Below are 66,718 nucleotides of genomic sequence, written 5' to 3' on the forward strand. Positions count from 1 at the left end.
GGGGGGGGGGGCTGGCTGGCTTCAGGTGTTTTCCTGGCTCTTTTCACCGCAAAACCATAAATTAAGCACCACACAGTGCTTAAGGAGGCATAGAAGGCCTTTTCAAAGTAAACCCCATTTCCCCGTGAGGGAACATCTGCCACCGCCATGACAGGAGCTTTGGGGAGTAAGCGGGCAAGTATTTGCCTTGACTGCCTCCCCCCCTTCAATATCTGCATAAAATACTGAGAAGGTTGATCTGGATACTTAGGGTGAGGTTGCAGCCCTCATCTTAACTGCTGCCTTGGATGAAGAGATGGAGGGGTCGTTAAGTATCTCATTAGAACAAAAATTGTAGAGAAATGAGGCCCTTGAGGACAGATCATAAAACACAACAGGGAGGGAGTGAAGTGGGGCAGCCCATGGAATGAGGCACCCGATTCCCACCTGGGCACCAAAGGTGGCGATGACAGCGCAGCTCAAGGCAGGGGATGCTGGCCGTGATTACATTAAACCAGCAATCGTCTTAAAGAGTGCTCCATGCAAGCTTATCTCATAATCACAAAGTGGGCTATGATCACAAAGCACAATCTTAAGGTTCCTCACTGCCCTGTTAGTTTTGCAGAAGGCCCTTCCCGAATTTGCATTGCGTGGCATTACTTAATTGCTCAGGCTAATTAGAAGGTCAGCCTAACTAAAGTAACAAACAACAATAGTATAAGTGATGAAATGTCTGGATTTTATTTCAATTCACACTGCCGGGAAAAAGTTCTCTGAAGTAATTATTTCTTGCTTTGTTCCAATCAGCCACTTATCTTTGTCCTCTGGATAATTATCCACTTTCCGTGAATGGGCCAGTAAATTTAATCATTAATGCTGCCTCCTCCAAAGCTCATCAGAGGGAGGGTGTGAAGTACCCTGGATTCTTAGCGGCCATTAAGCTTCCCTGGAGGGCGGGTGGAGGGGGGGGCTGCATGCCCAGAGAGGGCTGCTCAAGGCCATGGGGGATTCTGGCTAAAAGTGGCCCTTTCAAGAGCTGAGGGGAAGTTCTGTCCTGGGGGGGAGGAATCAGAAGCCCCCATCCAACAATGGAGGTCATTAACAACTGAATCCCCTTTGACTCAAGCCCTGTGTGGATTCCCAGTCTGGGGAAAATGCACAGCCAGCCCTAGGCAGATTTCCGGAAGGGACCCAACCTTCTCCAGCCTCCATGGGGGGGGGGGGGTAGGAGGGCGGCTCCCTGGTTGCCCAAAGAGCCCCACCCCGGACCCAGCAGGTAGCAATTCTCCAGGAAAGGCTGGAACTTTCACCCAGTAAAAAAGCTGCTGGATCACCAAGTGAAAACTGCCAGTTTAAAGCCCAAGGTGAGGGTGGGGGTCTCTCTTCCCCAAGAGAGACAACACCAAGCCCCTCAGAGCTCCTTCAGATGCTCAGGAACATTTGGCTCCCGAGATGGGGCTGATGGAAATGGGTTTTATTGGCTTATTTTATAAGGTATTTATTATGTTGTAATTTATTTTATATTTTATTTTATTAAGACTGTCGAAGCCAAGTCTGAGATGTGTTTTCATTTGAGGCACAGCGGTGGGAAATGTACATCCAAAACAGAAACATGTTAAATATAAATGAAATAGTAAATTCCCACAATCAATAATAACCCAACCATACGTGGCCTGAAATAAACCCCCCATCCCTCCATCAATAACATTAATAAAAATAATCATTATCTTGCTAATAGCTCATTGGTCTGAGATGCTCCCTGGCCCTGTATCCCCCCCCCCCNGCGGGGGGCGGGGAGGGGGCTCCTCTGGCGGCGGCCCCTTGCGACCCTCCGGCTCGTTGCAGGCGGAGCGGGCCTTCCCGGTGACGCTGCTGCCGGGGGACGGCGTGGGACCGGAGCTGATGCACTCCGTCAAGGAGGTCTTCAAGGTGAGGCTGGGGGGAGCTGCGGGGGCGCCCTTGGGAGGGGCTGTGTGTGTGTGTGTTTGCGTGTGTGTGTGTGTGTTTGCGTGTGTGTGTGTGTGTTTGCGTGTGTGTGTGTGTGTTTGCGCGTGTGTGTGTGCGCGGAGGCCTCCAGCCCTGCCTCCCCCGTCCCAGCTTTGCTCTCGCCCCCCCCCCGGGGCCGTGCAGGTGGCGGGCGTGCCGGTGCAGTTCGACGAGCACCACCTGAGCGAGGTGCAGAACATGGCCTCGGAGGAGATCCTGGAGCAGGTGCTGGAGTCCATGGAGAAGAGCAAGGTGGCCCTCATCGGTGAGTCTTCTGCCGGGGTGGGGGGCACAGGGGGCGGGGGGGGGCAGGAGAAGGAGGCTGGGCGACCCTTTCTCCCACCCACCCCCCCTCACCGCCTGGCCTCTCTTGGCCTTCCTTGCAGGGAAGATCCACACCCCCATGGAGTACAAAGGGGAGCTGGCCTCCTACGACATGAGGCTCAGGTAGGTCGCTGGGGGGGGGAAGGAACTGCAGCTTCCTTTCCCCCCCTTGCGTCCACTCTGCAGCCCTTTGGGTCCGGAGGGTGGGGGGGTGGCAGCAGGGAGCTCCAGGCCTGGATGCTGGACGTAACCCACCCCCGGCTCCTCCTTGCAGGCGCAAGCTTGACCTCTTTGCCAACGTGGTTCACGTCAGCAGCCTGCCTGGCTATAAAACTCGGCACAACAACTTGGACCTGGTCATCATCCGTGAGCAGACGGAGGGCGAGTATAGCTCCCTGGAGCACGAGGTGGGCCCTGCGTCCCTCTGACTTGCAGCTGCGCTGGCCGGGCTGCCAAAGTGGTCTGGGGGAGGGGCAGCACTGCCCACATCTCCAGTGAGTCTGGAGTGGGGCTGCACCAGCACAAAGCGGCCACTGAGGACCTATAGACTGGTTGGGGTGTGTGTGTGTGTGTGTGTCAGGTTAGTTTCCCAGCAGGACAAAAGGCAACCAGCTTAGCAACAGGCGCAGTAGGCTGAAGAGAAATCTGGGAGTGACCAGCAGGGCTTTGTTCCCGTGCTTTACTTAGTTTAAGTGGCTTCCCAATAGGCCACCAAGATCAGCCTACAGCAGCGGTCCCCAAAGTTTTTGGCACTGGGGACCACTTTTGTGGAAGACAATTTTTCCACGGACCGAGGAGGGGTCAGAACGTGCATCCCTCACGTGAGCAGTTTACAGCAGGGTTTGCACCCCTAAGAGAATCTGATGCCCGATGAGCTGAGGAGAAGCGGAGGTGGTGACGCTGGCACCGGGGAGGGGCTGAAAATGCAGATGAAGCTTCACTTGCTTGCCTGCCGCTCATCTACAGCTGTGCGGCCCAGTCCCTAACAGGCCACGGACCTGTAACAGTCCGCAGCCCGGGGGTTGGGGACCCCAGATCTAGAGGATGTAATTGGAAGAGATAAACATAAAAAGGAAAAAGCCCCCCCCTTATGCAGTACTTAGCAAAGTGGGTGGGTGAGACTCGCTTGTGTTTTGCCTCTGGGCCATGCTACAGCCGGGGAGAGAACAGAGCCCTGATGTGGGCTCCCTGGAGCGGTGGCTTCGCATACAGCTGCTGGGCTACCTGCTCTGCTTAGTGGCCAGCCCGACAGAGACAGTGCAGGGAGAGGAGGGCCCAGGGGAGCTGGGGGCCAGTGAGGGGCTCAGGAACGGCTTCTGCCTCTCTCCGTGCTCAGAGCGCAAAGGGGGTCATTGAATGCCTGAAGATCATCACGCGGGCCAAATCCCAGCGCATCGCCAAGTTTGCCTTTGATTTTGCCACCAAGAAGGGGAGGAACAAAGTCACTGCGGTACACAAGGCCAACATCATGTAAGTGAGCCTGCCTGCCTGCCTCAGCGGATCCGGGGAGGGTGGGAGGCGAAGACCTTCAGATGACCCCCCCCCTCCTCCCAGATCTCTGGCAGCTTTGGGTGGCCCACAGAGGCGCCTGCTTTGCAGCAAAATTGACTCAAGCCAAAGTACGTGCTATGTAGACCCCTATATGTCAAAAGAATATGGATGTTGTGATTGGGGAAGTTGTGGCACACCGGAACACACCTCCTTCCCCGTCCTCTTCCTCTGCCCTTTGTGGCCTCGTCCCACCTGCTTAATTTGGGGCCTGGGAAGAAGGATCACCCATGGGCATGAGGCGGTCAGAGGCTGCCCTTCGTGGGCCTGTCTCTGCCCAGGAGAGCCACCTCAGCAACTTCCAAGGCCGGATTCCTCCTAGTTCTGCTCCCTCTGGGCCTCCTGGCTCCCCCAGCTGACCCGTTCGGCCCCTTTCGTTCAGGCCGAGCCTTCTCGGCTGTGTCAGGGTCATTCTTGGCAAGGGGGGGGAGTCCTTGGGGGTCATATAGCACCTGACACTGTGGGCCATCTGGGGTGGTGTGAGGACGTGTCTCTGCCCTCCTTCCAGGAAGCTGGGGGACGGACTCTTCCTTCGCTGCTGTGAGGAGGTGGCTGAGCTGTACCCCAGGATCACCTTCGAGACCATGATCATAGACAACTGCTGCATGCAGGTAGGACGGCCTGCTTCGTGCCTGATGGGACGCGGGGAGGGGAGGGGGCCTGGGTGGGTGGGGGCTGCCTGCACACCCGCGAGGCCAGGGGCACCTCGGCTTTTCTGCAGCCTCCAGCAGTTTGGCGGCCCCTTGGTTTTGCTACTTGAAGAGGAGAGGAGAGAAAAAAATGCAAGGTAGTTGGTGGTTTGGAACCCCAAAATTTCTGCTTCGGGTGCCAGCCATGGATCCTGGAGTTGGATCCTGGAGTCAGAGCGGGGCCCCTGCAGACCCCGTGGGCCCAGCAATGGTGGCTTATTCGCCTTGCCACCAATGTGAGTGGGTGGTCCAGAGTGGTTCTGGCTCCTTTTTGCTGAGGGGCTTCGAGCGGAGGCAGGAGAGCCCCCTGCCCCCCCCCCCCCGGGAGGCTTTTGCCGAGGTTGGATTCCACGGCCCCTCCCAACTCTAGGATTCCGGTTTTATGTGAAGGCAGCACAGCTAATTTCTCAGAAAGCAGAAAAGTGATTTTTGGTTCTTGCAGGGGAAAAAAACCCAAATCTGGCCCCCAGCTGCTCAGTGCCCCCATTCCCCACTTTCTCAGGCCTGTGATTTCCACGTGGAAAAGTCTTGCGTGGCACCTTCTCAGGTCTCTTACGTGGCCACTGAAGTTCCATCCTTTAGCCCGGCTGGGCTGCTCGGGGGGGGGGGCTGGAGGCCCCGGAGCCCGTTCTCCCGGATTGGGACCCCTTCCTTGGGGGGAGGGGACCTTTCTCCGCTTCCCGGCACTCCGTGGCTGTGGGACCTGGGCTGATGATGTGGGCATCGCAGCTTCCTCGGGGCTGCTCTTTGGAGGCCACGTGGGCAGCGTGGAGGCCCAGACTGGATCCTCCCCGTTCCCTGCCAACATGAGGTCGGAAACGGACAAAGCCGTTGCTTTGAGTTGCTTTGACATGCAGGGTCTTGGAGGGTCCCGTCCGACAAGTGGTCTTCAGGGTTAAGAGGCCCCCGGGGGGAGGGGGGAGGGGACGGCTTCAGAGCTGAGCCCCCACCTCCTCCTCCTCCTCCTCCTCCTCCCCCTCCACGGGTCCCTCGGAGTTCTGTCCCAGGAGGGCAGCTGAGCTCTGCCCAGAATTCCTTGCAGGTCGGAGCGCAGGGCGGCTGCCCAGCAGGGCTCCGGGGCCTGATCCGGCTCAGGCAGGCTCTGCAGCCGGACCTTCCACGGAGGGCTGAGCACGCCTGTTTTTCAGCTGGTGCAGAACCCTTACCAGTTTGACGTCCTGGTCATGCCCAACTTGTACGGCAACATCATCGACAACCTGGCAGCCGGCCTGGTGGGCGGGGCCGGTGTGGTCCCGGGGGAGAGCTACAGCGCGGACTTTGCCGTGTTCGAGATGGTGAGGACGAGGCTGGGCCTGGGTGCGCCCCCTGCCCCCCCTCCCTCGGGGCGGTCGGGGCCAGCAGGCGTGCTGGGGGCCCTGCAGGGATCCTTCTGCTCCTCTTGCAGGGTGCCCGCCACCCCTTTGCCCAGGCGGTCGGGAGGAACATCGCCAACCCCACGGCTATGCTGCTCTCCTCGGCCAACATGCTGCGGCATCTGAAGTAGGTTCCCGAGCTGGGGGCGCTGGGCCGAGCGGGGCTCAGCTGGGCGGGATATCCCGGAGGCTGCTCCCTGCCCATTGGCCTGGCCTACCTTGCAGGGCAATGGTGAAGGGCAAGCCACCCTGCCCCTGCCCCCCATTGCTGAGATGCATCCTTCCTCTCTCCTGCCCAGCTTGGAGCACCACTCCACCATGATTTCCGATGCGGTGAAGAAGGTGATCAAAGTGGGCAAGGTCAGTGCGACGGCTGCCCTGGAGGGCTTGGCGCTGGGCAGCCTCTGTGCGGCTTTCACTTTCTTTCCAGCTGGCAGGCCTGGCAGAAAAGGAGGCGGAGTTGGGGGTCCTGGGGGAGGGGGCAGCCACAGGCAGGCGAGCGGGCTGGACCGGTTTCTCCTGCCAGTTACGGCTGTGGGCTCAGTTCTGTGGGTGGGCAGGCTGAGGAGCTGCGGGCCTCGCTGGGCTTTCTGGGCGCTTCTGGTGCTGTCTGTCTGTCTGTCTGTCTGTCGCCTCTGAGCTCTCCTGTCCCATTTCCTTTCGGTGCCTCTGCACACACACACACACCCTGCCTGATGACCACTTTTCTCCCTCCCTCTCCCTGTGTTGGAATGTAGGTGCGGACACAGGACATGGGCGGTTATTCCACCACCTCGGATTTCATCAAGTCTGTGATTGACCACCTCCACCCCCACTACGGGGTCTAGGCTCAGGCTGCCCCCTGGCCCTCCCCTGCCCCCGGCAGCCCTGGCCCTCCCCCGGCAGCCTCTCCCAGCCCCAGATTGCTGGGGAATGCCTTCCTCCTCCTCCTCCTCCTCCTCCTCCTCCTCCTCCTCCTCCTCCTCTAGTGACTCCAGGACCTCCGGAGGTCTGGTCTGCTCCAGCTGGAAGGGACGGGGGAGCCCTGCCTGGAGCCTTCTGCAGTGGGGTGTCCCCTTGGAAAGTGACCTCTGGGGCAGAAAGCGGGTGTGTCAAGGTGCCTCCCGGAGGGCTCTTGGAGGAGAGCTGGCTGGGGAGCATGGGCCTTGTGGTATCCATTGGGCCCCTTGCACTCCTGCGGAAGACCACCAGGACTTCAGGGAAGAACCTGCCAGGGCTCATGGGGCGATGGGGAGAGAGAGATTGCCAGGTGGGCCCTCCTGGTACAGGCGGTGAGTGGGCTTCAGGAGCCCCCCACGGGTGTGACGTGTAACCTATGGCCGCACTCTCTGTCCGGTGTCTGAATAAAAGGGATTTTTTAGCCAGCTCTGCTCCTTCCGGCTCTCAGCTGATTCCTGGCAGCTGAGGGGGTCCTGGTGGGCCAAAAGGGTCCTGGCAGGAGGAAGATCTCCCTGGTAATCCACGATGAAGAAAACAAACGGGTGACTCCTGGGCCAGGAGAAGCCCCCCCCTCACTCCCCCCTCCCAGCGACTGCTCAGTCTTCTCCGTCCCCGATGCTCCTGGAGCTGCTGTCAGTCTCCCTCGAAACACTCGGCACCATTTATCCCCTAAAAGGGGCCAGTCCCGGGATGTGGTTGATGCACGAGGGAAGCCAGCGGAGATCTCGTGTTCTGGGAAGGAGTTGAGGCCACTCAGCGGTCAGAGAGGAGCTGGCCACCCTCGCAGGGCACAGGGCTGGAAGGACAGGCTGACTGCACGGAGGCCCAGCTCGGGGAGGGGGGGGAGGGAAGGGCCACCCTGGTTCGTGCGAGGGAGGGTGAAGCGATGTGCTTGCGCCAGAGACGGGGCTTCCCTGCCAAGACCTCCTGCTGTTGGGGGGGTCCTCTGGGAGAGCACAGCAGGGAGGGTCCCGTGGGGAGCAGAGCGACTGATTGCACCGAGGGGGGGGCTGGAACGCCAGCCGAACGGCGAGCAAGGCTGCTTTTCCTCTCCTCAAAAGGAAGGCAGTTTGGGGTGCAGGAGGAATGCAGCCCAAATGGGTCTGAGCGCCCCCACAACCCCCCCTCCACACGCCCCCCGCCTGTTGGCTGTGCTGAGGGAAGGAGCAGCTCCTTTAAGGCACCGGGCGGAGGATCCCACCCACTGTGGGCCTGGCACCCCCCCGTGCTCCGTTGGGCGTGACGGGGTGGTTTGCTTGCAGTCTTGGGGCTGCCCCGGGGGCCACGGTGGGAGGCAGGCTGAGAACCCCCCACCAGCTTTTTTTTTTATCCCAGGGCAAGAATGGCTGCCAGAAGTGATGGCTGCCCACTTGGAGGGGGGGAAGGAGGGTCTGGGTGCCCCCTGCAGGGCTCCTCTTGGGCTAGACGGGCCACTACAGACAGTCCTTGAGTTACGACTGTCACGGAGCCTCCCCATGGCAGGTGCAAGCCATGACAGTCCTCGTGTGACCGGTCCAATTTTAGAAGCTTATTTGTGGCAGTCATTAAGCAACCACTGCAGTTAAGTGAAACCCTGGTTTGCTGTGGATCGGCTGCTCTGCTCCCTGGGAGTAAACGGGGCAAAACGGTTGCAAAATGCAGCCAGGCAGCGGCCTCTGGACGCGGCAACGGCCGTCATTGCAGCTAGGCTGCCGAGCACCCGGAGCGTGGCCCTCCGACTCTGGTGGGGGCAACCATCAGAACTTCAGGTCTGGGGTGTAAATACCCCCCCTCCCCAGGTGGGCTGCCATTGGAAACGTGACTGATCTCTTAAGTTGAGGACTTCCTGTAATGGGAAGTTGGTTTGACAGGCGCCCGGTTCCCCCGAACCTCTTCCTCCGTCCGTGCTGGGACAACAGACAGCTTCTTCCTACGGTTGCCAGACACTCTGGGATTCCTCCAGGGCTCTGGAGCATTTGGTGCGCTGCTTCGCCCCCCCCCCCCCCCCAGTTCATGCTGCCTTCAAAAATGGGCTTTTTTTTGGCAAAGACACAGAGGCAGCGGGGCAATTCAGCTCTGCCTCCGGCTTTGGCGTTCCCTTTGAAAATGCCAGGTATTTTTCTCAGCGGAGATTTTGGCAGTTTCCCTTGCCTTCAGCCCCTGCCCTGCCCTGCTGGGAGATGGGGGGGGGTGTCCCTAGCCAGGCAGGCATGGCCAGGCTCCCAGGGGGCAGAGGCTGAAGGCGACGGGACTGCCACGATTGGGGCCTGGGAGGCCGGCCAAGGCTGCCCCTCTGCTGCTCTTCTCTTGGCAGGTGCGAACGGCGGACATGGGAGGCTACGCCACCTCCAATGACTTCACCCGCGCCGTGATCACCGCTCTGGCTGACTAGGAGGCAGCTCCAGGCCGCTCGGTTTTTCTTCCTTTACTCCTAGTTTGTTGTAACTTCCCAGATGCATGTAATAAAAGAGGCCGCTGGCTCCGTTACAAGAGAAGGCTGGTGTGACTGGGTCAATGGCAGAGGAATAATGCTGGCTTTCCACAAGGTTGTTACCCCTGGGGCTCAGGGGGTCCCGGGTGACTGCAAGCAGGCCCACCTCGAGAAAAAAAAGGCTGACTCTTGGGTGCAGGAGGGGCAGTTTTCTGGGCTGGCAGGACAGGACACCCCATGGCCAAGGCTGGGCAGGCTGCAGCAACCCACACACCTGAGGCCCAAGGTGAAGCAATTGAGTCCAACTGTCTTGAGTTTAGCTTAGAAAAAGATGGAGTGTCTGACTCCCCCCCCAAAGCAGCTGCCTGCAGTGCCCCCGCTCCTCCCAGGGCCCCCCCAAAACCAGAAGGCCAAGGAGTGGTAGCACCCAAGGGGCAGCACCCGTCCATTTGCTCTGCCAACTTTTGACCCGGGGATGCGCCCTCATGGGCAGTCAAGATGGGTGGCTTTAGGGTAGGGGCAACACTGGAAAGAGCCCAGTGCTGGGCCTTTGTGGTCGGGGGGCCCCAAACAGCACCTTAGCTTGGGGTTTGATTTGGCAGGGGGGGGGGGGATATTTTCCCTAAAGACTGCCTGAGTGAGCCACCCTCTTTGCTCAATGGAGCAGCACTCTGATCCTTGCAACAGCTGTTTGGGGGGGGGCAAAAGCTGCCAGTTCAGCCCCCCCCATTTCAAGCCCGACTGAAGCCTCCGGATAGGGCAACCTGACAAGAGCTGACCCCCCCCTCCCCAAAGAGGCTGAATATGAGGAACTGCTGTATAAAAAAGTAGTACATTTTATTATGTCAAGTGGGTTAAAGAGCGTTTAGGTTTATAGTCCTGCTTCTGCCGTGGGCATTTCTGCTGGCCCCATCCCCACTGGGGGGGCAGCATGGGACCCTCTTGGGGGCCACAGCCTGACCTGCTTCTCTGCCTTTCGGAAGAAGCCCGGCCATTCATGGCTGCCCCCCCCCCCCTCAGAGCCCAGGCAGGGCCTCTTGCGGCAGTTCTGCCCGCTGGGCCTGCAGCCTTGTCGCCTTGAGAGTTCTGGGTTGTGCGAAAATAGAGCCCAAACTTCGTTCAAACAAGCAAAACTGGACGGACTTCGCATCATCGGCTGGACTCCTCCACGCTAGTCGTCGTCCTCTTCTTCCGCCTTGGCCTTCCTCTTTTTCGTCTTCTTCCCCTGGGGGGCCGGGGGCGCCTCTGCCACCAGCAGCCGGTGCTTCTTCTTCTTCTTGGGCGACGGCGCTTCTTCGTCTGCCAGGCCGTTGTTGGCCGGCTCTGCCTCCACCTCTTGGGGCTTCCTTTTCTTCTTCTTGGGCTTCACCTCGTTCTCCTGTGAAGAAGGAACACACACCTCATCAGTGCCTCTTCTACACACAGCCCTCCCGCCACAAAAGGCAAACGGATATTTTGGGGGCAGCCTTCCCGGCTCTGGGGCTTTTCAAGGCTGGTGGCCTTGGCCATTCCCAGCCCTCCATGAAGGGGGAGGAGGACTCCACCTGTCCGGGAGACTCCGGGACCGAGTTCTGCATCGCCTCTGCTGCTTCTGCAGCTGCTGCTGCCAAAGCCTCCAGGCGCTTCTTCTCCTGCTTCTGCTTCTTCCGTTGCTTCTTCTCCATCTTTCTTTTGATTTCAGCTGCTGCTTCTGAAGCCTGTGGAGGGGGAGGACGGTCACCGTGGCTCAACTCCCCCCACCCACCCCCCGCCAGGCTCTGGGCGTCCAAAGGGCGCTTGTGGGATCAGGCTCATTAAATCAGCTTTGGCCTCCACCGAAAGGTTGGTCAGGCTCGGAGCTCTCATCACGCCCAACAACGCGGCCTGCGCAGCCCCCCTCGGCACTCGCCTCCACCACGGCCTCTTTCATGACCTCCAGGTTCTTGCGAGGGACCTCCCCGGTTTCATAGAAGGCCAGGCGCTCTTCCACCTGCTCTCGCAGCTTGTCCCCAAAGACAGAAGTTGGGACTTCTGCAAAGGGAGAGAGAGGGCAGGGCGGGGCTGAAGGCGCCAACGCTGGCACCACCACGCCCAGAAGTGCTGCCACTGTAAAAGCTCCTCCCTCCCACTGCTGGCTTTGCTCAGATATTTTGATGTCAACATTCACTGTGTGTGAAATGCTGCTGACGAAAAATGTACCCATCATGGCAAAGCCAGAAAGGCCCCCTGGCTGAGGGGAGGTGGTGGTGGGGGCGCTCTGGAAGCTTCCGCAGCCCACCTGAGAAGCAGTCGATGCGGGATGCGATGGTGCATTTGTTGGCCAGGTAGCGAGAGATGCGCCCCTTGTTCTTTGCTGCTGCTCGCCCGATGAAGGTGGAGTGAAATATCAGGCCGTACTTGGGGGTGTTTCCCCGGGTCTTCAGGGCCCTGCGGGGCAGGAGACAACCATAAAGACGACCTCCTTGGCAGCAGTTCAGCCATCCCCACGGGAGGGGGGGGGAAAGCCTGGCTGCATGCCAGGAGAGTCATGACCAGCAGTGCCTGGTCCACGTCCACCTCCTCTGCCAGGAGCTGCGTGCCAGCGCTCCAGCAGCCAGCCTGGAGGGTTACCTGAAGAGGGCCTTCTCTGCCCCCAGGATCTGAACTGTTGAGGCTGGGTACTTGGCCAGATTGGTCAAGCTGCCTGCGTGGGAAATGAGCCGAGCCCCCACCTGCGGGGAGAGAACAGATTTATTTCTTTAATGCGATTAAAAAAATTAAATTCTGATCAAAACAATATGACCGCAGAGGCAAAAAGACAACAAGAACTCCAGTGCTCAGCCCCCCCAAGCCTTCTCTGTCCTAAACCCCAAATTAACCCCCTCTGCTCCTGGCCGGCCAGCCTGCCTGGGTCGGGAGCAAAAGTGAGGCTTGTTCCTTCTGCCTGCCTATCTTCATCCAGCCCCAAGGAGCAGCCCACGGGCCGAACGCTGCTTAAGCCCTTTCTCTGGCCCAGATCAGCATTCGTAGGTTTCAGCACTGAGATTCAGTGGATTGACAGATTCTAAATGCACATCATGTCTGTGGCCAGAGAGCCCTCGCCGCACAAGGCAGGTACGCAAAAGTAAGTGAAGGCCCCAAACCACTCACCACTTCTCCAATTAAGGCCGAGAGGCTGGGAGCCACCTGGTTCATTTTGGAGCGGAGATACTCCTGCAAACCTTTGCGATATTCGGAGAGGGAGATGACCCGCCTGGAAAAGCTCTCGATGTTGATGAGGTCAATGGGCGAGATGTCCATTCCTGTACGCGGCCAGAGTTAAGGGAAAAAATAAGAACCCCGACGGAGGGCCAGCAACTCCCCTTTGGCTTTAGTCAGGATGCAGCACACGGCCTACAAAGGACCCACAACTGTGGTTTGTATTACAGCTGAAGTTGGAACACAGGGAACTCTGGCTCTTGGTCTGTCTGTGTTTGTGCACGCACGCACAAATAGGCCAACAGTTGAGCCCCCTCGCCTACGTTTCTCTGTTACAGGACAAGCTGCACACTTTCCTATAGGCCCTATAGGGTTAGGGTTAGGTCACCATGAACTCGGAGAGCAAAATGGACACCACCAACAAATTCGGAATGCTTGGGTATGGTTAGGAGGGCACTGACTTTTCTAGGCTGCCCTATCTATGTTTCCTGGGAAAATCCCATTGGAGGAAAATTCCACTTAGCAAAAAGCACTCTCTTTAAAATCCATAGTGTGATGCGCAGACTGACCACATTTCAGGGGTCATGTAAATTAGTGACCGCTCCTGGAAGGCTTATGCCGAAACGGCCACGTTCTGACACAACCCCAGTGAGATGCCGCTAGCCTTCCCCCTTGGGCACTGACCCATGGAAGAGCGGGAGGCGTCCAGAATGGCTTGGGCCTTGGCGCTGTCCATGACGACCTCCTCCAAGGCCTCCAGGCTCTCCTCACTCAGTTCCTTGCGGTTCCCGATTAGCTTGGCCAAGCGGCAGTAGGTGTAGTTGTCGCTCACGATCTTGATCAGCTCTGGAAAGTGATAGCCGTACCACTCTCTACGCCGCAAAGAGACAAGCGTGTGACACACAAGGGAGCCGCGCCTTATGTGCCTTTCCTCCCCCATTGTGCCAGGGGAGCCTGTGCCCGCACAAACCAAACAGCTCAGGCACGGGGCAGCCCGGCTGGGGTGTACGGAGGGCCCTTTGCTGTGCCTCCCCTTCCTATACAGCCAGCGGTGGTGGCCCGGCTGCCTGTGGTAAGCTGAAGGAGGCAGGAAAGTGGCAGCGCTCGGCCTGGCCTGGCCTTCCCCCCCCCCCCGGCAGCCCCCCAGCACAGGGACTAAGGTGCCAGGAAGGTCTGGGGGGGGGGAGGCAGGTGCAGGTCCAGCCAGACCAGCTGCAGAGCCCCTCCCCCCAAAGGAAGGAAGGAAGGGCGGCCGGCTCACCTGACCCGCATGGAGAAAGTGTTGGTGTCCTTGTCCAGCTGGTCCAGGAGGCTGATGGACTGGATGATCATGTTGTCCACCCGGTTGACGTTGAACTTCACCTTGGCCCGCGAGTAGCTGTGCCCGAGCCCCAGCTGGGCCTTGGAGGCGGCCTGGGCGCTCAGGCCCTTGACCAGGCTGTGGAAGTGCAGCCGGATCCCTGCGGGGGAGGGGGGCAAGGGGCGTCAGGGCTCCGGCCACGCTGCCCCCCCCGTCCCAACGGGAGCCCCCCACTCTCCGCCCCCCCCGCCCGCCCGCTCACCTCGCGAGAGCTCGGCCACGACGCCGCCCGCCTGGCACGGGCAGCCCAGCTCCTCCTGGATGGCCGCGCCGATCTTGGGGTCGCTGACGCCCAGCAGGAGCTTCTTCCGCTTGGCCGGCAGGCTCGTCTCCAGCAGCAGCCGCAGGTCCTCGTGCAGCAGCCCTGCGCGGTGGGCGGAGAGGAGGGGCCGGTCAGCCCGGAGAGCCCCCAACCCCCCCGCCGCCCCCCCTCCCCCCCCCCTCCCCCCTCCGCGCTCACCCTCCGAGACGGCGTTTATGTTCTCCAGCGCGGCCTGGGCCGAGCGGAAGGGCGAGAAGGCCTCGAGGCGCACCAGGGCCAGGAAGCGGCCCAGGCTCAGCGCGTCCTCCGCCACCGTCGGCTGCAGCAGCGACACCTCCTCCGTCGGCCGCACCGCGAAGAGCGCGTAGCCCGCCGCGTGCTCGAACAGCACGTGCAGCTGCACCTGCGGGGCGCGGACCAGAAGGGCGTCAGCCTTGGGGGGAGGGGAAAGGGGGGGAGACAAAGAGGGGACCCCAAAGGCCGGACGCGCAGACCCGCCCGCCTCCCTCAACCCGCCCGCTCACCATGGCGGCTCCCGACGAAAAGGCTCCACGCGCCCGCCCCACGCAGCCGGAAACGCTCCTGCGGGCAGCCCGCCCCTTCCGGCCTCTCGGCCGCGCCCAGCGCTGGAGCCAGCCGAGGGAGCGTCCCTCCCGCCGGCCAATGGGCGCCGGCCTTCCGGGCGCGGCGCCTGCCGGGAAACCCCGCGCCTGGGGCCGGCCGAGGGCCTTCCTTCCCGCCCCCCCGCGGCCTTTCGCGCATCCGCCGAGATCCGCCTCTCCTCTGCTCGGCGGCGGGGAGGCGAGGGACCGCGGGCCGCCTGGAGGAATCCCGTGGCGCCGCAGCCCCCGGCGGACCCGGAGCGAGAGAGGGGGGGAGACCTGGCGGAAGGGCTGGGGGCACCCCCCGTTGCCATGGCGCCCAGGCGGTTCCCCCTTGGGGGAGGGAGAGCCAAGCTCAGAGATGGCGCAAGGCCGGCGGGGGGGGGGGGTTGGTTAACGGGGGGGGCCAGTCCGGCTTCTGATGCCGGAAAATAAAAGAGCCGGGAGGGACCTCGGAGGTCTTCTAGTCCAACCCGCTGCTCCAGCAAGAAGCCCTGTTGTGCCATTTCGGACAAAGGGCCGCCCGGTCTCTTCTTCCCAAGTCCGGGATGGATGGCCGCAAGCAGCGGGATGGAGCTGCCCGAAAGGCCAGTTGGGTCTCTGGCGCAGGATTCGCGTCCAGATCGGGGGAAGGCCCCACTTGGGAGTCCTGCACCCGGTTCTGGGCACTGCCGTCCATTGGTGGTTTACTCCACGTGTAGCCCTCGGGCTGATGAAAGAAGCCCTGACAAAAAGCCGTCCAGGCAGAACACGGCTGGGCCACAACTTCCCCCAAAGAGAGCTGAGAAATGGGAGCAGCAGCCCTCAAAAGCCCAGCGCTGCGTCCGACGAAGCTGCCACATGAGTCTTATTTGAAGATGAAATGTCTTCTGCAGATCAGAGGCTATCCGGATAAGGGAACAATTTGCCCCAACATCTTTCCAAAAAGGGAAATAATGAAATATAGTCCCAATAGGGAGGGAAAAGGCAATTTTAACTCTTTAACTAATTCCAAATTCAGCCTTCTTTCCAATGATACACGCCAGCTGCTTGCTGCATTTCCCCAGCCATCCTACATGACCATTTGGGGGACTTTTAAAGGGTAAATTATAACTTCCACTGTATTGTTGTGTCTTGGTAGCCGTAAGCCAGACATGTCAAACACAAGGCCTCCCTGTGCGGCCCACGAAGTGGTTTCATGTGGCCCATGAAGCCATCCTGGAAACAGTGAAGGAACGGCCCCCGCTGCCTTGGCCCTGGCCCAAGCCGGCCGGAGGGAGCCAATGTACAATTTTGTGGCCATCTATGCTGAAACGCATTCAGTCTTAGCTCCACAAGGCCGTCCAGAAACAGTGAGGAACCGGCCCCTGCCGCGTCAGCCCCACCCCCTGGGTGCCTGCTGGGGAGGGGTCACCCTTTGTGAGGAATGAAGAAATGGGTCATGCCTTGGTGCTTGCCCTGGTCCCCCCCCCCTTCTGCCAGAGACCCTCACCTCTGTCCCACTCCTGCCCAGGCACCCTGGACGCGAATGATGTAGAGCTGGCCATGTCCACCCAGTAGGCCACACCCACTCCATGCCCACCCAGGCCACACCCACCTTGCCCCCCCGCCCTCCCCCGCAGGCAACCACAATGCTGATGGGGCCCTGAATGAAATTGAGTTTGACACCCCTGCTGTAAGCAATGCAGAGAAGCCTGCACAGAGGTGAATGAAATGACCCTTGAGACGCTGGCGCTGGGGGATGGGATCGGGCAAAGTGAAATGCGCTGGGTGGGTCTGGGGTCCAGGAGCTACAGCCCCCCTCAGATCCTGGGAGGGTCCAGCCTGTCCCTGCTGCACACTTAGTGACCCAGGAACAAGGGTCCCCTCCCCTCCAAGGCCAATCACACTCAGCCAAGCACCACAAGTGTTTATACGCTCAATGGTGCCTAAAGCAGCTGAAAAGAGCCGATCTGTTGTCTCGGCCCTGGTACCCTTGGGGGGGCTTGAGGGCCCGGCCTCTGTGGAACAGGGCGGCCACGGAGCCCTTTCCAGCAGCCTCAGTTAGGGCCCTGCTGCCTCTGTCTATCCCAAGGGTAGGCGACCTGGGATCTTTTATGACTTGTGGACTTCAACTCCCAGAATTCCTGAGCCAGCCTGGCTCAGTTTGGAAACGTCTCCCTTTCCCCTCAGCACGGCTGGCTCAGGAATTCTGGGAGTTGAAGTCCACCAGTCATAAAAGAGCCAAGGTTGCCTACCCCTGGTCTATCCTGAGAATTCAAAATAAGTAGGCATCTCGTGGGCAGCTCTGGCTGGAAGTGAGGTGGGCTTAGGAATGCTGAATGCTGCCTTTGGCTGCCTTCTGTGGTTGGCATAAAGAAGCCATCTGAAAGTGGCCTAAGGTCCGTTCGACACAACACACACACCCCCTCCCAACCGGCTCCCGTGTATAAAAAAGCCCATGGGAGCCCCAGGCCCTTGCAGCAAAGACATCAACCGGGCTAGGCCACCGTTTGTCACTGTAATGGCAACTAGGTGCTTTCAGGGGCACGAACAGGCTCCACTTGAGTCACACTTGAGTGTGGGGAGACCAGACGTAAAAGGCCCTTTGCTGCATCCCCAGCCGAGGAGACCTGCTTGGGCCAGGAAAGGGGGAAGAGCAGCCGAAGGAGAGCGGGAGGCCTCCAGGGGCTGAATGATGCCCCAGCTCAGGTTGGGTTCCAGACAGCTTTATTTGTGTATAGATTTTATCTCCAGTCCTCCAAGGACGTCAACATGCAAGGAAGGGCCTGCTCTGTAGGGCCTGGAGATTCCTGGGCTCTTCCCACCAGGAAGCCTGTTTGGGATCCTTTTCCAGAACGGCAGAGCAACAGAAACGTGGCCAGCAGCTGCTGGGGCTGTGAAGAGAGCGCAAAACAAAGCATCTCCTCTGAAGGAAAGCGACCCTCCCCTTGACTGAGCATCCTCCTCTGTGTCGCCACAAAGACTCTCTCTCACACACACACACACACACCCCTGGCCTCTGGGAAGGGGAGCAGTGGTGCCAGTTGGGGTGTGTGTGGCAGGCGGCGCAGAGTCCCCGGCAGAGCCAAGGGCCGCTCTGCCACCTGCACCCAAGAGGCAGCCGAGGAAGACGGGCCCTCCTAAGAGATCAGGCGGCTGTGGAGCCTGTGCAGCTGCTCCGGCGTCAGCACCAGCTTGTGCAGCTGCCCGTGGCCCGGCTGGCAGGGGAAGGTCACGCGGCCGATGTAGACGGCGCTGTCTTTCTCCTCCTCTTTGGCCTGTGGGGGGAGAGAAGGGCAGGCGGAGGAATGCCAGAAGGGTGGGCAGCAGCTCACCCGCTGCCTCCCTCCCCGGCCCCAGCCAGAGCCCCCACCTTCAGGAAGGGCACGGAGGGGAAGGTGCCGAAGTCGGTGGGAATGCTGGCCCCGGGGTGCTGCAGGATCGTCTCCTTCCTGACTTCATCCTGGAGCAGAAGAGAAGCACAGCGGTCACTCCAGAACAGCTCCAAGGTCTAAAAGGGGGGACTCCAAACCTGGCAACTTTTAAGACTTGTGGACGTCAGCCCCCAGACTTCAGCCGGGAGCCCCACAGATCCCGCTAGGCCGGCTGAGGAATTCTGGGAGTTGAAGTCCACAAGTCTTAAATAAGTTGCCAAGCTTGGAGACCCCTGATCTAAAACTTTGGGGGGCTTCCCACAGAGAGGCCAGAGGAACCCTTGGCCATGAGAGAGAGCGAGGAGCTGCCCCCCACCCTGCCCACCTTTCAGCCCCCCCTCTGGCAGGAGCTGCACCCTCAGAGACACCCCCCCTCCCAGGGACTACCTTCAGCTTCTCCAGGGCTTCGCTCAGGGACGCCAGGCGGGTCGTCTGCTCCAGGAGCTGAGCTGCTGGACTGCCCACTGCAGGAGGAAGGGGAGAGCGGTGAAGGGGAGGAGGGAGGGGAGGGGCCCTCCTGCCGCTGCTCCCAGACCCCCCGGCGCACCTGCTTTCCGCCGCGTGATGTCCACCACCTGGGCGTTGGCACTCATCTGGTGGAGGGTCTCCAGCAGCCGGCTGGTCTTGCGGTACAACGAGCTGGAAACCACCTCGTCCCCTTGCCTGTCCTTGGCCAGAGAGAGCTTGGGGACGTGCAGGGGGGGCAGCGAGGCCAGCTCCCTCCTCATCTGGGCACCCTGGGGAAGAAGGTGGGGGCAGGAACCGCTGGGAGCAGCTCAAGAGACTCGGCAGCTCCCCGATTCCCCCGTTTCTGGGAGGGCGAGGGACGGCACAGGAAGGAGAGTCCCAGGTAGGGTGGGGGGAGAGGGAAGGCCACCCCCTCCCCCCGGTGGGAAAGCTTTTGCTCCAGGCCTCTCAGGGCCCCCGGCAGCCACCCGGGCCTCTCACCTTCAGCCGGTTATTCTCGTTTTTGAGGTGCTTGATGGAGAGCTGCATGGCCTCGATCTGCTGCAGCAGCAGAGGGGAGTCCTTCACCTGCACGGGGCCAGAACCCCCGGCCACCACCTGGCTGGCCCCCACCCCTGCAGGAGAGACGGAGGTGGCCATCAGCAGAGGCGGCCTCCCTGCAGAGGCCGCCCTGGGCAGGGCTGGCTGGAAGAGCCTCGGCCAACGACCGTCGGAGACCAGGGAATGGCCTGGGCAGCCGTTTCGACCAAGGATTGCAGCATCCCCCCTCCCCCAGGCATTGGGGGGACCAAACGTCGGCCTCGGCTCTTACTGGGCACCTGCTTCCCGGGCAATGTCCCAGGGAGGGGGCTGCCCCCCCAGCCCAGATTTCTCCCATCCCAAGAACAGGTTGCAGGGCTGGGGAAAGCGTTGGCAAAGAGGAGAGAGGCAGCTCATAATTTTAAAGCCCTTCGCTGGGGCAGGGGGAGGTTGCCCCCCCCTCGTTTCACAGGGCTCCCGAGCCCAGAAAGTGCCCCCTGCTCTGCTCTACCCGGCCCAGCTACCCCCCCCCCGGGAGCCCCCTGTACCTCTCTGCTGTTCCTCTGCAGCCACAGCATGAAAGAGACAAGAAGGAGCACCGTTAGAGAAGAGCCCGGAATGGCAGCCCCTCTCGGCCCCCCTCAGCCCCGCAAGCAGGAAGGTGGGACAACAGCACTTGGGGGGGGGACGACGCGGCAGCTCCTTTCCCAGGCATCAGCGAGTTTTGTGTGCATGGGGTGTTTGTTGTGCATGGGGGGGTGGGAAAGGGAAATCTGTGGCGGCATTAAGCATGGATGAAGCCGGGATTGATCACAAGCAGTGCAGCGGGTGGAGCTGCGCCCACAAAGGTTCAGCGCCCTGAAGCCCGACCCAGGCGCTGGTCGAAACCGGCGTCCCTCTGATGCTCCGCGCCCGGCAGCGCCTCCGACCCTCTGCTGATGCTGGAGTCCTTTCTCCAGGGCCTCCCGGCTCATGCCAGGGCCGGATGCTCCCCCACCCCACCCCTCCCCTCCCCCTGCCCCAGACCCACCTCCTGCAATGCTGGAGATGACGGAGGCGATGCCCGAGGGGGAGGCCGCTCCGCGCAGGCCCTGGATGGTGTGCTTGGACTGGTTGCTGAGCCGCTGCTTCAGTTCCAGCTTCTCCGACTCCAGCTGGTCAATGTCGGCTTGCAGGGCGTCCATCGTCTCCTCAAACTCCCTGGGCGAGAAGGAGACACCGGCTGACCCCTGACCCCCCCCCAGCCTTCTCAGGCCCTGAGGAGGGGAGCCCGACAGAGTTTCGCACTCAAAACCAGCCGCCCTTTGGCTCTAAGCCTCAGAACAAGCCTGCTTGGGCCAGGGTTCTCGGCCGTCTTGGGGATGACCGGGCCCCAGAGGAGCACGCAATCCGCCGAGCGTCCCGGGCGCTGTGCTGCCCCCTCCCTGGACTGTCCCCACCCCCCAGCTGAAGTGGGGAGAAAGGGGAAAAGGATTCCAGGTTGGTTTCCTGAGGTTTTGATCTGAACCTCCTCTACGGGCCTCCAGTTCCAACGCTCAGGATGCTTGAGAACTACTCCAGAGCAGCAAATGTTCATTTACTTCAATGCTGACACTCTTGGGGGAGCCAACAGCGGCTGCTGTGAGGTCAGTGGCTGTTGCTCCTGCACCCAGGAGGCCCCCGTCCTGTTTTGGGAGGCCCCTTGAACGGGACGGTCCCAGTGGGGAGGTGCTGACCGGCTCCTGGCCGAAGGACGCAGCGTTTAGCTCTGGGCTGGAGGGGGGTCAGCGGGGGCCTTCTCCTCCTCTCAGCCAGCCCTGCCTGAGATTTGGGGGGGGGGGGCTATGACTTCAGATTTTTTCTTTTGTTAGAATCACCCCTTTCACTGATCTTTCTGCAGTTTGACTAGTCCAGGGGTAGGCCACCTGGGCTCTTTTATGACTCCTGGACTTCAACTCCCAGAATTCCTGAGCCAGCACAGCTGGCTCAGGAATTCTGTGAGTTGAAGTCCACAAATCATAAAAGAGCTGAGGTTGCCTACCTTAGGCCTAGGCCGCTTTATGACTGGTGGACTTCAACTCCCAGAATTCCTGAGCCAGCCATGCTGAGGGGAAAGGGAGAGGTTTCCAAGCTGAGCCATGCCGGCTCAGGAATTCTGGGAGTTGAAGTCCACGAGTCATAAAGCGGCCTAGGCCTAGGCCAGAGGTAGGCAACCTCGGCTCTTTTATGACTGGTGGACTTCAACTCCCAGAATTCCTGAGCCAGCATGGCTCAGCTTGGAAACCTCTCCCTTTCCCCTCAGCATGGCTGGCTCAGGAATTCTGGGAGTTGAAGTCCACAGGTCATAAAAGAGCCAAGGTTGCCTACCCCTGGCCTAGTTGGTAGCTCGCTCTTCCAACTGCAACCGATTCCAGAACTTTCCTTCCCTCCCTCCCCAAGTGGAGAGTCTGTGCCTGCGCTGTGTTGGGCTTTTGCCTTTGGGTTTGAGGATTTCCTGGTGGGGCTTATTGGGGGAGAGGGGGAGTCGTCTTCTAGGGTACCCCTACCGCTTCCTCCTGGGTGACGGACAGGGGCGGCAGGGACAGACACCCCCCCCCAATCTCTCCTCTGTGTGGCTCTCTCCCTGCCCCTCAGGCGAACGGGTGGGGGTCAGGTGGGGTGTGTGGGAAGGGGAGAATTGGTGGAAGCGTGCTTGAGGGAAGGCTGGGGATGCAGCCGAGGGACCCAGAGTGGGGGGCTTGGGGGGAGGTGGATCTGCTGGCATTACAAGACTGGGTTGCTCTTTCAGGTCACGGCGAGACCCGCAGGTAGACCTGGGCTTCCGACTCTCCGGGTTTCCCTTCTCCCTTCGGTCTTCTTAGGCAGTTAAGCCTGAGACCTGGGGGGGGGGGCACTCGGGTTCTGCGATGGATCGGGCCCCCGAGAGCCTTTTCCCCGGGGAGCAGGCGGAAGGCTTCCGGGGAGCCCCTGCTGGATCCCCTCGCTTACTTCTCTTTCTTCTTCAGCAACGCCTGGGTGTCGCTGAGCTTGCTCTGGATCTTCTCCACCCGCTCGTCGGCATCCTTGGAGGCGCTGTCCAGCTTCTTCTCCAGGAGGCTCAGGCGCACGTTGGCCTCGCTGAGCTCCTCGCCCTGGATGGCGGGGAGGAAAGAGGAGCGTTCGGCCAGGGTCCGCAGCCCCTGCAGGCCAAGGCGGCGGCAGCAGCAGCCTCTGCGGGGCTCCCTCCCCCAAGCCCGAGCGGCAGAGGGGCGGCCAAACGTACCTTGATTTTAAGAGACTTCTTCAGCTCTTTGATGACGGTCTCTCGGTCCTCCAGCTTGAGTCCCAGACCCTCGGCGTCCGTGATCTCAGCCCGCAGAGCGGCTGCCCGCAGCTCAACCGGAGGAGGGGGCTGCAAAAAGAGCATTGACCATTGTTGGCTCAGGGCTGGAGATAAACTCTCAAACCCGGAACGGCCGACGACTTCCCTGTCCGAGCTCCAGGGCAGCTCTGAAGCGGGGAGGCAAATGCAGGGAGGCTCTCCGACACTCAGGCGCCTCCCTTCAGGCCTGCCCGTGCCAGCATCCGGCGTGGGGCTCACCTTGGTCTGGGGCTTGTCTGCATCGTACTCCCCCTCCTGCATGGCGGTGGCCATCTTGTTCATGGTGGCGATGAGGATGGAGCAGGACTGGCGCAGGCACTCGTGAGGGCTGATGCCCTGCACCCCGTAGATCTGGGGAGGAATCTCCGAGTCAGTCCTTGCCTGAAGCGACGCCCCCCGGAGNAGAATCCCTGAGCCAGCCATGCTGAGGGGAAAGGGAGAGGTTTCCAAGCTGAGCCATGCCGGCTCAGGAATTCTGGGAGTTGAAGTCCACGAGTCATAAAGCGGCCTAGGCCTAGGCCAGAGGTAGGCAACCTTGGCTCTTTTATGACTGGTGGACTTCAACTCCCAGAATTCCTGAGCCAGCATGGCTCAGCTTGGAAACCTCTCCCTTTCCCCTCAGCATGGCTGGCTCAGGAATTCTGGGAGTTGAAGTCCACGGGTCATAAAAGAGCCAAGGTTGCCTACCTCTGGTCTAGGCCTAGGCCCCTTCATGACTGGTGGACTTCAACTCCCAGAATTCCTCAGCCAGCCTGGCTCAGCTTGGAAACCTCTCCCTTTCCCCTCAGCATGGCTGGCTCAGGAATTCTGGGAGTTGAAGTCCACGGGTCATAAAAGAGCCAAGGTTGCCTACCCCTGGCCTAGTTGGTAGCTCGCTCTTCCAACTGCAACCGATTCCAGAACTTTCCTTCCCTCCCTCCCCACGTGGAGAGTCTGTGCCTGCGCTGTGTTGGGCTTTTGCCTTTGGGTTTGAGGATTTCCTGGTGGGGCTTATTGGGGGAGAGGGGGAGTCGTCTTCTAGGGTACCCCTACCGCTTCCTCCTGGGTGACGGACAGGGGCGGCAGGGACAGACACCCCCCCCCAATCTCTCCTGCTCTGTGTGGCTCTCTCCCTGCCCCTCAGGCGAACGGGTGGGGGTCAGGTGGGGTGTGTGGGGAGGGGAGAATTGGTGGAAGCGTGCTTGAGGGAAGGCTGGGGATGCAGCCGAGGGACCCAGAGTGGGGGGCTTGGGGGGAGGTGGATCTGCTGGCATTACAAGACTGGGTTGCTCTTTCAGGTCACGGCGAGACCCGCAGGTAGACCTGGGCTTCCGACTCTCCGGGTTTCCCTTCTCCCTTCGGTCTTCTTAGGCAGTTAAGCCTGAGACCTGGGGGGGGGCCACTCGGGTTCTGCGATGGATCGGGCCCCCGAGAGCCTTTTCCCCGGGGAGCAGGCGGAAGGCTTCCGGGGAGCCCCTGCTGGATCCCCTCGCTTACTTCTCTTTCTTCTTCAGCAACGCCTGGGTGTCGCTGAGCTTGCTCTGGATCTTCTCCACCCGCTCGTCGGCATCCTTGGAGGCGCTGTCCAGCTTCTTCTCCAGGAGGCTCAGGCGCACGTTGGCCTCGCTGAGCTCCTCGCCCTGGATGGCGGGGAGGAAAGAGGAGCGTTCGGCCAGGGTCCGCAGCCCCTGCAGGCCAAGGCGGTGGCAGCAGCAGCAGCAGCCTCTGCGGGGCTCCCTCGCCCAAGCCCGAGCGGCAGAGGGGCGGCCAAACGTACCTTGATTTTAAGAGACTTCTTCAGCTCTTTGATGACGGTCTCTCGGTCCTCCAGCTTGAGTCCCAGACCCTCGGCGTCCGTGATCTCGGCCCGCAGAGCGGCTGCCCGCAGCTCAACCGGAGGAGGGGGCTGCAAAAAGAGCATTGACCATTGTTGGCTCAGGGCTGGAGATAAACTCTCAAACGCGGAACGGCCGACGACTTCCCTCTCCGAGCTCCAGGGTAGCTTTGAAGCAGGGAGGCAAATGCAGGGAGGCTCTCCGACACTCAGGCGCCTCCCTTCAGGCCTGCCCGTGCCAGCAGCCGGCGTGGGGCTCACCTTGGTCTGGGGCTTGTCTGCATCGTACTCCCCCTCCTGCATGGCGGTGGCCATCTTGTTCATGGTGGCGATGAGGATGGAGCAGGACTGGCGCAGGCACTCGTGAGGGCTGATGCCCTGCACCCCGTAGATCTGGGGAGGAATCTCCGAGTCAGTCCTTGCCTGAAGCGACGCCCCCCGGAGGGTCTGCCACCACGAGAGAGGAAGGCGCCCCTTTCTTTTATATAACAAGTTTTATTAATTTTCCATTTTTACAAACCTTCAGGTATTTAAGGACACAACATGGTGGTTGGGTAATACATAATCCAATGACACGCTTATCCATACATCTATCAGTTTACATCATCAAAAATTTCCTCTGTTTCCCTTAATCATTATAGCAAATTCAAATTGGTAGATTGCTAATTATAACTCAATAATTTAAAACATTTATAAACAGCTTTTAAATTGTATATCTCCAAATCCTGTTTTTAACTTTTGTCTGGTTTCAATTAGAGTATTTAAGTTGGCTTACTGTCCAATAATATTTAGATTTTGAATAGCCCCTTTCAAGGCAGCTCCAGAAGACTGTGGACAACGTGGCCTTCCTTAGGAGGGCCCCCTCCCCCCCTGCCTGACCAGGGCAGCGGCAGAAGAGGCACGAACTGAAGCAGCAGCCCCGGCCAGTCCAAACTGCTGGCACTGCTGGCAGCCTCTCCCCTCGCCCCCTTTTCCCAGGGGCTGAAGAAGGCCAGGGATCCCCTCTCTGCCAGACGCTCCGATCAGGATCCCGGACACAAGGGTGGGCAACCAAGGCCTGCACCAGCATCTCTGCAAACTGATCTGTCCTAGCCCTGCCCGGGGATCCCTTTGCTTCCGGCCCCTGCTGGCCTCGAGAAAAGCCCCTTCACCGGAACGAACCTGCTGATCTCCAGGCGCGAGGGAGGAAGAGGGAGCGGAGGAAGAGGAAGGGAGGGCCAATCCCAGGTCAGCTTCCCCTTACCTGCTCGCTGGCCTTGAAGGCCAAGTCCTCCAATTTCAGGGCCTGCAGGCCCTCGTGCTCGGTCAAGGGCGCAATCATCTGAGCCCCTGCGGCCGCCACCTCCTGCAGCACGGCCACCACCCACGTCAGGTGTTTGCGGCAGTCCAGCAGGGTATCCGAGACCTGGGAGACCAAAGAAAACGGCGCAGCGCCAAGTCTCTGCCGGGGGGCTCTTTGCCAGCAGGAGAGGAAAGAGCACCTTGGGGACACCGTGACCCAAAGAGAACCCCCACTGGCCAGGAGAGGCTTGCTCCCGCGGCTGGGGCAGGGGGCGGGGTGGGGCTGTGCAGGCCACCCACCTGTGGTCCAAAGCCCAGGGCTGCAGGGATGCCAGGGGCATCGGTGCCTGGCATGCGCCGCCTGATCTTCTTGCAGAACTGGCGGATGTCGCTGCATGAGGTCTCCAGGTCCTTCAGGAGGATGGCGAAGTCGGAGGCCTCCTGTCCGGTCTGCAGGAGGGGAGAGGTCAGGGGGTCAGCCAGATTCGGCCCTCCAGGGCCTGGCCGGTCGGGTGGGGCAGGCTCTTACCTGGAGGAAGGAGCGCAGCCGGCAGACCTCCACACTCATGCAGTCCAAGGCGCTCTGCGTGAACTGCGGGGGAAGATGGGCACGCTCAGGGCAGGGCAGAGACAGCACCACCATGCGGCCCTGGTCTATCCCAAGGGGGGGGCAGCAGGAACAGAGAGGCCTGACAGCCCCCCCCAAGCAGCCTTTCCTGCAGGGCCCAGGCAGGAACCCGGGTCCCCTCACCTTGATGTGGTCGGCCAGCTGCACCGTGCAGTCCTCGGCCTGGTCAGCCAGGTGGATGCTGTACAGGTGCTGAGAGGGGAAGGAAAGGTTTCACCCAGGGCTGCCAGCCCAGGCCGGACGGGCCTCGCCCTCCCCTCCCCCCACCCACACGTGGGCTGCACCTGGTAGTACTTGATGGCCTTGGTCAAGGGCTCCACGTTGACCGTCTCGTCCAGCTGGTCCTTGTGCAGCAGCTCAATCAGGAAGTCCAGGGACCTCTCGTGCACGCTCATCTCCGGATAAAGCATCCCCACTTTTTTGTAGATTTCCACGCTGCACTTGCTCAAGGCCCTGGGAGGGCAGGGCAGGGCGTCAGCGCAGGCTGTTGGGCCAAGCCCGTGGCCTCTCACACACCCTCCCCCCCTGGACTCCCCAGGCCCAGCCACACGCCCACTCACTGCTCGTATTTGTGGAGTGTTGCTTGCAGAAGGAGCAGAGAGTAGACCAGCCCGGCAGCGAAGCTCAGCTGCTCCCCCGGAGCCCCCCGGAGACCGGCTCGCTCGGCACAATTCTCGCTCAGCTCGAACTTCTCTTGCGCTTGTCTGCTGATCAGCTCGGCCTGTTTCGGAGAGGCAGGAGCTGTTGGGCCTCAGCAGGCAGGCCCCCCTTTCCGCCCCCTACCTGGGGGAAGGAGGCGAGAGGGGGGCGCCCTCCAGAAGGAGCCCCGTCTAGACCTGGCTGCTCCAGGGAGACCTGACCCCGCTCTCCCTGGCAGAAGGGCTGCCGCCTCCCAAGAACCGGGGGTCAGCCCTGGATCACAGCTAAAAGAAGCTACTCGGCGTAGTCTAGTACCAGACTATTCACGATATTCTTCTGCTTTAGGACATGTCCATTTTTGCTGAAAAGTATGAAAATATTCATTTGCCTAGTCCAGGGGTAGGCCACCTTTTCTCTTTTGTGACTCGTGGACTTCAACTCCCAGAATTCCTGAGCCAGTACCTTGCCCACCAGCCGGGGAAGCAGCAGCAGCACCAGCACGCAGTCGTGGTCCCCGCCGTGCCGCAGGAAGCTGTCGGGCAGGAAGGCCGTGAGCAGGGAGACCTGCCGGTTGGCCTGCTGCACCTCCATCTGGCGCAGCTCCATTTCGATGGCCTGCAAGGCAAGGGGGCTCCGATGGGGGGAGGGATCCTGGCCGGGGGGGAGGGTCCTCGGCAGCCCCCCAGCTCAGGGGCAGCCCCGGAGAGGGCCAGGCACCCCTGGCCGACCTTCTCTGCTTGGGCTTACCCCTCCAGCTGCGGGGGTCCCTGGAAAGGGCCTCGTCCCCAACTGTGCCCCCCGCCCGCTTTCGCCCTCAACCCCAGCAGATCCAGGGGAAAGGAAACACCCCCCCAGGGGACTTGAGGGGAGGGGGGCCCGAGGCAGGAGGGGACAGGCGAAGGGAGCGGTGGCCCCCCAGCGATCAAGGCAAGGAGCAGAACGGGGAGATTCCGCAAAGGAAGAGAAAGAAAGCGGCACCAGCTGCCGACTGAGGCCTTGGGAGAAAAGGACCCCGGAGGAAAGGAGAAGAATCTGGAGGTTCAGGGCCCCTATTAAGAGGCTCTGGGGGGAGACTGAGGGGCCCTCTGTGCCAGAGGGGGGGGAGTTTTCTGCTTGCAGACGCTTCATGAGCCAACTGCGCCCGACCATCAGGGCAGGTTAAGGGGGAGCCTTGCAGGGCAGCCCCTCCCACTGGAGACCAGCGGCTCAGAGGGTGCCGGGAGCCCTCACTCCAGCCCTGCTGGACAGACGGACGGGGAGAAAGGAAGGAGCGGCTTGGACCAAAGCCAAAGGGAGAGTGCGGCCCAGCAGGGTGACAGGCTGAGGCCCGGAGCCCCTACGGGGGAAGGCGGCTCCCAGGGAGGCGGGGGCCCTCCTACCTTGGCGTGAGCTTTTGTCTCGGCAAACTTAATCTTGAAATCAAACATTTCGGGTGGCGGCTGCTGCTGCCTCTCCACAGAGGCCTCTTGCTGGCTCATCAGCTCTCGGTTGGCGTCCTGCAGGGCGGAAAGGCAGCCTCAGCACAGCGGGCCTCCTGGCCAGGCCTCCGCCCAGGGCAGCAGCCATCCTCAGGCCGCCTGGGGCTTCCCCCCCCTTGGGCTGGGCGCTAAGCGGGCCTTCTGCAGAAACGCCCGTTACTCTGCGTCCTGCCTTCCCAGCCTCCTTGTCTCTGTGAGCCACTCCAGACGGCTAAAGGGCGGGAACCAAGCCTGGACCCTGGCCCGGCCCTCTCCCCCTCCAGCCCGCCCTGGCCCACCCCTCTCCACCTGCAGGTGGGCCGTCAGCTCTCGGTACTTCTTGATGGTCTGCTGGTAGTCGGCCACCGTCTCCTGCGCCGCCTCCACCCGCTTCTCCGACTCGCGGACTCGAGCCGTGGCCATGTCCAGCTGCTCCCGCAGCTCCAGCTCCGTCTCGCGGGCGTTCTCCTGCAGCTCATCGTTCATCTCGTTCATGGCTTCCTGGGGGGGCGAGACGCAGTGGATAGCTAGGGTGCTCCAAGCAAGCCCCCCCCTTTCGCCAGGGAGAGGAAACGCAGCAGGGTCTCCCCGGCATCCCTCCGGGCCAGCTGGGCCAGGGGAGCCCACCGGCCCCTCCCTCACCAGCCCCTCCCTCACCAGCCCCTCCCTCACCAGCCGCCCTCTGTCCTGCTCGCTCTCACCAGGTCGCCCACCGTCTCGCGGAGCTCGCGGACCTTCTCCTCCAGGTCGAGGTTCCTCTCGGTCAGCATCTCCACCATCTCCTCGGCCCCCAGGGCAGCATCCACCTGGGACGGGAGGGCGGATTAGGGGGCGTGGGAGAACCGCCGCTGGCCCCAGAGCACAAAGGGGGGAGGCTGGGCCTGGCCTGAAGCCCCCGGCCAACTTGCCTGCTCCTTCAGCTCATCGACGGTCCTCTCGGCCTGCTTCAGCTCCTCCTGCAGCTTGTCCTTCTGCTGACGCAGAGCCTCCAGCTCCCCGTTCTTCTTCTCCATGTGCTTCTGAAGCTTCACGTGCTCCTGCTTCTCCGAGGCAGACAGGTCCCGCATCCTTTCGGGGTGAAAAGGGGCCGGGGTCACCCCAAGTCTGAGAGGGAAGCGGCCTCTGCCTCCCCCGAAGCCAAAGGAGGGGAGAGCTTTTGCCCTGGCTGAGAAAGGCAGCTGGGCAGAAGGCCCCTCGCCCTGTCCCCCCCCCAGCCTCCTCCAGCTTCTCTGTGACCCTCCCCGTTCTTCCTGCAACATCCAGCAGGGAGGAGGAGCAGGAGGAGCAGGAGGAGGCGGCGGCCTGTCTAGGGTCTGCTGATCTCTGCAACAGCCGGTGGGCCTACCTCACAAGGGCCTCCTTCAGGCGGCCGTTCTGCTCTTCAAGCTGCTTGACGTGGTAACTGGAGGCAGCTCCTTCCGAACCTACAGAATTGACAACCGCACACAAACACCAGGTTCACAGAGCATCTAAAATGTGGCTGATAAAACAAAAATGTTGTCTGCCTATTTAAATTTCAGGGTCTTGATCATTTTGGTGTCTGTCGTTCCCCCGTCTCCAGCTCCAGAATATTCCTTTTCGAGGATCAAGCGAGGTGGAATCCATAGATTTGTGAAAAGCGTTTATGATTTTGGCGTTTTGTTTTGAACCCTTTGGTGTTTTTATCAAGCCGTCTCCCTTCAACCCCTTCCTAGCTGGGCCGGTCAGGAGTCCAGAGCCCCCAGGCCTTGGCTGCTGCCTTAGATGCTTCCGGGGGGCTCCCAACAGAGCGGGGGGGAGAAGCCCCCCGAAGGCCCCTTTGGGGGAAAGGAGGCCAAGTGGAGATGGGCGACCATTCCTGAGGCTGCAGCCGAGAGGAGCCCGCGGCCCTCTGGGGCGGTGCAGGGGCCAGGCGGGGCCTCCGTCTCCCAGGCCCTCCAGCCCCCTCCTCCTCCTCCCCAGCCGCTCCCCAGCCCGGCCAGTCGGAGGCCCCGCCGAGCTCACCCTTCTCTTCGATCTCGTGTTTCAGGATCTCCAGGTCCATGGAGAGATCCTCCGCCTTCTCCTTCAAGGAGTCCACCTCTTGCTGCAGGGACTCGGCCCGCTCCTCGGCCATCTCCTTGTCCAAGGTCGCCATCTCAATGGCGTCGGCGGTGTCGGCCATCTCCTCCACGTAGCGGTCTTTGGCCTCCAGGGCCTCTCTGGCTTCCTGCAAGGGCAGGGAGGAAGCGGCCCCTGAATCGCAGGCACGGCCGGCCTTGCCATCGGCTGGATGCCCTGGGGCCTGAGCCCCGGCCGGCAGCTGTCAGTCGGGTCAACGCAGCTTTGGGAAACCCTTTCTCTGAGGGGGGGAGAGAGATGCGCCCCTCGGGGGCAGGTCCCAAGGCAGGTCCATCTACAAAAAGTCCGGTCTCTCCCTGCCCACTTTCCCCCCCCCCCGGGGCTTCTCCCGAAAGCTGAGCAGCCCCACCTTCTTGGCCTCCTTCAGGCGCTTCTGCAGCTCCGCCTGCTGCTCCTGCATTTTGCTCTTCCACTCCTGGACCTGCTCCAGCTGGATCTTGTACTTCTCCAGCTCCTTCAGCTTGGCCTTGTCTTCGTTCCGCTTCATCTTGAGGGTCTCCAGCTTCTCCTCCAAGTCCCGCACCTGCCCACGCAGAGACTCCTCCTCCTGCCAGGCGCGGGAGGGGGGAAAGAGAGAGAGAGACCCTCTCAGGCAGGGCCCCCCCCTCGGGAGGGAGGGCTCCCCCCACCCCCTCTCTACAGTCACCCGGCTCCCCACGGCAGCACCAGATGACGCAGTCCTGTCAAATTCCAGGGAACTGGTTTTAGGGAGGAGTGGGACCTTTTCTCAAACAAACGTCCCCTGCCTGTAATAAAAACACTTTCATTTCTGCAAGGCCTCCCCGAGTATAAGGATAGTTCCTTTTGGGGGAGAATGTCATTCTGCATCCCAAGTTGCCGTACTGGCCACTCAATCCATCAGTGGATGCCCCAAATTTACACAGCCATCTTTGGTAGACAAAGAGACACATTGATTCTTTTTCATCAGCAAGCCCCTCAAGTCTCCTGGGTGTTGACCTGGGTCAGGGGTAGGCCACCTTGGCCCTTTCATGACTCCTGGACTTCAACTCCCAGAATTCCTGAGCCAGCCATGCTGAGGGGAAAGGGAGAGGTTTCCATGCTGAGCCATGCTGGCTGAGGAATTCTGGGAGTTGAAGTCCACGAGTTATAAAAGAGCCAAGACTGCCCACCTAGGTTGCATTTAAGGCCTGCTTTGGCATGGACTCTACCTGGGGGAGGCCGAGAGCTGAACTGAGGAGGAGGAATCTGAGCTGGACGCCGAGCTGAGGGCAAAATGTCCCATCGGAGAAGCCAGAGGCCACCTCTGAGGAAGGGAGCCTGAGCAGGGCCTGCCAGCCGTCCTGCTTCCAGGACACCCCTCCCCCAGAGGTGCCAATGCGGGATTGAGGGATTTTGTGGGAAGGCTCCATCCTGACTGGTGGATCCTTGGATTTCACAGCAAGGAAGTCTGCCTGCGAGACTCTGCAACTCAGTGGGGGGAGACCCTCTGCCTTCCTTCCGCCCCTCAGCCACATGCCAGAGGTGGGTTCCTGGGGCTGCTAGCTGGGCCTGGCTTGGCTTGACCTCAGGCAAGAGGGCTGCTCCCAGTAGAGCTGAGCCCTGATTCAGGCCCTTGGCCCTGGCTGCCCGCCTGCAGGTGCCCGACGCCAGAGGAAGGGCGGGGCAGGGAACGGCCCTTCCACATCCAGGGCTTGGCCAACGTCTTGGTTGCCCTTGCCTCACCGGCAATGCCCGAATCCTGCAGCCGGGGGGCATCTGGAGGTTGCAGCCGGTCCCAACGTCCCAAGAAGCCTGTTGCAAATGTGCACCCGGACCCTCCTGCCCCCTCCCTCCTGCCAAGAAGCAGACTGGGGTCCCCTCACCTTTGTGGGAGACAGGATTGCCGGAGGAGCCACCGGGGATGCCAGAGCCGGGACGGGCACCATGGGGGCAGCCAAGGGGGTCTGTGCAGGGGTGCTTGGCTCACTGCTGCTCATTTCACCGGCTGAGGCCGAGGCCGAGCCAGAGAGCCCCGCGGTGCTGCTGGATGTGGCCGAACTGCCAGTCCGGGTGGGCTGCAAGGAAGAGGGGGAGTGAGAAGGGCCTTCTCTCTGGAAGAGATCGGCCAGGCTGGCCCTCAGCCTCGGCCTTTATAAGTGGCACTGCGCAGGCGCAGAACCACTCGGGGCCTCTGGAAAAAATGCCAAGGAACTGAGGAGTCCGGCGATCTGCAAAAGCCAAAACTTTTAAATGTTACAGTTGGCTGCTCTAAAGGAGGCAGCAGAATAGCTGCAGACAGGCCCGTGTGGCCCCTGGGGGGGGAGGGGGCTGGCAAAATGCCTGTGATTTCCCTTCCTCTGCTGGGAAACGCCGCCTGGCCCGGACTTACAGGGATGCCCTGGGGAGCAAAGGGGGTCCAGGGTCCTGCTTCGTGCTTTGGGGCGTCTCCCTCTTCTCTAGTTCTCCGTGTGGCAGGGGCAAAATCCCCCCAGGTGGGATTCAACTGAGCCTTCAGGTTGGTCTTTCCGCTGAAGCGGCTCAGAGCTCTCGTCCCCTAAGACCCCGCTGTCTGTCCACCCCAACCCCCCAAGCCCCAGAGTGGCCACTCTATCAAATCGAGCGTAGCAGGAGAAAATTATAAAATACGGGGAGATTGATTTTATCAGGTAAGTCCATAAACACTAAATCAAAAGTCAGTGTTCCCTTCTGCGTCTCTACTAATGACTTGGAGGAAAAGATGGAAGGAACACTTGTCAAATTTGCAGATGACAAACTGGGTGGGACAGTTAACACCCCAAAAAAGAATAACATTAAAATGGGTCTTCGAGGTTATAAAAATACAACGGAATGCAATGGAAAGCAGCAGAGGCCAAGGAGAGTCATTTCTCCCAGGGGAAAGAATCCGAAGCCCAGGAGAACGAAAACAGTCCGGGGGGGGGGGGGGGGGAGAAAAGCAGAGCAAGGATCGTTGCCTGCAAATTGGACGATGAGGCCGCGGTAGGACAGGGTGGAAGAAAAAAGGAAACACGATTTTAGGGTGTGTTCTTCCAAACTGGGGGAGTTAAATTGCCCTAGCTTTATTTATTTTGCTCAGACCCCACCTCGAGGGCCATCTCCAGGTCAGGGAGAGGACAGTCCCCAAGGAGGGGGGGATCTTCTTCCCTAAGAGCCCCCCCCTGGGCAACTGGGACAGAGCCCGGGCCCTGGTGCCCGAAGGGGGGGGGAGCGCAGCAGAGACAGACGGAAAAGCTTGTGCAGGCGCTGGACTCTGCTCTGGCCAACTGCCCGATTCAGAGGCAATGTTTTCCTCCTTTCCCCCAAATCACATCCCATTTCCTCTGCAATCAGAGGAGAGAGGCAGGAGCCCCCCCCCAGCTCAGAGAAGGAAAGGGAGAAAGCCCCCCCCCCCCACGGATCGGGCAGGGGAAAGGGGAGGTGGGAGGGTGGCACTTTTTTGAGACTTGAAGGGGTTTCTTAAGGGAGGCCTGAAGTTGAACTACTTTATCAAGTTATGTTTCCTGGTTTACCTGGGGGAGCTGGCAAAACCAGAAGGAACTAAAGATTACAAATTGAAAGAGGAAAAGAAACTTCAGTTAGACTTACTGATACAGGAGGGAGCAAAATAGTTTAACACTGGAAATATGTTTGAACAACGGACCCAGCAGTTCATTTTAACAGGGTCTGCGCCTCTACCGTAGAGACAGACGGTGTATAAAAGAGAAGGAAAAGGATTTTCCAGGCAAGACCGAGACTGATCTGAAGGCAGATTTAAAAATCAAGAGGCTACAAGAATGACATGAAAAAAGTTGCCAGGTTGGGACACACAAACCACCTCCACTGATGCCTGGACAATTAAGAGAGAGATATGAACAACCAACCGAGAGAGAGAGAGAGAGAGAGAGGGAGAGAGAGAGAGGGAGAGCGAGAGAGGGAGAGAGAGAGAGAGAGAGAGAGAGAGAGAGAGGGAGAGAGAGAGGGAGAGAGAGAGAGAGAGAGAGAGAGGGAGAGAGAGAGAGAGAGAGAGAGAGAGGGAGAGAGAGAGAGAGAGAGAGACCTGTACAACATTCCTACATTGGACTTGCAAAAGAGGCTTGTTAAAGCTTTGAAGAACTTTCTGAGGAGGGAGGAGGAAGAAACGAAATCAAGTTCTAGGACTTCATTTGAAGTAAAAAGGAAGGACTATAAAGTTGGCTTATTTGATCAGGGATAGTGATAAAATAAACCAACCGAACCAATAATAATCCGAGGGAGATGGGCAGTTAAGAATGATGAAACATGAATAAATAAAAATAGATACATTGTTATCTCTCTGGCAACCCCAAAAGGACCTTTGCTGGTTAAGACTGAAAGAGGGTTTTATGGATTTGTTCACAGGTAAGAGACGAGACATGGGAAGACCACCACCCGTATTTTAAGAGGCGGCAGTAAATTACTTTACACTTGTGATGGGGGGGGGGAAGTAATTTGTTTTCTTTTTCTTTACCATATTCTTATTTTTTGTTTTCTTTCTAGTTTTCCTGCACGTTCAGTTTGTCTTTTTATCCCTTTATTTCTTTTTAGCTTGTATAAAATCACTATTAAAAAACAGAAAGTAGCAAAGGCGGCCCACCCCACCCCGCCCTTCTCACCTTGGGCCTCCTAGCTGTGGTCTGGAGGCCGGAGCAGAAAGCAGAGGAGGAGGAGGAGGAGGAGAGAGAGTCACACGGGGGAGACGGGAACAGAGAGAGACAGACGGCGACGGCAGCAGCAGCCGAAGGGAGAGGATAAAGTGGGGGGACGACAAGAGAGACAGGAGCGTGATTAGTGCGAGAAGCGTCAGCCCACAAACCCCGCTGGCCACTAGCCGGCCACCCACCCAGGACCCCTGGTCCCCCCAAGCCCCAGCAGCAGCAGCAGTAGTGCCCGAGACTGGCATGAAACGCTCAGACTCAGGAAACCGGCATCCTGTCCGCCGATCTCGGTGTGTTTGTTGAAGCCAGCCTGCCCCGCAAGGCACCTAAGGTGTTTCCCTAGAGGGGTGGCTGCCAACGAGGCCCCAAAAGGGGGCTGGTCTGTCTTCTGCCTGGCTCTGGCTCTGGCTCTGGGCCGGCCGGGCTCTGGAGAGCCTGGGCACCAAGGACCGGCTGGACCTCTGCTGACCACCAGAGGACCAGCGCCCGAGCGCACTCTTCCAGTGGGAGGGGGCTCTGAAGACCCGCTCCACCTGGAGGGAGGTGGCATTTCTCTCCGGGTGCAGGTAGAAGGCTCCCTCAACTTTCCCCATCCTCCTCCCCCTGACCCCTTGGTAGGCCATCCGGAAGGGTGGATCAGCCCTCCCAAGCTGAGTCCGGCATTTATGCCGAGAGGCCAATCCAGAGCGAAGATTCAGGAAGGCCCTCCTTTTGCAAAAGCTGCAGAGATCGGCTTATGAGCCTGGGTCAGCTCATGGGTTCCCAGACTAAGCCGAGCTGGGCCTGGGCGTGTTTATCTGGGTCTGGCTTATGAAATGGGCTGCCCAGTGCTAGGCTCTCCTCGCCCAGCACCCGATCGAAAGCAGCAGAGCCTGCAGGAATGGAAGAGGGCCGGGAAGATGAGTGGAGTCGGAGGGCTGCTGCCTGCGTGACAGGCCCAGGGGGCAGCTGCTGGGCTCTGACCCCCTGATGGTCCCCCTCCTCGGGGAAAGCTCTGCTCTCACTTGCCCAACCTGTCAGGCGTGCCCCGAGGCTCTGCTCCCCCCCCCCACCTGCAGAAGGAAGGCCCTGTGTGTCCTTGGAGGTGACAACTGTGGCTGGCATTGGCTAGCCACTCCAGAATTCAGCCCACAGATATTCTAAGCTTTACCTTCTTCCAAAAACAACAACTTCTAGTTGTTGATGATCCTGAGAAACACCTGATCAGGTTCCACTAAACCTCAGAAGGGATGCGATGGGAGAAGGGGAGGGGGCCTTGGCGCCCTGCTGAACCCCTGCCCAGCACCGGGTCATCTCCGCAGGTGCAATCGAAGCTCTGCCTGGCTTCTCATGGGCACTGCAGCACTGTGGCCGATCTTGGCCCCCGCCCTGCAGCTAGAAGGGGCTCCCCAGTGAATCCGAGTCACTCAAGGTAGCCTCCAGCTCTGAAAACGTCAGCCGGCACAGAAGAGGGAGAGGCTAAGCAGAGGCAACTGCGCTAAGGGAGGTCTCCTGGCCAGGCAACCTATTGGAAGGAGAACATTCAGACGGCTGGCCAGAGCAGAGAGGAAGGGCCAGGAGAGCGGACCTCATCCACTCCCGCGTGGTACCAGACGGCCCTTTCCTCTCTCCAGCCGATCGAGCAGATGATCTTCTCACCAGAGAAAAACCATCCGGGAGGTCTCAGGCAGGCCCGCCCGGGTCTACATCTAGAACCTGCCACCATCATGGCTGGAATATTTCACCCTCTCCNGGGGGCTGGCAAAATGCCTGTGATTTCCCCTCCCCCGCTGGGAAACGCCGCCTGGCCCGGACTTACAGGGATGCCCTGGGGAGCAAAGAGGGTCCAGGGTCCTGCTTCGTGCTTCGGGGCGTCTCCCTCTTCTCTAGTTCTCCGTGTGGCAGGGGCAAAATCCCCCCAGGTGGGCTTCAACTGAGCCTTCAGGTTGGTCCTTCTGCTGAAGCGGCTCAGAGCTCTCGTCCCCTAAGACCCCGCTGTCTGTCCACCCAAACCCCCACAGTGGCCACTCTATCAAATCGAGCGTAGCAGGAGAAAGTGATAAAATACGGGGAGACTGATTTTATCAGGTAAGTCCATAAACACTAAATCAAAAGTCAGTGTTCCCTTCTGCGTCTCTACTAATGACTTGGAGGAAAAGATGGAAGGAACACTTATCAAATTTGCAGATGACAAACTGGGTGGGACAGTTAACACCCAAAGAAAGAATAACATTAAAATGGGTCTTCGAGGTTATAAAAATACAACGGAATACAATGGAAAGCACCAGAGGCCAAGGAGAGTCATTTCACCCAGGGAAAAGAATCCGAAGCCCAGGAGAACGAAAACAGTCCGGGGGGGGGGGGGGGGAGAGAAAAGCAGAGCAAGGATCGTTGCCTGCAAATTGGACGATGAGGCCGCGGTAGGACAGGGTGGAACAAAAAAGGAAAGCAAACACGATTTTAGGGTGTCTTTTTCCAAACTGGGGGAGTTAAATTGTCCTAGCTTTATTTATTTTGCTCAGACCCCACCTCGAGGGCCATCTCCAGGTCAGGGAGAGGACAGTCCCCAAGGAGGGGGGGATCTTCTTCCCTAACAGCCCCCCCCCCTGGACAACTGAGACAGAGCCCGGGCCCTGGTGCCCGAAGGGGGGGGGAGCGCAGCAGAGACAGACGGAAAAGCTTGTGCGGGCGCTGGACTCTGCTCTGGCCAACTGCCCGATTCAGAGGCAATGTTTTCCTCCTTTCCCCCAAATCACATCCCATTTCCTCTGCAATCAGAGGAGAGAGGCAGGAGCCCCCAGGAGCTCAGAGAAGGAAAGGGAGAAAGCCCCCCCCTCACGGATCGGGCAGGGAAAAGGGGAGGTGGGAGGGTGGCACTTTTTTGAGACTTGAAGGGGTTTCTTAAGGGAGGCCTGAGATTGAACTACTTTATCAAGTTATGTTTCCGGGTTTACCTGGGGGAGCTGGCAAAACCAGAAGGAACTAAAGATTACAAATTGAAGGAGGAAAAGAAACTTCAGTTAGACTTACTGATACAGAAGGGAGCAAAATAGTTTAACACTGGAAATAGTCAAGGATATGTTTGAACAATGGACCCAGCAGTTCATTTTAACAGGGTCTGCCTCTACCGTAGAGACAGACGGTGTATAAAAGAGAAGGAAAAGGATTTCCCAGACAAGACCGAGACTGATCTGAAGGCAGATTTAAAAATCAGAGGCTACAAGAATGACATGAAAAAAGTTGCCAGGTTGGGACACGCAAACTACCTCGACTGATGCCTGGATAATTAAGAGAGAGATATGAACAACCAACCGAGAGAGAGAGAGACCTGGACAATGTAGATTCCTACATTGGACTTGCAAAAGAGGCTTGTTAAAGCTTTGAAGAACTTTCTGAGCAGGGAGGAGGAAGAAACAAAATCAAGTTCTAGGACTTCATTTGAAGTAAAAAGGAAGGACTATAAAGTTGGCTTATTTGATCAGGGATAATGATAAAATAAACCAACCGAACCAATAATAATCCGAGGGAGATGAGCAGTTAAGAATGATGAAACATGAATAAATAAAAATAGATACATTGTTATCTCTCTGGCAACCCTAAAAGGACCTTTGCTGGTTAAGACTGAAAGAGGGTTTTATGGATTTGTTCACAGGTAAGAGACGAGACATGGGAAGAAGACCACCTGTATTTTAAGAGGCGGCAGTAAATTACTTTACACTTGTGATGAGGGGGGGGGAAGTAATTTGTTTTCTTTTTCTTTACCATATTCTGATTTTTTGTTTTCTTTCTAGTTTTCCTGCATGTTCAGTTTGTCTTTTTATCCCTTTATTTCTTTTTAGCTTGTATAAAATCACTATTAAAAAACAGAAAGTAGCAAAGGCGGCCCACCCCACCCCGCCCTTCTCACCTTGGGCCTCCTAGCTGTGGTCTGGAGGCCGGAGCAGAAAGCAGAGGAGGAGGAGGAGGAGGAGAGAGAGTCACACGGGGGAGACGGGAACAGAGAGACACAGACGGCGACGGCAGCAGCAGCCGAAGGGAGAGGATAAAGTGGGAGGACGACAAGAGAGACAGGAGCGTGATTAGTGCGAGAAGCGTCAGCCCACAAACCCCGCTGGACACTAGCCGGCCACCCACCCAGGACCCCTGGTCCCCCCAAGCCCCAGCAGCAGCAGCAGCAGCAGCAGTAGTGCCCGAGACTGGCATGAAACGCTCAGACTCAGGAAACCGGCATCCTGTCCGCTGATCTCGGTGTGTTTGTTGAAGCCAGCCTGCCCCGCAAGGCATCTAAGGAGTTTCTCTACAGGGGTAGCTGCCAACGAGGCCCCAAAAGGGGGCTGGTCTGTCTTCTGCCTGGCTCTGGCTCTGGGCCGGCCGGGCTCTTGAGAGCCTGGGCACCAAGGACCGGCTGGACCTCTGCTGACCACCAGAGGACCAGCGCCCGAGCGCACTCTTCCAGTGGGAGGGGGCTCTGAAGACCCGCTCCACCTGGAGGGAGGTGGCATTTCTCTCCGGGTGCAGGTAGAAGGCTCCCTCAACTTTCCCCATCCTCCTCCCCCCCCGACCCCTTGGGTAGGCCATCCGGAAGGGTGGATCAGCCCTCCCAAGCTGAGTCCGGCATTTATGCCGAGAGGCCAATCCAGAGCGAAGATTCGGGAAGGCCCTCCTTTTGCAAAAGCTGCAGAGATCGGCTTATGGGCCTGGGTCAGCTCATGGGTTCCCAGACTAAGCCGAGCTGGGCCTGGCCGTGTTTATCTGGGTCTGGCTTATGAAATGGGCTGCCCAGTGCTAGGCTCTCCTCGCCCAGCACCCGATCGAAAGCAGCAGAGCCTGCAGGAATGGAAGAGGGCCGGGAAGATGAGTGGAGTCGGAGGGCTGCTGCCTACGTGACAGGCCCAGGGGGCAGCTGCTGGGCTCTGACCCCCTGATGGTCCCCCTCCTCGGGGAAAGCTCTGCTCTCACTTGCCCAACCTGCCAAGCGTGCCCCGAGGCTCTGCTCCCCCCCCCCCACCTGCAGAAGGAAGGCCCTGTGTGTCCTTGGAGGCGACAACTGTGGCTGGCATTTGCTAGCCACTCCAGAATTCAGCCCACAGATATTCTAAGCTTTACCTTCTTCCAAAAACAACTTCTGGTTGTTGATGATGCTGAGAAACACCTGATCAGGTTCCACTAAACCTCAGAAGGGATGCGATGGGAGAAGGGGAGGGGGCCTTGGCGCCCTGCTGAACCCCTGCCCAGCACCGGGTCATCTCCGCAGGTGCAATCGAAGCTCTGCCTGGCTTCTCATGGGCACTGCAGCACTGTGGCCGATCTTGGCCCCCGCCCTGCAGCTAGAAGGGGCTCCCCAGTGAATCCGAGTCACTCAAGGTAGCCTCCAGCTCTGAAAACGTCAGCCGGCACAGAAGAGGGAGAGGCTAAGCAGAGGCAACTGCGCTAAGGGAGGTCTCCTGGCCAGGCAACCTATTGGAAGGAGAACATTCAGACGGCCGGCCAGAGCAGAGAGGAAGGGCCAGGAGAGCGGACCTCATCCACTCCCGCGTGGTACCAGACGGCCCTTTCCTCTCTCCAGCCGATCGAGCAGATGATCTTCTCACCAGAGAAAAACCATCCGGGAGGTCTCAGGCAGGCCCGCCCGGGTCTACATCTAGAACCTGCCACCATCATGGCTGGAATATTTCACCCTCTCCNGGCCAGAGCAGAGAGGAAGGGCCAGGAGAGCGGACCTCATCCACTCCCGCGTGGTACCAGACGGCCCTTTCCTCTCTCCAGCCGATCGAGCAGATGATCTTCTCACCAGAGAAAAACCATCCGGGAGGTCTCAGGCAGGCCCGCCCGGGTCTACATCTAGAACCTGCCACCATCATGGCTGGAATATTTCACCCTCTCCCCAAAAACCGTCCGACAAGCGATGTCACAAGCTGTCAAATCCAATTCTCCCTGGAGTGGTCTTCCATCTCATGATATCAATGGCTCCCCTGACGGGATAAATAAGGGCAGCTGTCTGCTCTCCGATGGAGGCGAGAATGTGCTCCAACTCTGGACGTTCTCCCAGGCGCTCCAGAGGCTCCTAAGATGGCAGGAAAAGCAGAGCTCAACTGCGGGGAAAGGACACGAGGCGGAAAACGGATCCGGCGTCCTTGGTACAGTTCGCACCATAGGCTCCTTCCAAGGATGAAATTCAGCTTGGTCCAAAACTCAACCGGAATCTTGACGGGCCCGGATGATCTGCTGCGGCCAGAATCCCCCAAAGCTGGAAAAACAGCAGGATCTATTGATCCCTGGGCCAGAAGTGACTCAGCGCCAGGAAGGAGCTTCGGCCAAGTCCCCGAAAGGCACACCTGACTTTGGGGGACAAGGAGGGATGCTCTGTGCACTGACCGGCTCCTTCCACACTGAGCCCAGCCTCCTCGGGCACTTTCGGACCACGCCTGCAGACCTTGCTTCCATCTTTGAACCATCTACTCTGAAACACACCTTCATTGTAGGACAAGGGTTGCTGAAAGCAAGACAGCTAAGTTGACGTAAGCAGAGGAATGAGACGGACTTCCCCAGAATTTGCCAACAGTCTGTAGATCTACTCAGAGCAACTCTGTAGGATCATTCCACGTGAGGGCAACATGGGCAAAAAAGGCCCCTTTAAAACAGCTTCTCTGAGTCATCTGGAATCCAGAGAGAGGATCACCAACACTCCACCTTCCCCCAGATTCCAGCTATCCCAGCTCAGGGAGGATCGGTCTGTGGGCCTTGGATCCAAAGGGAACGCAGAGGGATGCTTAGGGCTGCCACACTCCTTGCGATGCCCAAAGGGAGGGAGGGAAGGCAGCTGGGGCCTCAACGTGCTCGTCCTCAGGTGGATCCATCCTAACCTCGCACTCAGCACACGTTCCAAGTCTTGAATCTGATCCAGCGCATACAGCAGGGAGAGGCACAGGTGCACAAAAGATGCCACAGCCACCCACAAAACATCCTAAGTCACCAGGCATAACTCAAGATACTCGTCTTAGTGTTTGAGGAAAAGCAATTCAATAATCCAGATGTTTCTGTTTTGGTGCCACAAGCAGACTATCCTGCCTCAGCACACGGCTTCAAGACAACCATCCAAAATGTAGAGCTTTGCGTTCATCACAGGCCGTTGCAATCTAGGGTGCCGCGAAGAGGCCGAATTCTGGACTTCCTTCTGAATCCTGTTGCTTCCCTTTTCAAGGCTCTTGGGCCTCTCCCATCATTTCAGCAGGGCTTGAGAGGAGGAGGAGGAGGAGGAGGAGGAGGAGGAGGAGAGAAGGAAATGCTTCAAACGGAGGAGCGAGCGTGTGGACAGGCAGCTCAGGGCAAACTCTGGGCTGTGGTAAGGATGATCACAAGACCAGAAAAGCTATCAGATCTGAGAAGGGGCCAGAGGCGGCTGCAGGATTCGTAGCCCCTGGCAGCAGCTGTGAAATCTTCACAGGACACAAGGCAGCTGGGGGAGCTCAAAGGAGCGCAGAGCGTGGACTTCAGCCTCCTCATGGAGGGTCAAGCAGACTCTCCGGCTCTGCACGCCAGGGAGCGCCTGCGTCGGTCGTCTGCGGACGGCTGCATAGGGGTTCCATTTAAATGTCTGCAAATGGAGTATCCTGGCTGGGGGCCCCCAAGCAGCAAAGCACAGGACAGGTGGTGGTGGGATCAACCAGTCGGAACGCAGGACGCGTACCTCTGCACCAGGCGCAGCTGGGATTCGGGAGGTGTGCACGAGCCTGGGTGCTTGTGCAGCCCCCATCAAGCCCTCGGCTGGGTAGGGATGTGGCAAGGCCTCTGCGGGGGGGGTGTGTGTGTGCGAGCACCTCCACATCAGCCTTAGTTCAGCCGTTCTTCAAAAGAGGATCATGATCTCAAAATGGAGCCAATATCTGTTGCCGCCTCTTGAACAGCCGATTTCGTCGGCCTCCTCTGCTGCAGAATGGCGCTCCCTAGATGGACGTTTGCCCAGAGAAGCAATTCCAGGGATGCCCAGGGCCTTCCTCCTTGGGCAGGGGGAGCAGCGCAACGGTGGAGGAGGTGAACCTCCTTCCCCTCCTGGAGACAACAGCGGCCGTGCTTCGTCCACGGAGATTCTCCGTCATCCGGGTCATACAGTTATCCCAAAGGTGCTTTTCCACGCGGGAACCGGACTTCCTCCAAGAGGCCCCTTCGGGACAGCCGTGGTTTGCTTTAAAATTATAACCAGAAATTTGGGGCAGCACTGGAAGAATAATTGTCTCGTTGTTTTTCTTTCTCTTTATTGAGGCTCCTTTGTTCATTGAAATTCACCCAGGGTGCATCTCTCTCCTGTCCACGATGCGTTTCTGAGCCCAGAAGGCCGGTCCCCCAGGGCAGCTGGCCAGAGAGGGGCCCTTCGCCTTTTTCACTGCAGGGAGACGCTGAAGGGAAAAGACTGGATCCCTCCCGTCTCTCTCTCTCTCTCTGACCTCGTCCTGTCTTCCTGCCAATCCCACCCCATCCCATCTGCCCTGAAATCGCAGCTGTTCCCAACCGGGAAACCAACAGCGGTTGTCCTGCCTTGCTGGAAAATAGTAAATCGGGAGCAAGTCACAGCAAGGGACTGGTGGGCATCAAAGCCTTGGATGAAAACTCTGGGGGAAAATAAGGTTCCTGCTAAGGGACAAATAAGCTGCAGCTGGGAGTAAACACAATTTACTTAAACTGAGTAAGTGCAAATGTAAATGAGGCACAAGACCCCTCTGTGGCTAGGCTAACGTTTGGACCTGATGAACTGTATTCCAATTTTCTTTAAATTTCTTTTATTCCAAAGAGGCATGGGAAGCCCCCACTACCAAATTCCTTCCAGAGTTTCAACATTTCTAAGGTTGGCTGTGTCCTTTAGGTGTCCCTCTAAACAATAAAAGTACAGAGAGGACATCTCCAGACAAAGATTTGTTATCATTTTTGATTTCAAAAAATGTAGAGCTGACCTGCATTTTATTCCTTAACAGATGCTGGGGGAAAGGAAGGAAGGAAGGAAGGAAGCAGGCCTTGCAGTGAGAAGATTTTAAGCGGAAGAGTTTCTGGACCTCTGTAAAATCCTGCGAAGGAGGCCGAGGGGCTGCCCCAGACAGACCCTCTCTGGAAGCCCCTCAAGGGGCTTCGTCTTCCCGAGGTTTCCTGAGATGAGGGCAGACTCCCTTCTGGGGGCTCATCCTAAGCTCTCCCTCCGCACCTAATTCTCAGAGCCAGCTCCCAGGCAACAATCTTAGCTTGTTTTTAAAAGGTTCCCATGAGAGCAAGGTGCAGGTAGCGGAATAACAGAGTTGGAAGGGACCTTGGAGGTCATCAACCCCCTGCTCAGGCAGGAAACCCTATACCATTTCAGACAAATGGTTGTCCAATCTCTTCTTAAAAACTTCCAATGCTGGAGCACCCACAACTTCTGGAGGCAAAGCTGTTCCACTGATGAACTGTTTAGATGTGGGCAACCTGCATTTGCTCACTTTCTAGCCAGCAACTGTTCACCGAAAGCCTAATGTCGAGGGATGACTTTGAGCGTGCAGATGTTTCTCCACCACAAAAGCTAAGTTTCCTAAACCCTCAGAGACGTTCCCAGACATAAACTTTCCTTAACTGAAGGACACACAGAATCAGTTCCCAGACCAAGAGTTTTTTGTCCCTAGCCAGGCACTCTCTCAGCACCAGCCTTTTGGGACGAAAAAGCAAGCTAACAGCAGCCATAATATCAATAAGATCTGAGGTTAAAAACCTTCAAAGAGAGAGTGAAGGGCATCCATCCAAAATGCACTAGCTGAGCAAGGGAGTGGATTAGATGAATTTTAAGTCCCTTCCAACGCTCTGATTTTAAGGTTCCTGTGAAACCTGCAAGATGCGCATACTGGAAACAAACGTGATCCTCCTCGAGATCCCTTTCAAACGTTACGGCTAAGCTAAGCTAAGCCCAGCATCTGTGCTCCCTTCCTCTGGCTGAACCGATCTCTGCCTCTTAAGGTTGCTGCCATCCGACCCGACCCAACCATTCGGGGCCCTGTTTGTAACTTTTCCTCCCCAGTGGAAGTCCATCCCTCGTGGTCCACCTCCTGGGAGAGCAGAAAAGGCACTTCCGAAGCTCTGAGCAGGGCAGGGTCAGGCAGGAGCAGCCACAGGCACCACCCCGGGTATTTAGCCGAGGTCCTGCAAGGAAGAGCTTGCCCCTTCTCGCCCCTGGACCTCAAGCCCACCCGCTGGATCTGCAACTGGGGCTGGACCTGGAGGCCCAACGGGCCGGTCGTAAAGCCAGCGGCCTCTTGGAAGAAAGAAAGCGCCCCCCAGCAGAGACCGGCAACTGGCTGAAGAAATAGGAAGGAAAATGGCTGATGGGGAAGCCTGAGAAGAGAGAGAGAGAGAGGGCAATTCGCAGGCAGCTTTCCCGGGATGGGCCCACTCGTGCCCACCCTGGCCTTGGCAGCCGCACCACTGCCCTGCCCGCTGCTGCGGGCAACAACAGGAGCAGGAGGAGGAGGAGGGCACCAACTCCTACGCGAAGGAGGACAGGCAACGAAATGCGACCGGGAGCCTCGGAGTGAAGCATTCCCCCCTCCACACCGCCTCCGTTCCCGCTTCCTCCCCCCTGCCCCCCCCAGCCCCAGCCATGCCAGGCAGAAGGCGCAGCAGCAGCAGCAGCCGCCCGCCTTAGACTGTACCTTCCGTGTGGTGGCAGCCTGTTTCATGGTTGCAGAAGGGAAGGAAGGAGCAGACAGAGGAGAGGAGAGGAGAGAAGAAGGGAGAAGAGAAGCAGACAGAAGATTAAACCATTCAGTCAGTCACAACACCAGAGCCCCTCCCGGAGAGCCTGCTGCAAATGGCTGCAGCCCCGTCTCGCTTCCGGAGCCTCCTGGATCCCAGACTGGTTCCTGGGGCTGGACAGCCGGGCAGCATCCGAGCAGCAGCCAGAGCCACGGGCGGGGTGGGGGGGGAGGGGAGGGGGGCGGGCGGCACATCCCCTCCACTGGCAGCCTCCAACCACCGCCCTGGATGCTGATTACATCACCACACCAGAGCCCTCCCCTCCCCTCCCCTCCCCGGCCTTGCAGGCGGCTCCTGGCTCCAGAGCTGCGGTGGTGGTGGTGGCAGCAGCGGCCGCTGCACCAGAGATGGGCCAGGCGCCTTTCCCCAGAGAGGAGGAGGAGGAGGAGGACGGGGGGGGGAGGGGGATGTGCACCTGGAGCTTGGCTGTCTCCCTCCCCCCCTCCCCCTCCCCACAGGACTCCCTCCAGAGGCTCAAAGGAGCCTCCTTCCTTGCAGGGTGGGGGCAAAAATGCCCCCAGGGTTATCCTTCTTCCCCATCACACGTGTGACATCTCCGTCCGAGGCTGCAGTGGGGCTGTGGGGGGGGGGTTTCTAGTGGGGTCCCCCCCCAGGCGAGAGCCTGGCATTCTGGGAAGGAGAAGGATTGCCAGGCTTGCAACGATGCCCCTCAGGAGCCCCCCTATTAGCTGTTGGGGGGCCAATGTCTTTGTTTCTACCTGGAGTAGTAACTAGCTCTTGGTAGAATATCAAGGGCCAGTGGAAAACTCCAAAGATCGTGGCATGTGGCCACTTTGCCCCCCTCCCACTCTTCCTTCCTCTGGGAAGCCCACCTTTCACGGGGGGGGGCACAGCTTTCAGATGCAGGCTCACGCTGCCCCACGCGTCACCCAGGCCAGAGGGGGTAACCTGTTCCGGCTCTTTGCACGGCGGGAAACAGGCTGAGGAGGGGGCTGCTTTGGGGGAGGGCCAGGGAACCCACGGAGCACATCAACAAGGCCAAGCAGACTGACAGGGATTGAGAGGCGCCACAAGCGCCAGGCCCAGGAGCCTCAGGGGCTGCTCCGTGCCGAACCTCTGGCGTGTTCGCCCCAAAAGAAGAGACACCCCCCCGTCCAACAAACTGAAGTCCCAGCTGCCCAAGGTCTTGGCCTGGCAGCTCCTGCCGCCTTCAGGGCCCCTGCAGAGTCCTCCAACAGGAAACAAGCTGGCAGGGGCCGCAGAGAGGGCACCCTCCGGGTTTCACCCCCGAGGCCCCCTCCCCGAGACCAGCAGCTTTCGGTACGGGTGCCAAACTGGGCGTCTCCGAAGGGGACCCACTGCAGGGCTGGACCAGGAGAAACGGGGGGGGGGACTTTCCCATAAGCCCCTTCCCCAAACACCCCTTGGCGCTTTCAGGCGTATCTCCTCAGCCCCAAGATACGAAAGACTGGCCATTGGGCTGAAACTAAAAAGGGAACGTCCTCTCCAATTTTGCTGCCCAAATAAAAATGCTTGCAGAGAACAGGCAGTCCTTGACCCACAGCCACAATTCAGCCCCAAATTTATGTTGCTAAGCAAGACATTTGTTACTGTAACTGGGCTTTGGCCCATTTTATGACCTTTCTTGCCACAAGTGAATGACTCCAGTTGTTAAGTTAGAGACCTGGTTGTTAAGTGGATCTGGCTCCCCCCGCTGACTTGGCTTGTTAGAAGGTCTGAAAGGGGATCACGTGACACCCCTCCCCCGGACGCTGCGACCGTCATAAATATGAGTCAGTTGCCAAGTGTCTGAATTTTGATCACGTGACCCTGGGGGTGAGGCGAGGGCCGTGAGTGTGAAAAACGTTCACAAGTCACTTTTTCCGGTGATGTTGTAACTTGGAACGGTCACTAAATGAGCTGTTGTAAGTCGGGGACTGCCTGCGCCCCCAGAGATCTTTCAGGAGCCACAATTAAAGCCGTGGGTGGTGCTTGGTCTGACTGGCAGCAGCCTCCCCTCCTTCCTTCCCCCGGGAGGAAACGTGGCCCTGGACTGGGCACTCCTGCGCACAGCTTCCGCGCTCTGGGTGGCCTAAACTTTAGTTTAGTTTAGTTTAGTTTAGTCCTCCCAGCCCACATTTCTACAGAAGAAAGAAAACTCAGATGAACTGGGGTCTACCTTAGGAACAATAAAACGGGAAAGAGAGTGGGATTCCCCTGGGAATCGGCCCAGGCGGGCGCAGCCAGGACTGACCCGCAGGGCGGCCGTTGGAGCAGCAGCCGCAGCCGCCACCGAGGCTGAGCTGGCAAGCCAGGCCCCACGGAGGCCCCTCCCCAGAGAGGCCGGCTGCTTGGAAACAAGGCCCATTATATGCAGCGGGGGGGGGGATGACACATTATTCCACACTAGAGGGGGGGGAAGCTGGGGGAGGAGACACCCAACAGACAGGGCAAGCCATTGTCCAGGCCCTCTGCCTGTCTACTCCAAAGCAGTTCCTTCTTAGAGAGCCCCCCCGCCCTCCCCCCTCCTGGCGAATGGCTCTGGTCTGCCGGGAAGGGCCAGGAGGAAAAAACAGCCCTCTTTCCCTGCCCAGGCTTGCCCGCCTCTTCCCCAGGGACCCGATCAGTGCAAATTACGGGGCAGAGCGAGGAGTCCGGCGGGAACCACCTGAGCGCCCGACGGAGGCCCCTTCCCGGCCCCCCAAGGTCGATCGGGGCACCCCAAAAGGGGAGATCGGGGTTCCTGCTTGGAAACAGGCCTTCCTGCGGCCTCAGGTCTGGTTGTGACTCCTCTCATGATGGCAACTGCGGGAGCGAAGGAGGACGAAAGCCCTTTGCGTAATTAAATGGCTGAAGTTTTGTAAGACCACCCAACGCCCAAGAGGTCGGTTTTCTCACCAAAGTTGTGACCTTGTGAAATCACCTGTCTTCATTTTGACACTCCTGTTCCACAGGCCGCCCCTTCGGCCTCCACCACCCCCTCCCCGACTTCCTTAAGCCCCCAAGGACCCTCCCAGAAAAAGGTGACCCCGGCCGGCTGGGGAGCAGGAGAGGCGGTGGCGGACTTTGGCCTCGCAAGGCCCCTGCGGGCTCCTGGGCAGCCCATCAGCACCTGCGCCTCTCCCAGACCGGAAGACAGATGGCAGCAGGGCCAGACGGGGAGGGCCAAGGGGAGGAGGAGGGAGGGAGGGAGGGAGGGGGCCTCTCCCCCCCCCACAGCCATCTGTCACCCACAAGACAGCCGGAGGCACCAACTAATCCAATCAGCCACTTGCCTGGGCCGAGAGACGGCTCCCAAGAGCCCCCGGCCCCCTGCCTTGGAGGGGCAAGTTGGACTGGGCTTGGTTTGGGTAACATGGGGGGAGGGGGTTGCCCTGAGGCGAAGGACAAAGACTCCTGGAGCCCCTCCCAGCCTCGCTTTCCCTCCTGGGGTGCACTCCCAGGGGCACCCCCTCCCGCTCCACCAACCGCCAGCAACCGCCAGCCGTCAGGCAAGCCGAGACCTGTTGCCAGAAGCCAAACAGGGGAGACGTCACTGCACGCTGGGGGGGGGCAGGGGGGGCGTCTGCCAGGCACTCCTCAAGGCGGACGACGACAGAACCAGGACCAGGTTTGGACCTCATGCAAAGCCACAGGGATGGAGGGCGGTTCTGCAAGCAGCGGGGCGCAAGCAAGCGAGGCATGCAAGCCGAGGCCTCAGGCACATGCAGCGGGAGGGAAGCGGATCTGGAAGGAGGCGGCGGTTCTCCCCGACCCACTGCTGAGTTCGGGGCTTTGCAGCTCGTGTAGCCCGCTGTGTCTCGGGACCGGGAAGGACCCCCCTCCCCCTGGAAACAGGTAGGCCCTCTCTTGGGGCGGCTGGAGAGAGGGGAGGGGGGATTCGCCCGCCGGGTGCTTTTGCTCACACCTCAGAGACGGTGCTGGGACTTTCTGCTGGGCGGGGGCTGAGCAGCCCAGCCTCCCCCCCCCGCCCAAGCTGCTCTCAGCCTCTGCTTGTCCTGCACTACCCAGAGCAGCCTCCCAAGAGCAGGGACCACCGAAGGGCTCCTTTTCTTACTGGGCAGTGTGAAGGACGCTTCGGGCCCCTCTGCCCAATTCTCCTCCAGTGGCATCTTCACAACGCCAAACCCCCCCCCAGCCCCCAGCCCAGCAGGGGAAAGCCCTCCCTCCCTCCGTACCGCTGCTTGGGCAGAATGGTGGACGGAGATCCCGGCGCAGGGGCTCCCAGCCTGGAAACTTGTAAGACCCCCAAATCCCAGGCAGCAACGAATTGTGGGAGTTGGCAGTCCACAAACCTTAAAGTCGCCCAGTTGGGAGACCCCTGCCCCAGAAGACAGTGAAAGGGCCCAGTTGGGGGGGGGGGAGAGACGATCTCAATCCTCATAGCTATAACCCTTGGCCAGCCCCTGCCTCCCTCGGAAAAGCTGCCCCTGCTGGAGACCCAGCTCTGGGCACGGCCCCCACAGCGGCAGACCAGCGGGGGAAGGGGCCGCTGCTCTCCCCAAACTGCTGCGGGGGGGGTAGCAGTGCAAAGGGGCGCTGACGATGCTCTTCCCCCTCTGCTGAGGCCTCTCACAGCCAAGCCAGGGGGGGGGCGGAGGTGGGGGCACCTGGGTTTACAGCTTTCTTTGTGGCAGCCAGAAACCCAAAGTAAGTCGGATCGACATTTGGCAGCCGCTAAGCTGGCGAGGGGGACGTGCCCAGGTGTTCCAGGAAGCCTTGAGCCGGTCAGGGACCCCGTCGGACCCCTCGGGTGCCCTAACGGGAACATCCATGCAAGAGGGATGCATGCGTGGATGCAGCAGCTGAGGCCACGACAGCCACCAGGGGGGCCTTTTGCACAACTGTTTCATGCGCACGAGAAAAAATAGGCACCACCTTTTTAGGTTTCACTCCGCGCTGCATAGTAGAAAGAGGACAAAAGGACAGGTTAGATCAGGGGTGGGGGGTCCGGGGGGGGCGGCTCACAAACCAGTGGCTCCAAACGGAAAGATGTTCCAGGTGTTCCAGCTTTGAGGATGTTTTGTGGAAAGCTGGGTCCTCTGGGCCACCCCCACCCACCCCCCGCCCCAGGTCAGAAGGGAAAGAGCCCCCTTTAGTGGTCACAGCTCACCCACCCTTTATGGGACCCCCATTCCCCACCACCGCCGAGGCCGGAGCCTGCTTCATTCCCGGGCAGCTCTCGGGCCGCAGAGTGTAGGGCAAGGAAAGGCCCCAGTTTGTCCACGGACAGGAGACTCCGAAGTGATGCTGCCCCCCTGGCCTCCCCCGGACTAAGCAAGGCCAGAAGTGCTTGGGGTGCCCTCGGACTGACGCTGCCATGTGATGCCTCCCCCCCCCAACCACAACCCAAAGCCCAGCGGAGCAACGTCATCCAGTCATCCAGTCAGAACGGGAAGAGCGTTGCGTGTTTGTGGAGTTGTTTACAATACATCAACTCTCCTTCCCTTTTCCCAAGCTTCTCCAATTCCAATTTTGCCCCCAAACGGAGGAACACCGAAGGCAATCCACAGAAATCCTGACCGCTCTGTGGGAAATTATTTCAGCTTTTTACTTGTATGGACTCAGAAAAACGCTTTTTTCTGACCGACTACGCAATATTCCGGTTGTTCCGTTTGTCCCCACTGTGCCACATTCACACAGGCAAAGGCCACCCAAAGAGGGGATGGTCTGGCTGCCCCTTTTGCGTTCTGCGACTGCAGAACTATTGCAGAGGCGGCTGGGAGCACTTCCCAAAGGAAACCCTTTCCAGGGGGGAGGGAGGGGCGGACCTGGCCGTGGAAAGGAAGGCTTCAAGAGCCCTTTGGGTCTGGATTGGGTTCAGGGGGGGGGGAAGAGACAGGCTGCCCCGGGATGATGAAGGGGCGCTCCGATCTGGGCAGGGACCCAATGTGGACTGGCTCTGACCGTGACCTGCAACCTGTGGCAGTCCGAGGGATCCCAGCATTAAGGATCCCGGCCATTTTCTCCGCCCTTCGTAGGCTGGGCAGGGAGCAGGGCCCTTCCCTTCCCTTCCGCACCACTGATCCGGGCCCAGTGGGAGCAGAGGCCCGGCCAGAGCAGAGAGAGCAAAGAGAACCAAGCGGATCTTGTTGGCAGAGAGGAGGCCCCCCCCCCGAGGAGGGGCGGCAGAAGTCATGGGGGGGGGGAGAGGAGGACCAGCTCCAGAGAAGAAGAAGGATGCCAAGAGGAGCAGCTGCATCCCTGCAGGGCTAAATGGAGGGAAGCAGCCTGGCTGGGTGAGGGAGAGGAGAAGGACAAGAGGCCCCTGGATGGCCAGAGAGAGAACGGGGGGAGCCGGACCTGCTGGCTGAGCCTGGGGACGGTGGGGGCCAGCTGCCTATTTCACCCCATTCGGCCTTATCCCGGGGACCGTTTGCAAGGATGGATAAAGCCATACAAATATAAAAGAAAAAAAGAGAAAGTCTAACACTTCCAAAGACAGAGTTTTTTTACGTCCCCCTGGAATCAGGGAAGGCTACCAGGGCCCCACGAACCCTCCCGGCTGAAGAGGGGGATGGGGGGAGGGGGAGGGCCCTTCAGGCCCCTTGGCTGGCACAGGGAGTCGGGGAGCGACTGCCAGGGGACGCAGGGCAGGGGCCTCCTTCCGCCCCCTGAGCTCACGGGGAACCAAGCAGCGGCACAGACTTCCCAGATTCTCCCACGGCAGCCGGTCAGTCGTGTCCATCGGGGGGGCTGATGGAGAGTCAGCTGCCCCGCTAGAGCTGAGCACGCCGGGCAGAGGCGGCCGATCCCTCGGAGTTGGCGCCTTTCAGGGCCACGGTGGCCACAACGGAGTCAGGGCCAAGGGTGTGTCTGGGGTAAAGCAGCCCCCCCCTCCCTCCCCACGACGTGCAGTGAGCCCAGTTGCAAAACCCCAAAATTTCCCTTTGCAATGAACATCGGGGGACATCAAGTGACGATACGGCAGAAACGAACCACTCACCAGTTTGCTGGCTTTGGGGCCTTCTGAAGAATCTGGAGGGGAAAATCAAAACAACCACATTTTTGAAAAATGATTTTATTGGGGGAGGTGGGTGATGCATTTCCTCCTAAAAAGCTATACTCCCCCTTTTAGCCTGCCTTTTAGGAGCTTCTGGGGAATTCTCTGAGCTCGTTTGAAGCAGGAAGTCCGCCCCCCCCTCCCCACCCCCCAGCCCTTCGTGCCGTCCATATTTAGAAACAGGGCTTTGGGGTCCCCGGCCGGGAATGGCGGAAGGCTTAAACCAACATGTGTGCAAGTCAGTTTGTGCCTTAAAGTTCTGGGGTGCTCTTCGTTCCACCACTGTCCTATTAGTAACGTTTCATCTGATACTCAGACTTTTTATTATTTCTTTTGATTTATTGTGATTATTAGTTTCCCCACCCTCCAATGCAGGCCAAACCGCCAACGGAATCGAAGTGGGGCCCTTGCAGGGCCCAGCAAGGCTCCGAGTCAGGGCTGGCTGGGACGTGGGCAGGGGGCTCTTCCCCTGACCTCTTGGGGCACCCACAGTGACCGAGGAGGCGGGCAGGGCTGGCCCGTGGCCTCTGGGATCCAGCTCTGCTTCTCCCGCCGTCTGAGCCACTGAGCAGCTGTTGGCAGCTGTGGAAGAGCAGCGCCTAAGGAAGCCTGCAGAGGCCTGTATTGTATGTGGCGGTTTCCAGGGAAACCCTCCAGCAGAGAGCGATTGGGGAGGGGGCTTCCAGGAAGTCAAACCTCCTGCACAATCAAAGGCTTGGATGCTGCTTCCCTGCCGCCATCTTTCTTGCGTGCCGGCTCCTCTCTGTTCACCCTCCTCCTTCACAGCCACCTCACCTCCTGCTCCACACCTGAAAATCACCTGCTTTCCCAAGCCTGACGTGGACCCCTCTCCTTCCCTTGGGCCAGCTTTCATCACCCCACGGGGGACCCCGGGGGTCCCAGCTCCGCCATCCCGGTCTCCCCTGTGACTCAGCAGATCCGTGGAGGGCCTCTCCTCGGCCTCCAGCCCTGGCCAGCAGGGGCATCGAGCTGCTCAGCCTCTCCCCTGTGAGCACTGGGGGGGGGCTTCTGGAATGCCCCCACCGGCCGCCTGCCGGAAGCCCCGTGAAGGGCAGCCCCTTGTGGGCAGAACTTTTGCGGGGTCTCCTCTTGGAAGGCAAGGCACAGCCACCCAGAGAGGCGAAGGGGCACCTTCCCGGAAGGAGTCTGCCCCCCTTTCGTGGGGGCTCTTCATGGCAGCCTCTTTTATTTACCCCCATGTAAACCACTCTGAGGGGAATTATGCTCAAGAATGGCGGTGCACACGACGGGGGGCCACCCAGGGTTTCCAGATAAATATGTTAGGGCAGCAGAGCCATTTTCCATGGCAAGTGCCCAATATACAGTGAATAGGCAGGGGAGGTCCTCGGGCGCCAAGAAGGCCGGAAAAGCCGGAGACCCTACCTCTCTTGGGGACCCTGGATGCCGAAGCCTCCGGGGTTTCTGGGGAGGTGGTGTCTGCGCCATCCTCGAACACCTGGATCTAAAGAGAAAGGAAAGGAAGTGAACAAAATGGCCCCACCTCTGTCCTCTTTCCGGCATCTTCCTGCCTCAGGGCAGCAAACGGTGCTTTCCCTGCACAGCGCTGAGCCCACCCGCACGCTCGGGGTCCCCAGGACGGCCCTTGGCCCTGTCCCGAGCCAGAGCTTCAGGGACGCCTTGGGTCTTCCGTGAGCTGCAGGAACTGGGGAGGTAGGAAGGGGGCACCCGGGCTCTTTTTCTCTGGGGCCCTGGCAGATCCCCGGGGGTCCTCTGGGCAGCCAAGGCCCAACTGGGAGGCTCTGGGTCTCCACCTGCCCCTGGCAACGGCCCATCCTGCAGATGCCCTCAGATCAGAACGGCAGGAGCAAGTCTTTGTCCGAGAGACGCTGGTTCCTGACCCGGGACTGACTGCAGTTCTTTCGGTAGCCGTGTGAATTCCTCCCGGGCGAAGCGCCTGCACATCACCTCACAGAGCCGACAGCCCCACCCTCCACGCATTTCAGGCCACGGTTCCTCGGACCCAGAGGGTAGATGCAAAGGAAAGCGAGGCCCCCCCGAGACCCACAGGAGGAGCAGCCAAGGCTGGGCGGAAGGATTCGAAGACGGCCACTCCTTTGCTCCGGTCTCTGGGATCCGCACCGGCCCGAATGCCCAAATTTCCAGCGCTGGGATCACCTCTTGAGGAGTGCGGACCCAGCCAGGGTGTTGGCTGAGGCTGGGAAGGGGCTCCGGCAGGGAAAGAGCCGGGAGAGAAACGCCAGAGGCTTAGCTGGGGGGTCTCCAGCAGCCGCCTAGCTTCCTTCTGGACAAAGGGGCAGAAAAGGACGGGGGCCCTGAGCCACGGACTGGGGGCCACTGGGGGATTCCCCATTGAGCCCTGGGACCTTTGGGACTGAGCTGCCCCAGGAGCAGAGGCAGGAGCCAAAGAGAAACCACAGACCGCTGGTCCAGCGGCCGAGGAAGGAATTGAAAATAAAGTTCTATATCGGGGTAGTCAACCTTGGCTCTTTTATGACTCGTGGACTTCAACTCCCAGAATTCCTGAGCCAGCACAGCTGGCTCAGGAATTCTGGGAGTTGAAGTCCACGAGTCATAAAAGAGCCAAGGTTGACTACCCCTGTTCTATATTGTCATTTGGTTTTAATGCCCAGCGCTTCTCCCCTCCAGATCGATAGCTACCTTTACTTATTTACAACAGTTATAGCCCACCTTTACTATTTTTTTTTTTATAAATAACTCAAGGTGGCAAACAAACGTAACACTCTCCTTCCTCCTCTGACACTCCTCACGACAACCACCCTGTGAGGTGGGCTGAACTGAGAGAGGGAGGGAGGGAGGGAGGGGCCGGCCCACGGTCACCCAGCCAGCTTTCACGGCTGACGTGGGACCAGCCATAGCTGAACCACTGGGCGAAAGTTAAATCCGTATGGATCGAAAGCAGCATAAAAAGCAAAACCCTAAATAATTCTAAGAGTCCCAGCAAGCATCACATCGTGCCTGCTTGGATGTCAGAATGTCATCAATCAATCAATCAAACAAACATCCATCAAGCTTTTGTTGCGGGAAATCTGAGTGTGTCATTTTGCGACCGCTTCCCGGCAGCCGAGAGCAGGGGAAGAGCGTGGCACGGAGGGTCAAAGCAGCCCAGCCCCCTCCCCGTGGCTTCTTCGGGCCCCTCCAAGCCAGCCAAGCCCCAAGGGGGTTTCCCCACGCCCACCCACAGACCCTCTTCCTTCCTGACTGGGGGGTGGAGCGCCTGTCCCCACGTCGGGGGGCCACACCTGCGGAGGGGAGGCTCACCTGCGACTGTCTGACGAAGATGCCGTGGTTCTCCTCGCAGGTGAAGTATCTCCTGCCCTGCACCGTCCCATCGTTTTTGCCTCTGGCTTCGTCCAGGATGACGCCGACCCATTTCCCTGTGGCAAAGAGGGTGGCCCCCACGTACGCCACCGTCCCACGGTGCCCCTTGCCAATCACTTCCACCCGGGCGCCCACTTTCAGGGGCTTGCCGCTCGCTTCCGCACTCATCCTGGCACTGGCGCTGGAGACCTAGAAGAGCCAACGCGAGAAGGAAAATGGTTGGCCGGCTGCCCATTCGTGGCTTGCAGGTTTTTTGACCGGCTTTCCTGCGGGACCTCGAGGCAACCCACATAGGGAGCTCTCCTCTTATTTCCCCCCCCAATGACGATCCTGTGAGGCAGGCTGGGCTGAAGGAACGTAACTGGCCCCCAGTCACCAGAGAACTACCATGCTGGGGGGGGGAGAGGTTAGACCAAAACAGCCCAACAACCCAACTGCTAACCGAGACGCTAACAACAGAGGAGAAACGAAGGCCGTCCCACCCACCCGGAGACCAAGGGCCGCCTTGAGCCGGAGAGGGAGCAGGAAGAGGCCTGAAAGCCCGGGGGCTGCCCCCTGCCTCTCCTTCTGGGACCGCTGGCAGCCCACAGCCTCCTCTGGACGCCCTGGGTTGGGGATCCCCAGAGCAGCCGCTCGGCCACTGGCGCCCTCCCCTTCGGGCTCTGGTTTCGACGCTGCCCTCGTGGGCCCTGAGGGAGGCCTCGGGAGGGGAAAAGGCCCTTCGGAGTTTGGGGGCCGGAGCTGCTGGCTCTGCGACGTCTCTGGGCTCCTGAAGACGGCCAACGCGCCCAGAACGGGATAAACCGGGCCGAGTCCAAACACCCGGAGCCTCTCTTGGCAAACTCCAATGTAAGCTTGGGGACCCAACCTGGTCTGGCCCAGCGGTGCCCCCGGCATAAGCCCTGCCCCGTTTGGAAGGGAGCTGGGCATCCTGCCCGGTGTGGAGCCTCCATGCAGAGAGGACGGGCAGAGCTGCTCTGGAGCACCCCAAGAATCTCTCTGTAATCAGAGATGCGGAAATAAATTGCACAGAGAAGCTTCTCCCAGTTGGTTCCCTTGGCTAAGTTCATTCCACTCTGGTGGAAAAGGGCCCTGGATCGGAAGAGAGGAAGACCCCCTCAATGGGGATCAAAATGCCCCCAGACGCGCCTCCCGCAGCCTGGCGCTTGGAAGGAGCCTCACCCTGGGCCGGCTGCCTCTCCAGGCCCCCCAGACACAGGCGCTGCCAGGGCTCCCAAGCCGGAAGGCGCCTGGCAGGGACCCCCTGGCTCTCCTGCCCCCGAGTTTTATTTCCTGCATCAGCCCAGACCCTCCTGTTCCCGTCAAGGGCCTCGTCCCAGCCCAGAAGCCCCACCGAGGGAGCAGGAAACAGCACAGTAACTCCTATTAAGTCTTTCAGGGCCTGCTCTCCTTGCCCCACAGGTCTCAGGGCAGCAGGCCTCTGAATGAAGACCCAGGAGAAGAACGGCCAAAGGGCCCCAAAGGGAAGCCCTCGGCTGTCCAGCCAGATCAGGGTGGGGGGGAGCTGCTTCGCCCCCGCCTCTTGGCGTATGGCAGCTTGGCAGGATAGGGTGGGTGCCAGCTGATTGACAGTTAAGGTTATTATCTGTTTTTATTTATTATTTATGTATTTAACAGACTTATATGGCCACTCATCTAGTGAAACATAACTCTGTGCAGCTCAAACAGCCATAAAAATAAAAAATCTGGTCCCTGACCAGCACCCTTATTGCCAAAAGGTGGCCCTTAATACAAGCTCTGGAGTCTCCGTCTTCCTCCAGCAGCCCTCCGGGCATCCCTCAGGCCACTTCCGCTCCTGGAGCTGGCTCAGAACCCGGGGTCCACCTAGCCAGGTGCAACCTCAGCCAAGGCTGTGGCCCCTCGCTCCTTCCAAGCAGCAACTGAGGCTGCTTCCACTGAGCTGTGCCCAGAGCTGCTAGCCCAGCTCCCTCTGGAACGCCACCGGGGTCCGTCCTTCCTTCCTTTTCCTTCCTTCCTTCCTTCCCTCCCTCCCCCCCTCCCTCCAGGGCACATAACCAGCCTGGGAACCCCAACACTCTCCAGGGAGCTCTTCCAGCTGCCCCCTCCCTAACGGGGGATGAGGAGCTGCAAGAGGGAGGCCGGCCTCGGACTCAGCCACTTCTCTGAGCTCACCCCCACATCCGGTCAGGCTCAACTCATCTTCCGCCAGCGTCACTCGAGGTGTCTCTGCACCCACTTCACCCCCCGGAATATCAACACCCACCCACCCACCCACCCAGGAGCAGCAAACGAGGGAGAGCTCACAGCATCAACATTATTCTTAAAAAATGAACATTCAATAAAACCCGTCATAAAAACACCCACAAAAATGAACTCCCCGGCAGTCAGGAAGTGGCGAAATCAGCCAAGCAAACCCTCCGGTGTGACTCCCAGCCACCCCCTGTTCAGGTCCACCAGCTTTGCTCCCTCCCTCCCTCCCTCTGAAGGTGCCACGTGCAGGAGGCAGGAGGCGGCCACGGCTGCCCGGGCCTGCTTCAGCTGAGAGCCACGTGCCTTTGGGGCCTCTGATCGGCCTCACAAATCTCTCATGCCCCAAGACTAGAATTTGGGCCTGAAGCCACCAAGGACTCAGCTTGCCCAACCCAATGAGCCAATGACCGACATCTCAGGAGAACGCCGACTGCGGGCGAGATGCCCCTTGGCCCTCCGACCGAAGCGCCCCTGCCTTCCCACCCGCCCACCCGCCCCAGAGAGCAGAGGGCTCCCCCACTGACAGATGACCGGATGGGCACAGCTGCGAATGGAGCCGGCGGCTTCCCTGCTGCAGCAGAGGCTTCCAGGCAGAGGAACCCAAGAGAGGCTCAAGGGCAACCCGTGCGGAAGCGCAGATAAATGAAGGGACCAAAGCCAAAAGACCCAGCGCCCAAACTGAGGGAGAAAAGCCCAAATCTGCCTGGCAAAGAAGCTGCCTGGGCAGCCGAGGATCGGAGGAGGAGGCGGAGGGCTGCCAGGTGCCTGGATGATCTTCCGACTTGATTCCTCTGCAAGGAACAGCAGCTGCCCCAGAACCACCGTCTGCCCCTCCTTTCCCAAAGCGGCTACTTCAGACCTCTCAGCCCCAGTGGGGGCCCAGGAGGGTCTGCCCGTGTGGGGCATCCAGGCCAGAGGAAAGGAAACCCCCCCCCCTCTCCCAGCCCCACCCTGGGCCTTCTCCTGAGTCACTCCCAGCCAGCCGAGGGAACGTTCAGCCTGGGGAGTGGCCCTCCAGGCCCCGATCCTTCCCCTGTGCAGAGTCAGGGCGTCCGTCTCCAGCCAGCCAGGCATCCTCAGCCTGAGCTAACTGAAGGACGACTGGGCCGGTCGATCAAGATTTTAAGTGACTGTTTTATTTTCTACTGTAACAGAACAAAGAACCAAAAGCAAAGCATGAATGAAGGTATGAATCTGGGGCAAGCAAGCAAGCAGGCAGGCAGTGTTGGCACAAGCCAGGCTGAGTGGCGTTTCCTTCCCTTTGCTCATAACCCCTGGCCGGTCCTCACCCGTCCTCCCTGCTCCATGCAGCACTGGTCACTCCCAGAGGGAAATGTGGCTGGGTCAGAAAGGCGGGATGTAAATTGTGGAAATAAATCAAACCACTCAGGCTCACCTCCTCCCGAGGACATACACCAATTCTGCAACGGACTATCAACAACCAGGAAGGGAAAATCTCAGTTACGGTGCTAGCCAGGCCAGGCCAGGCCGTAAAGTCCGGTCGCTCTCTCCTGGGAAGGCCCAAACAAAGAAGCTACGGCTACTGGCTACTACCTGGGCTGACCTCCCCAAATCCAAATGCAAGGCAACCCCCCAAATGCTGTTCACCGTCCTGTGTCTAGTCCCACAACCTCCCGGCATTCTGAGAGAAATCAAAAGGAAAACTGCCACGAAACTGGGTAGGCGCCACTCTTTCCCCTTTGCCCACCGGCCCTCTCTCTCTGGGGGCGCCAGGCCTGAAGGCTCCACCCGTCCAGCTGTTCTGGAAAGGCACCTGGAGCTCCAGAAGGTTTCCTCATCCTGCATCAAACGGTTGGCAGGTCCCAGCTCGGAACTGGCCCAGGGATGGGGTCCTGGGGTCCTTTCCCAACCTATCCGGTGAGGCTGCCCAGGAGTGATCCCGGGGGGGGAAACCTCTCTCCACCCCCACCACCCCCCAGCTGAGGCCGCTGGGGCACAGCAGCCTTCCCACCTGGGCAACGGCTAAGGGAAGCCACGGCCGGCCGAGGGAAGCGGGCTGCATTTTGCATTCGAATGGGCGGACAGCTTCCTCCTCCGGCCTCAATTAATCAGGCAGGGTCGCTGCAGGAGAGCTGAGCAAGGATCGGGTGGCTGCCCGAGTAGCGGAGGCAAGGAAGGCGCAGCTGGAAAGCCTGGGAATGTCGCTCTCCGTCTTCGAGCCGCTTGCGCTTCCAGGCTTTGCGAAAGCGAAGGAAGAGGAGGCTGCTCCCAAGTCCCCAGAGCCCAAAGCACGTTGCCACAGGCCCTCTGGAGGTGGGTGGGGGACGGAATCGGAACGAAACGGCAAAACCCCCCAAGAGGAAGGTCCACGGAGGGTGCAGGGGACACCCGGACCACAGCGGGGTGGCAGTCTGGGGTTTTGGGGACCGTCCACGGCTCCCCTCGGTTTCGGTGGCCAAGAAGGGGCAAGGAGCCAAGAAGGGGAAGGGAGAAGCACCGTGCCCAGGTGCCCAACTGGCTGCCAAGAAAGCCAGAGGCAAGTCCCAACTGCAGAGGCTTCCCCGGCAGAGAGGACCATCGGCCCACGTCCCTCCTCCTCTGGATGCACAAAGCATGGCGAGGGGGGCACCTTTCCCCTCGTTCTCTCTCTCTCCCCCCCCCATCCACCCAGCTGCTGGCCTCCCTCCCCTGCCTGGAGAGCCACGCAGACCCTGCAGCAGACCCTGCAGGTCGCCCGGTCCTGCCCCCCCCCCGTTGCCACTCACCTGGCCATAGGGGTGTCGCTTGAGCTGGGCCATGCTGAGGCTCTTCCCTGCCAATCTTGCTCTGGGAGGGCAGGCTCAGCTCCTAGCAGGACCCCCCCTTTATGCCAGGGAGGAAGCGAGCATCCCTCCCGGGGAGGCCGAGGGAGGCGGAAGAGGCCTTTTTGTGGGAGAGGCCCCCGAGCCCCCCACACACAATCCTGCCCAGCTGATGGAGACTCACTCTGCGCTAGTGCTGCTCCAGACTCTTGTCACAGGGACTGCCAGCCCACTGGGTCCTAATGCTAGCTTGTTCTGCCCCGAGACCCACAAAGGCAACGCGGGCAGAGACCCAGACGGCCCCCAGCTCTGCGACTGACCCAAACAGCCGCCCAGGGCAGGACCTGGCAGCCCCAGCTCAGCTGCAGGAGGCCCCATTCAGGCCAGGAAGCTTCCAGAGAACCACCAGGAGGACAAAAGCATCATGCCCAGCTCTAGGCCTCTGGGCTCCACTCTTCCCAGGAACAACACACACACACACACACACAGCCTCCCTTTTGACCAGCCGGGCATTCGTCGACACCCCCCCTGAACTGTTCTCCCCTGGGTTCTCGTGGAGATCAAAAGGGAATGTCGAATGGATTCCTACCCCTGCAGCCGTGGAGCCTCTGGCTGGAGCTGTGGGGGACGACAGGCGGACCTCCAGGCCCCTCTGGGAAGCCACCCCCAGGACTCGGCTCTCTCGAGGGACACCCAGGGAGGTCCACGGTGAGCAGGTTCCACCGGGCCTCACTCCGGCTCACCCAGATGCTTCTTAGGCTCTCTCCGGGAGGAGAGAGCCTTGAAGACTCTGGGATCAACAAGATCACGCTCCCTCTGCCTCTGTTATACGAGAATCAATCCATGATCATGACTATTAATGACTCCATACAAAACTAGGCTGAATTCGGATTAAAACGAGGGCATAATCTGTCTTCTCCCAAATGCCTGCACTGCACGCCACTTTCTCAAGAACCCTGTCCAAAAAGGAGTTCTGAGGACAGGCCATTGGGCAAAATCCTCTGGGCCATTTCATCAGGCAAGGAAGGCCCACCGACCATTCCTTGGGCCCTCCTGGCCGGCCTCCAGACGGGCAGGGGTCCGGAGACCACCCTGAAGGCTCAACAACCGTAAGCCAAGAGCCGCTCCGTTCATTGGAACAGACGCTCTGCATGGCCCCCACGGAAGGCATCGTTCACCCCAGCAAAAGGCTACGTGATTTCTATCCTGAAAGCGCTCCAGAAACCCTCCGCGCAGATCGCCAAGCCGGCTGCAAGGGGCCCTCGATGCAAAGTATGCAACTGAAAATGCAATGACAGGGGGGGCCCACAAAGCAAGCTCCCCTTGCTGCCTCTGGGGCCAGACAGCAAAACTTGAGTCTATCGACCGATGGGAGCCTGCCTTGGTCCGCATCGCCACGCTCCACACGACAGGCTTTCACCACATGTAGCAGAACTGCGTCTTTAAAGAAGAAAGGAGGCAGAAATTGGTAACAGCAAAAAGGCAAAGTTTGGCAAAGCTTAGCACAATCGATACGGCTGAACAGAGAAAAACTGCAAGATTTTGGTCCTAGTTAATGCAACCATTTTGGCAAGGTAAAAAAAAACAAAGTCTTGCACAGGAAAGGAGGCAATTAGGAAACTCGGACACATCCCCTGACCGAGGACGGAGGTCTCCTGCCTCTCCCTTGGCCCAGGGCTACGAAAGAGCCCCGAGCAAAGCCGGGCTCTTAAGGGAGGCAGGCCCAGAGTCTCTCTGGGAGGACACCTTGCGGGGGTGTGTGTGTGTGTGTCTGGAGCGACAACCGCAGCAAAAGACACAGCTAAGCTCTACAGAGACGTGTGACACGAGAGTCACGGGATCCCCCCACCTGAGCCCTAATCCCACCGCATGAGTGTCCCCCGACCGCAACGGCAGACGGACTCGGCTAACGTTCGGATCTAACTGACCAAGTTTCAGTGATGCAATTTTGGGCCATGCTCACCTTATCAGAAAAGGTCTGGAAAAAATCAGCCCACACCTCTGCCTGGTGATATTACTGCCCTGGGTGGCCTCCCAAGGAATTAGGAGTTTCAGCTCCAGCCTTCCCCCCAATTTGTTCACATCTGTACTAGGTAAGCGGGGGGGGGGGGAATAATTGGGCATGACTAGGTAGGTGCATTTCTAGGTGAGATGCGCGGGAAACAAATCTAATAAATAAAATTTAAATAAGGTGCCCTTGAACCTCTCCAGCATTTCGTCCTTCAGTCCAAGGACAAAACATCTGCCTTTCATGCCAAGAAAACTGGGGGGGGGGAGAGGACTTTCATGGCAGCCTCATGCGAGAAAAGCCGGAGCCTCAAAGCAAAATGGCTTCATCAGCAATAACAGCATCTCTGGTGAAATTGGCTGACTTTGGGAGGCTGCTTTTTCTTCCTTTTATATCTTTCTATTTTAACACATGTTATTCAGAGACTTTTTACAACTGAGCAGCGTATAAATTGCAGAAATAAATATTATGGAAGACTCCTTCCAAAAGCTAGATTAGCTTTGACATTATTATCCTTCTGGAAGCTTTTTTAAAAAAAAATTGGAGAGAATATTGCTTACGCATTGATACTCCTCTAAGTTATTTTCATTTTTGTAATTGACATACTGCTTTTAATTATCATTATGCATCACTGAGAATTGTTTGACTGTGGCAGTTTAGAAAATTAGTATATGAATGACCCACCTCCACCACGCTCCTAAATCAAGAGAGGTCGAGATGAAAGAATCTCCCGTCCCCTGCAGAGTCCGTTACAGACCCTGGAGCGTATATAACTCCTCTGTCTGTGCCTTCTGAGAAATGACTTGGCTTCCATTCACAGGCCTTTTTCCCCCTTTTATTGGGAGAAACTTTATTTTCAGAATTCTGACCTTGCAGGGTGGGGGGGGGAGGGAGGGAATAGACCAACTGTAACTGGGACTGAATAATTTTGCACCACGGTACCCAGAAGCCATGAAACCTTCAGGGCTAAAACCTTTCTGGATTCGGTTAAGTCTTCTTCCTCTCTGAACAGCCGGCTACTCCAAGAGACAGCTACGGTTTTATGTGTTCTCTTTGCCTTGGCACAACGACAGTATCCATCTAAACTAGGGTTAGGCCACCTCGGCCCTTTTATGACTGGTGGACTTCAACTCCCAGAATTCCTGAGCCAGCCATGCTGAGGGGAAAGGGAGAGGTTTCCATGCTGAGCCAGGCTGGCTCAGGAATTCTGGGAGTTGAAGTCCACCAGTCATAAAAGAGCCAAGGTTGCCTACCCCTGCTCTAAACTAATAAAGTCTACATTAATTAACATTAATTATGCTTTCATATGCTCCTCTAACTGAGGGGTCTTCAAACTTGGCTCTTTTATGACTCGTGGACTTCAACTCCCAGAATTCCTGAGCCAGCCATGCTGAGGGGAAAGGGAGAGGTTTCCAAGCTGAGCCATGCTGGCTCAGGAATTCTGGGAGTTGAAGTCCACGAGTCATAGAAGAGCCAAGGTTGCCTATCCCTGGTCTAACCCAAAGGTGATCCACAACAGGAGGAGGAAGGAAGCACCATTGAATCAGGGTATCAATAGATCAAATTCAGAAAGTATTTAAGAAAGAGCATTTGGCTGTGCAGAAGGAGAGGCCTGGCAGCTCCTCTGTCCCTGGCCCTGGCTGGGTCCAGCCCGCCATCAGAGCCCCCCCTCCCTCCAGTGCATCTCAGAGAGGCAGACCCCCAGGAAAGGGCAGGGGAGCGGAAGACTACCTTGCCTGGGTTTTCCAGACGGTGGAGACAATAAAGTTTCCCCCAGGCATCTCTCTGGTCTACAGACGCTGAGAGGCTTTGCTTGGCTCCCACGGGAAAGAGGGCCCTGCAGAGCGAAAGCTGCGAGCACGCAGGGATGACGGGCCAGCGAGCAGACGGGCTCTTCGCAACGTCTTTGGGCAAGTGAGACAAGCTGTGTTTGTGGACTGAGGTCGCTCACAAATGCTACGGACAAGACTACGGTCTGAAGCAGGCTGAGAGCTCTAAAGAAGAAACAGCCTCCTTGCTCAACCCCCAGATGGCCCCTTCAGAGGGTCTATCTATTTCATTTTCTAATCACTTCTGGAAAGAATTGTTGGTTGCTTTTCAGCCATTAGGAACCTTTGGGTCAACCAGTTGGACAGCACTGGGGAAGCTTCCTTCAATCCCTACCGGAAGTAAGTTTTAAGTGCTTAGGAAAAAAAATTGAGGGAACAGCAAAAGGGTGATTAAAACTTTTGATTTTGGGAAGTTACAAACAGACTAAAGGTCCAAATAAATTTGAAACGTTGGCGGTGTGCATAGCTCTCGGGCCCCTCGGGAGGGCCTGTGTTACATGGCTGTTCCGCACGCTGCGCCGGTTGCCAGTTTGCTTCCAGGTGCGAATCACGGGGTGAGTTGCCACCTTTAAAGCCCTTCGTGGCAGGGGAGACCTGCGCCCACCCCCCAGCCGAGCTTCCGTCAGGGCCTGAAGGCCTGGGCCTGCCAGCTGGCCTGGGAACCCAACGGGGGGGGGGGTGCCCCATTCTAGGGGCGGCTACTGGATTAAGAAAAGCCCCCACCTCTCCAGGTGTGCCTTGCGTTCCCCTCCTCCACCTCTCTGAACTGCACCTACTTTAGGGCTGTTATTTATTGTTTCATCATTTTCACATCTACCAGTTTGAATGCTTGCAGGCCGCCCAGAGTTACCTCCAGGTGAGGTGAGTGGCATACATAAAAATACATACATAAAGAGTTTGAAATTATAAAGAAGCCTTCCTGTGGGAAAATGTTTTTGTTTTGAATTTAAAAGAATAATAAAGAGTTTTAAAAATGGACACTAGAGGGAACCAGAGGGAAGTACGGTAAATATTACAATTAAAGGAGAAGAACACATAATTCCCACTTACAGAAGATGTAAAATTTTCTAACACTGGATGTACGGAAGGATATTTTTTGAACAAACAGTAGACTCAGGAGTTAATCTTAATAGTGTCAACAGAGACATCTGCACAGAGATTGTTTCTAAAAGATGTTATGGAAGAGAAACAAGTTTTACCTAAGAAGACTGAGTTTACAAATGACCGTCTACAAGAATCGCACGGAAAAAGGTGCCCAAAGAAAGGGGCTGAAACTGTCTTTAGAAGCTCTTTGCTCACCTGGGACAGGTGTGGGAGCCACATCCAGCCATTCAACTCCCCCTGAAGGGGATTCTCCTTAACAGCTTTCCTAAAATTGGTGCTGAAAAGCTTTTATATATTAATTCCTTCAATTCCTGCTGGGGAAAGCCCATTTGTCATCCAGGATTTTACTAGCTACCGATTCATCAGTCCTCCCGAGGGCCCTTCTGTTGCCCCCCCCAAGTGCCCCCAAACTCCAGGTGCAGCCAGCGGCTGGTTCACCTTCCAGCCAGGCCATCCCCCAAAGGGAAACTGGAGCCCACCAGGCATTAGGACCCTGAAGGCGTTACAGCATGGGTATCTGCGCACTGGCAGACGCCACCATTTCCCAATTTCGGGAGCGGGCGAGCCCCCTTCTCCGGAGAGGGGAGCAGGGCGGCTGCAGCAGCAGCAGCAGCAAGGGGGCCTGGCGCAGGGGCTGGGCGGTGCCCTTCGCCCATTTTTCGGCCTTGTTTTTTCAGCAACAGCCGGAGCAGCTGAGAGGAGACCAAGAGAGGGAGGATGCTCTCCGCTGAAGGGTAACCATAGCAACGCGGAGAGCGCCGAGGAGGATGCTGGCTGATAACCAGGTGAGCTGCTTTTGGTGCAGGGTGGTCCCCTCCAGGTGGGTCAGCCCAGCTCCATCCCTGGGGGAGGGTGT

At 58.8% G+C, this 66,718-nt stretch overlaps 4 protein-coding genes and 3 non-coding genes across 8 annotated transcripts in view; 2 read left to right on the forward strand and 5 right to left on the reverse strand.

The window, feature by feature from the left end:
• Positions 1-1,431: 1,431 nt before the first annotated feature.
• IDH3B (isocitrate dehydrogenase (NAD(+)) 3 beta) lies at positions 1,432-9,309 on the forward strand. Its single transcript, XM_015825195.1, has 11 exons — positions 1,432-1,473; positions 1,825-1,908; positions 2,110-2,230; positions 2,352-2,412; positions 2,564-2,696; positions 3,626-3,759; positions 4,346-4,448; positions 5,675-5,821; positions 5,932-6,026; positions 6,199-6,259; positions 9,132-9,309. The coding sequence occupies exons 1-11, from the start codon at positions 1,432-1,434 to the stop codon at positions 9,207-9,209; spliced, it is 1,059 nt and encodes a 352-aa protein (XP_015680681.1). The 3' UTR covers positions 9,210-9,309.
• Positions 9,310-10,262: 953 nt separating this feature from the next.
• NOP56 (NOP56 ribonucleoprotein) lies at positions 10,263-15,134 on the reverse strand. Its single transcript, XM_015825196.1, has 11 exons — positions 15,102-15,134; positions 14,225-14,459; positions 13,967-14,128; positions 13,666-13,864; positions 13,089-13,276; positions 12,357-12,508; positions 11,838-11,938; positions 11,506-11,654; positions 11,137-11,258; positions 10,793-10,945; positions 10,263-10,626 (listed from the first exon to the last, which is right to left on the reverse strand). Exons 1-11 carry the CDS (start codon positions 15,132-15,134, stop codon positions 10,420-10,422), a joined length of 1,701 nt encoding a protein of 566 aa, XP_015680682.1. The 3' UTR covers positions 10,263-10,419.
• Positions 11,030-11,101, reverse strand: LOC114923225. Its single transcript, XR_003810589.1, has one exon. It is a non-coding gene; the product is annotated as a small nucleolar RNA SNORD57 (small nucleolar RNA).
• On the reverse strand, positions 11,365-11,438 carry LOC114923226. Its single transcript, XR_003810590.1, has one exon. It is a non-coding gene; the product is annotated as a small nucleolar RNA SNORD56 (small nucleolar RNA).
• On the reverse strand, positions 13,357-13,493 carry LOC114923227. The gene has a single exon (XR_003810591.1). It is a non-coding gene; the product is annotated as a small nucleolar RNA SNORA51 (small nucleolar RNA).
• A 2,502-nt stretch (positions 15,135-17,636) lies between the features above and the next one.
• Positions 17,637-56,110, reverse strand: DCTN1 (dynactin subunit 1). 2 transcript variants are annotated; one of them, XM_015825202.1, is made up of 28 exons: positions 55,868-56,110; positions 53,990-54,068; positions 44,010-44,015; positions 37,530-37,558; positions 32,092-32,283; positions 30,618-30,815; positions 30,152-30,356; positions 29,514-29,592; positions 29,077-29,236; positions 28,870-28,974; positions 28,478-28,669; positions 28,091-28,207; positions 27,174-27,326; positions 26,633-26,793; positions 26,357-26,525; positions 26,196-26,264; positions 25,974-26,036; positions 25,745-25,894; positions 25,407-25,568; positions 24,425-24,556; positions 24,107-24,235; positions 23,827-23,969; positions 20,041-20,210; positions 18,972-19,105; positions 18,559-18,760; positions 18,411-18,487; positions 17,963-18,052; positions 17,637-17,867 (listed from the first exon to the last, which is right to left on the reverse strand). In XM_015825202.1, exons 1-28 carry the CDS (start codon positions 56,093-56,095, stop codon positions 17,730-17,732), a joined length of 3,732 nt encoding a protein of 1,243 aa, XP_015680688.1. In that variant the 5' UTR covers positions 56,096-56,110; the 3' UTR covers positions 17,637-17,729. The 2 variants fall into 2 exon arrangements, with proteins under 2 accessions (XP_015680688.1, XP_015680687.1); XM_015825201.1 differs by lacking the exons at positions 37,530-37,558; positions 44,010-44,015 and adding exons at positions 19,559-19,573; positions 52,529-52,560.
• Positions 56,111-60,318: 4,208 nt separating this feature from the next.
• LOC107295863 overlaps positions 60,319-66,718 on the forward strand; it is a 12,803-nt gene continuing 6,403 nt past the window's right edge. The window contains exon 1 of the mRNA XM_015825197.2: positions 60,319-60,433. Coding sequence (XP_015680683.1) covers positions 60,319-60,433 — 115 coding nt within the window. The remainder of the gene's footprint in view (positions 60,434-66,718) is intronic.

Source organism: Protobothrops mucrosquamatus, unplaced genomic scaffold (assembly GCF_001527695.2).
Source record: "Protobothrops mucrosquamatus isolate PMUCROS unplaced genomic scaffold, P.Mucros_1.0 scaffold2540, whole genome shotgun sequence".
Taxonomy (NCBI): domain Eukaryota; kingdom Metazoa; phylum Chordata; class Lepidosauria; order Squamata; family Viperidae; genus Protobothrops; species Protobothrops mucrosquamatus.

Excerpts from the sequence above, each read along its gene's own strand:
- IDH3B (XM_015825195.1), top strand. The coding sequence starts at position 1,432 with ATGGGGCTGATGGAAATGGGTTTTATTGGCTTATTTTATAAG. Across the intron at positions 1,909-2,109 it reads CCGTCAAGGAGGTCTTCAAG|GTGGCGGGCGTGCCGGTGCA; the intron begins GTGAGGCTGGGG and ends GGGGCCGTGCAG. Across the intron at positions 6,260-9,131 it reads AGGTGATCAAAGTGGGCAAG|GTGCGAACGGCGGACATGGG; the intron begins GTCAGTGCGACG and ends TTCTCTTGGCAG.
- DCTN1 (XM_015825201.1), bottom strand. The coding sequence starts at position 56,095 with ATGAGTGCGGAAGCGAGCGGCAAGCCCCTGAAAGTGGGCGCCCGGGTG. Across the intron at positions 26,037-26,195 it reads AGCTGGCCGACCACATCAAG|TTCACGCAGAGCGCCTTGGA; the intron begins GTGAGGGGACCC and ends CTTCCCCCGCAG. Across the intron at positions 24,236-24,424 it reads CAGACAAGCCCCAGACCAAG|CCCCCTCCTCCGGTTGAGCT; the intron begins GTGAGCCCCACG and ends CTCTTTTTGCAG.
- NOP56 (XM_015825196.1), bottom strand. The coding sequence starts at position 15,134 with ATGGCACAACAGGGCTTCTTGCTGGAGCAGCGG. Across the intron at positions 11,655-11,837 it reads GCAGAGAAGGCCCTCTTCAG|GGCCCTGAAGACCCGGGGAA; the intron begins GTAACCCTCCAG and ends CCTGCCCCGCAG. Across the intron at positions 10,946-11,136 it reads TGAAAGAGGCCGTGGTGGAG|GCTTCAGAAGCAGCAGCTGA; the intron begins GCGAGTGCCGAG and ends CCCCCTCCACAG.